A 72,089-nucleotide genomic window follows, 5' to 3' on the forward strand; every position below is an offset into this window, starting at 1 on the left:
GTTCAGACAGCAGCTTACGAAGTTATTCCTCTTCTCGTGTGTGTGCGTGTGTGTGTTTCTATTTGTGTATATGTGGGTGACCGTGTCTATATGTTGATGTGCATGTGTGTACATATCTACTTTGTCTGTGTTTGTGTCTGCCTATGTGTGCTAGTGTGTGTAAGTGTGCTTTCGTGTCTGTGTGTTGCTAGACCCATTGTCTCTGCCTGCCTCTACCTGAATGAACTCAAGTCTCTATACCTCGACTTTATTTTATCCCCTTGGTTCAGTCCCTTTCCATCTATCTCCTCGAACTGTACCTGCTCTCGAACTCTTCAACAACTTTAAAGTCACTGCCCCGATCCCCACATTTTGAGCAGGGATGTCCAGTATCTATACACTTCTATCCCTCATCAGGGAAAGCCAGAAATCTTTAAAATACTCCACTTTCTTCTCGACAACAAACCGAACCAGTTCCCCTTCATGCCGACTTCGATAACCACACATGGACCACAAGCTTCAATACGTATCGCGTCCATGTACTTATCCCGAATTCTCTTCAAAGCTATCAAACTCATATCCTCCACTTTCGCTGACAGCTCTTCCCACACCCGGTCCACCCTCCGAGTGAAGAAATTTCACCCTGGTTCCCCGTAAATATTTCACCTTTGGCCCTTAAATTGCGACCTTCAGTTCCATTCTCACCCAGCCTCAGAGGAAAAATACTGCTTGCATTTACCCTATCTGTAACACTCTAATTTTGTATACCTCTATGAAATCTTCCATCATCTTCCAGGGAATAAAGTCCTTACCAAAACTGCACACAATACTCCAAACTAGGCCTCACCGATGTTTTAAACATCTTCAACGTAACATCCGGTCTCCTGTACTCAGCACTTTGATTTATTAAGTCCAATGTGCCAAAAGTTCTCTGTCCGACCTTCTCTTCCTGCGACGTCACTTTCATGCGGGCTGCTCCCAGCACGTCCGCAAACTGTGTCAGAAATGGTTCATCAATGCAAAATCAATGGGTTGAAGAACTGACTCCCAGTGAACAAATGCGGGTGTGTTCTCAGCACCCCAGTTCCAGTGGATTTCACCGAGTTACATTAGAAAATTTATTTTCAGACGAAACTCTTTTTGACGGTTATTTCGGGAAGTGTATCATCGTGCAGTTCGTTATATCAAAAGCACAGGCCATTTTCTAAATGGAGGGGAATATCTGACATCTGAGTTGTAAAGACTCTTCGGAGTCCTCGTGCTGGATTCCCTGAAGGCTAATTTGTCGGCTGAGTCGTTGGCAAGGGATGCAAAAAACTGTGCATGCATTCATCTCAAAAGGACTAGAATTTGCGTGCAAGAATGTATTGTTAAATCTTTATAAAGCCCCGGCGGGGCCTCACTTGGAGTATTGAGTGATCGGCAAATTGCAGCGGGTCCAGGTGCTTGCAAAAGCAGGAGTTGATTTCAGCCATAACGCGACTCTCAAAGCGCTTCATCACCGAAGATGAGAGTGCTGGCGAACAGCCTGCTCTTCCCCGGCACTGATATAGTTACAGCCCTTTGGAAGCAGGCGGGAGCTTCCAACCGTCGCAGTGAGATTCAAAATGTCTTCTAATACCACCGCCAATTGGTCAGCTCTGGTTTTCAGAGCCACACCTTTGTAGGGAGTAATGGTCTGCAAGCCCTGTCAGAGTTGACGTGCATTCGATTTCACCTGAAACCTCGCTTAGAATCATTTCTAGCTCTTGAATTAGCCCTCTGCAAGTCTTGCCCCGTTTATTGGTACAGACCTGGGTGGCCAGACTTAAATGTCATAGCTCTAACCAGCCTCCTGCTCATCCACAGCCTTTGATCTGGGGTGTGTAGAGTCAGTTTGACATCAGTGGTGGGTAAATTAATGCATTTAGTAAATTAAGTATTCTTAGAGATAGTATTAATAATTATCTGGATAGACAGGATCTGATTAGGAGTAGCCAGCATGGATTTGTGCGTGGAAGGTCATGTTTGACAAACCTTATTGAATTTTTTGAAGAAGTTACGAGGAATGTTGACGAGGGTAAGGCAGTGGATGTAGTCTATATGGACTTCAGCAAAGCCTTTGACAAAGTTCCACATGGAAGGTTAGTTAAGAAGGTTCAGTCGTTAGGTATTAATGCTGGAGTAATAAAATGGATTCAACAGTGGCTAGATGGGAGATGCCAGAGAGTAGTGGTGGATAATTGTTTATCGGGATGGAGGGCGGCGACTAGCGGGGTGCCACAGGGATCTGTTTTGGGCCCAATGTTGTTTGTAATATACATAAATGATCTGGATGATGGGGTGGTAAATTGGATTAGTAAGTATGCCGATGATACTAAGGTAGGAGGTGTTGTGGATAATGAGATGGGTTTTCAAAGCTTACAGGGAGATTTATGCCGGTTAGAAGAATGGGCTGAACGTTGGCAGATGGAGTTTAATGCTGAGAAGTGTGAGGTTCTACATTTTGGCAGGAATAATCCAAATAGAATGGTAGGGCATTGAGGAATGCAGAGGAACAGAGAGATCTAGGAATAACAGTTCTTAGTTCCCTGAAGCTGGGGTCTCATGTATATAGCGTGGTGAAGAAGGCTTTTGGAACGCTGGCCTTTATAAATCAGAGCATTGAGTACAGAAGTTGGGATGTAATGTTAAAATTGTACAAGGCATTGGTAAGGCCAAATTTGGAATATTGTGTACAGTTCTGATCACCGAATTACAGGAAATATATCAATAAATTAGAGTGAGTGCAGGGCCGATTTACTAGGACGTTACCTGGGTTTCAGCACTTAAGTTACAGAGAAAGGTTGAACAAGTTAGGTCTCTATTCATTGGAGCGTAGAAGGTTGAGGGGGGATTTGATCGAGGCATTTAAAATTTTGAGAGGGATAGATAGAGTTGACGTGAATAGGCTGTTTCCATTGAGAGTAGGGGAGATTCAAACGAGAGGACATGATTTGAGAGTTATGGGGCAGAAGTTTAAGGGAAGCACGAGGGGGTATTTCTTTACTCAAAGAGTGATAGCTGTGTGGAATGAGCTTCCTGTAGAAGCAGTAGAGGCCAGTTCAGTTGTGTCATTTAAGGTAAAATTGGATAGGTATATGGACAGGAAAGGAGTGGAGGGTTATGGGCTGAGTGCGGGTAGGTGGGACTAGGTGAGATTAAGAGTTCGGCACGGACTAGGAGGGCCGAGATGGCCTGTTTCCGTGCTGTGATTGTTCTATGGTTATATGGTTGTTAAATTCTGGTTGACGCACACTCATCCACACAGGTTTTAATGAAGTCGGTGTCTGCTGTGCCGTAGCCTCTCACACTCGAAGTTGTGTCCCTGAAGACATCGAATCAAAGTTGTCCTGTAAGTGCTCCTACACCTCACTTTTCCATATCTTCCTGGTCCTCACTGCTGCTGTTGCAGTATTAGGTGTCGGCCGATCCTCCGGGAGAAGACGGACGGCCAGGTGATCAGACATTCCAAAGTGTGGACACGGTGAGCGACCTCGCTGGCGGTGTGACCGCGGCCCAGGGTGTTGGCTCCTCTGGTACTACCAGTGATTTGTTAGCAATAACTATTGTGAGGCTTTTTCAGGCTGGCCTGGTTCAAATCTCCCCGAGAATGACGGGAATGGCTTCAGGATGTAATATTCGTGCCTGTTGATCGCGTCGCAGAGTTCGTCTGGAGCCTGAGGTGGAATGTACACCTCCACCAAAACGTTCGCTGAAATCTCCCGCGGCGGGTGAAATGGCTGGCGCTTCACCACGTGGTGTTCCAGGAGTAATCCGGAGTACCGTGCGCAGTTTTGATTGCCTGCCCGCTGGAAAGATGTGAATAAAGTTGGGAGAGCAGAGATAAATTTGACAGGGATGTCCCCGGGTCTAGAGGACCTGAGGTAAGGGAAAGGATTGAAGAGGTTAGGACTGTATCCATGGAGGATTGAGAGGAGATTTGATGAAGGTGTACGAATTATGGGTGGTTTAGATAGGGTGAATGCAAGTAGGCTTTTTCAACTGAGATTAGGTGTTACTGAAGGCTGAGGTCGTGGGGTACGGGCGAAAGCCAAAATCTTTCAGAGGAACGTGGTGGGGAGGGGAGGGGGGGTTCCTTCTTCACCCAGAGGACGGTGAGAGACTGGAAAGAGCAGTTCGTACGAGCTGGATTTCAATGTTGAAGCGAAGTTTGGACAGGTAGAGAGGACTATGGTCCGGAGCCGGTCGGTGAGATTGGGCAGTTTATATGGTTTTGTCTTGGACTAGATTGGGCCGAAGGGCCAGATTTTGCGCTGTACTTCTCAAAGTCTCTGTGACTTCAATTAGATCTTCAAGTGCACATCCTTTAGAACAGCTTTTTTTTTAATCCCTTGTATTGTTTTTCTTTTCACTAACTGTTTTCCACAATCTATGCCGCAGGGTCCCTGCCACTCCGCCCAATGCTCCAGTTGGAGCAGGAGTTGGATGCCCTGAGGATCATTTAGGAGGCTGAAAATATTATAGACGAGCCTTTTGAAGAGGCGGCTTCAGACAGTGGGTGGGAGACCAGCAGGAGAGGAGAAGAGATTAAGAAGTCAGTTCAGTATTCCCTCAGCAACAAATATACCCCTCTCGGTATTGCTGGTGGGGAATGACCGATCAGCTGACAGCAGCAGCTTCCAGGCCGGTGGCACTGCGGCCGGCTCTGAGCCTGACACGGAAGGGTGAAGGAGGCAGTGCAGTAGTTATAGGGGGCACGGCGGTGCGGAGGGAAAGAAAGGAGATTCCGAGGCCGCCAAAGAGTCACCAGGATGGTGTGCTACCGCCCGGGTGCTGGGACCCAGGATGGATAAAAGCAGCGGCAGGATAAGCAGCAAAATGGCTTCTTCCCTTCTGCCATCCAATTCCGAAATAGATTTTGAAGCTTTGGACACTACCTCACTTTTTTAATATTCAGAATTTCTGTTTTTGCACATTTTTTAAGTATTCTGTTCAATGTACGTAATTGATTTACTCATTTATCTATTATTAAGTTTTATTTTATTTATTATCTTTTCGCTCTGCTAGATTATGCATTGCATTGAACAACTGCTGCTAAGCGAACAAATTCCACTCGCTTGCTGGTGATAACAAACCTGAGAACACTCCAACATTTATTCACGGGAGATCAGTTCTTCAAAAGGATTGATTGTTCGGGGTATTAACTATGTCTGGCAACTGATTGGATGAATTGATGAAGGACTGTGGGACGTGACTCACTCACCCATCTCATCCCAGCTGCAGTGAGTTCACACTGGGAGATGCCGTTCACCTGCTCAGACTGTGAAAAGGGATTCACTCGGTCATCAACGGAGACACCAACAAGTTCACTCTGTGGAGAGGCCATTCATCTGCTCTGACTGTGGGAAGGGATTCACTCGGTTATCTAACCTGCTGAAACACCAGTCAGCTTACGCTGCTGAATGCCCGTTCACCTGCTCTCATTGCGGGAAGGGATTCACTCGGTCATCCAAAGTACTGGCACACCAGGCAGCTCACATTGGGGCAAAGCCATTCCCCTGCTCAGACTGTGCGAATCGATTCACTTGGTCTTCTGAAATGAAGGCTCATCAGCGAGTTCACGCCGGACCGACGCCGTTCACCTGTTTTGTATGTGGGAACGGATTCACTCAATCATCTGACCTACTGGTACACCAGCGAGTTCACGCTGGGGAAAGGTCATTCACTTGCTGGGATTGTGGGAAGAAATTCACTCGATCATCCAACGTACAGACACACCAGCGAGTTCACGCTGGCAGAGAAAGAAAGATGCAATCTTTTCAATATTTTCAAGTTTTCTGGCCCCGACCATCTTACTTTCACCATGGATGTCTAGCCCCTATACACATCCATACCCCACCAAGAAGGCCGCAAAGCTCTCCATTTTTCTGGACACGAGTTACCCTCCACCACCACTCTCCTCCACCTCGCGGAGTTCGTCCTCTCTGTCAACTATTACTCCATGGCTCCTCTCACTTCCTCAAGTAAAGTGTGTATCCATGGGTACTCACATGGGTCCCAGCAATGCCTGTCTGTTTGTCAGCTATGCGGAACAGTCTGTGGTTCAAGCCTAAACTGGTGTCAGTTTCCCACTTTTCCTATGCTACATTGATGACTGTATTGGTGCCAAACTAGTCAACTTCATCAACTTTGCCTCCAACTTTCACCCTACCCTTAAATTTACCTGGTCCAATTCCTTACTCACCTTTCTCCCCTTTCTCAGTCTCTCTGTCTCTGAAGACGGTTTTTCCATTGATGTCTATAACAAACCCATTGGCTCTCACAGCTACCTGGACTAAACCTCTTCCCTTTCTGTTACTTGTAAAAACACCATCATCTTCTCTCAGTTCCTCAGTCTCTGCCACATCTGCTGTTAGAATCAGGCTTTTCATTCCAGAATGAAGATGTCCTCCTTCAAAGAAAGGTGCTTCCCTTCCTCCTCCATCAACGCTGCCCTCAGCTGCATCTCTTCCAGGTCACACACGTCTGCTCTCATCCTATTCTCCCGACAGCCCACCATGGATAGGGTTATATATGTATGCATTAATCCTGCCGGAGGGTCTCGGGCTGAAACCTCCACTGTACTCTTCCATAGATGCTGCCAGGCCTGCTGAGTTCCTCTAGGATTTTGTGTGTGTTGAAATAAGTTGCAAGATTTAACTAATTAAGAGTGTGTAGAGAAAACTCCCCCATCCACTGTTGAGAAACCTCACCACATCAGCCGTGGATGGTCTGGGCCTAGATCCCCCTCCGGTGAGACATCTCATGATGTGCCATAGATGATCAGCCTCCCCTGTGAGAAGCCACAGTGACCGTGGATGTTCGGGATCCACCAGACTCCCCTGTGTGATACCTCCCCCATTGAAACTGGGCGGACTGAATCCATAACCATCCCCAGTGAGAAACCTCCCCCATTGAACCTGGATGGACTGAATCCACAACCATCTCCTGTGAGAAACCTCCCCCATTGAACCTGGATGGACTGAATCCACAACCATCTCCTGTGAGAAACCTCCCCATTGAACCTGGATGGACTGAATCCACAACCATCCCCAGTGAGAAACCTCCCCAATGATCCTGGATGGACTGAATCCACAACCATCTCCTGTGAGAAACCTCCCCATTGAACCTGGGTGGACTGAATCCACAACCATCTCCTGTGAGAAACCTCCCCCATTGAACCTGGATGGACTGAATCCACAACCATCTCCTGTGAGAAACCTCCCCCATTGAACCTGGGAGAACTGAATCCACAACCATCCCCTGTGAGAAGCCTCCCCCATTGAACCTGGGAGAACTGAATCCACAACCATCTCCTGTGAGAAACCTCCCCCATTGAACCTGGATGGACTGAATCCACAACCATCTCCTGTGAGAAACCTCCCCATTGAACCTGCGTGGACTGAATCCACAACCATCCCCTGTGAGAAGCCTCCCCCATTGAACCTGGGTGGACTGAATCCACAACCATCTCCTGTGAGAAACCTCCCCATTGAACCTGGATGTACTGAATCCACAACCATCTCCTGTGAGAAACCTCCCCCATTCAACCTGGGTGGACTGAATCCACAACCATCTCCTGTGAGAAACCTCCCCATTGAACCTGGATGTACTGAATCCACAACCATCTCCTGTGAGAAACCTCCTCCATTCAACCTGGGTGGACTGAATCCACAACCATCTCCTGTGAGAAACCTCCCCCATTGAACCTGGGTGGACTGAATCCACAACCATCTCCTGTGAGAAGCCTCCCCCACTGAACCTGGATGGACTGAATCCACAACCATCTCCTGTGAGAAACCTCCCCCATTGAACCTGGGTGGACTGAATCCACAACCATCTCCTGTGAGAAACCTCCCCCATTGAACCTGCGTGGACTGAATCCACGACCATCTCCTGTGAGAAACCTCCCCCATTGAACCTGGGTGGACTGAATCCACAACCATCTCCTGTGAGAAACCTCCCCCACTGAACCTGGGTGGACTGAATCCACAACCATCTCCTGTGAGAAACCTCCCCCATTCAACCTGGGTGGACTGAATCCACAACCATCTCTGTGAGAAACCTCCCCGCTGAACCTGGGTGGACTGAATCCACAACCATCTCCTGTGAGAAACCTCCCCATTGAACCTGGGTGGACTGAATCCACAACCATCTCCTGTGAGAAACCTCCTCCACTGAACCTGGGTGGACTGAATCCACAACCATCTCCTGTGAGAAACCTCACCCATTGAACCTGGGGGGATGAATCCACAACCATCTCCTGTGAGAAACCTCCCCCCCTGAACCTGGATGGACTGAATCCACAACCATCTCCTGTGAGAAACCTCCCCCACTGAGCCTGGATGCACTGAATCCACAACCATCTCCTGTGAGAAACCTCCCCCATTGAACCTGGATGGACTGAATCCACAACCATACCCAGTGAGAAACCTCCCCCATTGAACGTGGGTGGACTGAATCCACAACCATCACCTGTGAGAAACCTCCCCCATTGAACCTGGGTGGACTGAATCCACAACCATCTCCTGTGAGAAACCTCCCCATTGAACCTGGGCGGACTGAATCCACAACCATCTCCTGTGAGAAACCTCCCCCATTGAACCTGGAAGGACTGAATCCACAACCATCTCCTGTGAGAAACCTCCCCCATTCAACGTGGGTGGACTGAATCCACAACCATCTCCTGTGAGAAACCTCCCCCATTGAACCTGAGTGGACTGAATTCACAACCATCCCCAGTGAGAAACCTCCCCCATTGAAGCTGGGCAGACTGAATCCACAACCATCCCCAGTGAGAAACCGTCCCCATTGAACCTGGATGGACTGAATCCACAACCATCTCCTGTGAGAAACCTCCCACATTGAACCTGGAAGGACTGAATCCACAACCATCTCCTGTGAGAAACCTCCCCCATTGAACCTGGGTGGACTGAATCCACAACCATCACCTGTGAGAAACCTCCCCCATTGAACCTGGAAGGACTGAATCCACAACCATATCCTGTGAGAAACCTCCCCCATTGAACCTGGAAGGACTGAATCCACAACCATCTCCTGTGAGAAACCTCACCCATTGAACCTGGGTGGACTGAATCCACAACCATCTCCTGTGAGAAACCTCCCCCATTGAACCTGGGTGGACTGAATCCACAACCATCCCCTGTGAGAAACCTCCCCCATTAAACCAGGGTGGACTGAATCCACAACCATCCCCTGTGAGAAACCTCCCCAATTGAACCTGGGTGGACTGAATCCACAACCATCTCCTGTGAGAAACCTCCCCCATTGAACGTGGGTGGACTGAATCCACAACCATCTCCTGTGAGAAACCTCCCCCATTTAACCTGGATGGACTGAATTCACTACCATCTCCTGTGAGAAACCTCCCCATTGAACCTGGATGGACTGAATCCACAACCATCTCCTGTGAGAAACCTCCCCATTGATCCTGGATGGACTGAATCCACAACCATCTCCTGTGAGAAACCTCCCCCATTGATCCTGGATGGACTGAATCCACAACCATCTCCTGTGAGAAACCTCACCCATTGAACCTGGCTGGACTGAATCCACAACCATCTCCTGTGAGAAACCTCCCCCATTGAACGTGGGTGGACTGAATCCACAACCATCTCCTGTGAGAAACCTCCCCCATTTAACCTGGATGGACTGAATTCACTACCATCTCCTGTGAGAAACCTCCCCCATTGATCCTGGATGGACTGAATCCACAACCATCTCCTGTGAGAAACCTCCCCCATTTAACCTGGAAGAACTGAATTCACTACCATCTCCTGTGAGAAACCTCCCCATTGAACCTGGGTGGACTGAATCCACAACCATCTCCTGTGAGAAACCTCCCCCATTGAACGTGGGTGGACTGAATCCACAACCATCTCCTGTGAGAAACCTCCCCCATTTAACCTGGATGGACTGAATTCACTACCATCTCCTGTGAGAAACCTCCCCCATTGATCCTGGATGGACTGAATTCACAACCATCTCCTGTGAGAAACCTCCCCCATTGAACCTGGCTGGACTGAATCCACAACCATCCCCTGTGAGAAACCTCCCCAATTGAACCTGGGTGGACTGAATCCACAACCATCTCCTCTGAGAAACCTCCCTTTGAACCTGGGTGGACTGAATCCACAACCATCTCCTGTGAGAAACCTCCCCCATTGAACCTGGGTGGAGTGAATCCACAACCATCTCCTGTGAGAAACCTCCCCCATTTAACCTGGGAGAACTGAATCCACAACCATCTCCTGTGAGAAACCTCCCCCATATAACCTGGGTGGACTGAATCCACAACCATCTCCTGTGAGAAACCTCCCCCATTGAGCCTGGATGGACTGAATCCACAACCATCTCCTGTGAGAAACCTCCCCCATTGAACGTGGGTGGACTGAATCCACAACCATCTCCTGTGAGAAACCTCCCCCATTTAACCTGGATGGACTGAATTCACTACCATCTCCTGTGAGAAACCTCCCCATTGAACCTGGATGGACTGAAACCACAACCATCTCCTGTGAGAAACCTCCCCATTGATCCTGGATGGACTGAATCCACAACCATCTCCTGTGAGAAACCTCCCCCATTGATCCTGGATGGACTGAATCCACAACCATCTCCTGTGAGAAACCTCACCCATTGAACCTGGCTGGACTGAATCCACAACCATCTCCTGTGAGAAACCTCCCCCATTGAACGTGGGTGGACTGAATCCACAACCATCTCCTGTGAGAAACCTCCCCCATTTAACCTGGATGGACTGAATTCACTACCATCTCCTGTGAGAAACCTCCCCCATTGATCCTGGATGGACTGAATCCACAACCATCTCCTGTGAGAAACCTCCCCCATTTAACCTGGATGGACTGAATTCACTACCATCTCCTGTGAGAAACCTCCGCATTGAACCTGGGTGGACTGAATCCACAACCATCTCCTGTGAGAAACCTCCCCCATTGAACGTGGGTGGACTGAATCCACAACCATCTCCTGTGAGAAACCTCCCCCATTTAACCTGGATGGACTGAATTCACTACCATCTCCTGTGAGAAACCTCCCCCATTGATCCTGGATGGACTGAATTCACAACCATCTCCTGTGAGAAACCTCCCCCATTGAACCTGGCTGGACTGAATCCACAACCATCCCCTGTGAGAAACCTCCCCAATTGAACCTGGGTGGACTGAATCCACAACCATCTCCTCTGAGAAACCTCCCTTTGAACCTGGGTGGACTGAATCCACAACCATCTCCTGTGAGAAACCTCCCCCATTGAACCTGGGTGGAGTGAATCCACAACCATCTCCTGTGAGAAACCTCCCCCATTTAACCTGGGAGAACTGAATCCACAACCATCTCCTGTGAGAAACCTCCCCCATATAACCTGGGTGGACTGAATCCACAACCATCTCCTGTGAGAAACCTCCCCCATTGAGCCTGGATGGACTGAATCCACAACCATCTCCTGTGAGAAACCTCCCCCATTGAACCTGGGTGGACTGAATCCACAACCATCTCCTCTGAGAAACCTCCCCCATTGAACATGGATGGACTGAATTCACAACCATCTCCTGTGAGAAACCTCCCCATTGAACCTGGATGGACTGAATCCACAACCATCTCCTGTGAGAAACCTCCCCATTGATCCAGGATGGACTGAATCCACAACCATCTCCTGTGAGAAACCTCCCCCATTGAGCCTGGATGGACTGAATCCACAACCATCTCCTGTGAGAAACCTCCCCCATTGATCCTGAGTGGACTGAATCCACAACCATCTCCTGTGAGAAACCTCCCCCATTGAACCTGGGTGGACTGAATCCACAACCATCTCCTGTGAGAAACCTCCCCCATTGAACCTGGGCGGACTGAATCCACAACCATCCCCAGTGAGAAACCTCCCCCATTGAACCTGGGCGGACTGAATCCACAACAATCCCCAGTGAGAAACCTCCCCATTGAACCTGGGTGGACTGAATCCACAACCATCTCCTGTGAGAAACCTCCCCCATTGAACCTGGGTGGACTGAATCCACAACCATCTCCTGTGAGAAACCTCCCCATTGAACCTGGGTGGACTGAATCCACAACCATCTCCTGTGAGAAACCTCCCACATTGAACCTGGATGGACTGAATCTACAACCATCTCCTGTGAGAAACCTCCCCATTGAACCTGGGTGGACTGAATCCACAACCATCCCCTGTGGGAAACCTCCCCCATTAAACCTGAGTGGACTGAATCCACAACAATCCCCTGTGAGAAACCTCCCCCATTAAACCTGGATGGATTGAATCCACAACCATCTCCTGTGAGAAACCTCCGCATTGATCCTGGATGGACTGAATCCACAACCATCTCCTGTGAGAAACCTCCCCCATTGAACCTGGGTGGACTGAATCCACAACCATCTCCTGTGAGAAAACTCCCCATTGATCCTGGATGGACTGAATCCAGAACCATCTCCTCTGAGAAACCTCCCCCATTTAACCTGGGAGAACTGAATCCACAACCATCTCCTGTGAGAAACCGCCCACATTGAACCTGGGCTGACTGAATCCACAACCATCTCCTGTGAGAAACCTCCCCCATTGAACGTGGGTGGACTGAATCCACAACCATCTCCTGTGAGAAACCTCCCCATTGAGCCTGAATGGACTGAATCCACAACCATCTCCTGTGAGAAACCTCCCCCATTGATCCTGGATGGACTGAATCCACAACCATCTCCTGTGAGAAACCTCCCACATTGAACCTGGATGGACTGAATCCACAACCATCCCCAGTGAGAAACCTCCCCCATTGAACCTGCGTGGACTGAAACCACAATCATCCCCTGTAAGAAGCCTCCCCCATTGAACCTGGGCGGACTGAATCCACATCCATCCCCAGTGAGAAACCTCCCCCATTTAACCTGGGTGGACTGAATCCACAACCAGCTCCTGTGAGGAACCTCCCCCATTGAACCTGGATGGACTGAATCCACAACCATCTCCTGTGAGAAACCTCCCCATTGAACCTGCGTGTACTGAATCCACAACCATCTCCTGTGAGAAACCTCCCCCATTGAACCTGGGTGGACTGAATCCACAAACATCTCCTGTGCGAAACCTCCCCCATTGATCCTGGATGGACTGAATCCACAACCATCTCCTGTGAGAAACCTCCCCCATTGATCCTGAGTGGACTGAATCCACAACCATCTCCTGTGAGAAACCTCCCCCATTGAACCTGGGTGGACTGAATCCACAACCATCTCCTGTGAGAAACCTCCCCCATTGAACCTGGGCGGACTGAATCCACAAATATCCCCAGTGAGAAACCTCCCCCATTGAACCTGAGCGGACTGAATCCACAACAATCCCCAGTGAGAAACCTCCCCATTGAACCTGGGTGGACTGAATCCACAACCATCCCCTGTGGGAAACCTCCCCCATTGAACCTGTGTGGACTGAATCCACAACCATCCCCTGTAAGAAACCTCCCCCATTGAACCTGGGTGGACTGAATCCACAACCATCTCCTGTGAGAAACCTCCGCATTGATCCTGGATGGACTGAATCCACAACCATCTCCTGTGAGAAACCTCCCCCATTGAACCTGGGTGGACTGAATCCACAACCATCTCCTGTGAGAAAACTCCCCATTGATCCTGGATGGACTGAATCCACAACCATCTCCTCTGAGAAACCTCCCCCATTTAACCTGGGAGAACTGAATGCACAACCATCTCCTGTGAGAAACCTCCCCCATTGAACCTGGGCGAACTGAATCCACAACCATCTCCTGTGAGAAACCTCCCCCATTGAACGTGGGTGGACTGAATCCACAACCATCTCCTGTGAGAAACCTCCCCCATTTAACCTGGGTGGACTGAATCCACAACCATCTCCTGTGAGAGACGTCCCCATTGAGCCTGGATGGACTGAATCCACAACCATCTCCTGTGAGAAACCTCCCCCATTAAACCTGGATGGATTGAATCCACAACCATCTCCTGTGAGAAACCTCCCCCATTGAACCTGGGTGGACTGAATCCACAACCATCTCCTGTGAGAAACCTCCCCCATTGAACCTGAGTGGACTGAATCCACAACCATCCCCTGTGAGAGACCTCCCCCATTAAACCTGGATGGATTGAATCCACAACCATCTCCTGTGAGAAACCTCACCCATTGAACCTGGGTGGACTGAATCCACAACCATCTCCTGTGAGAAACCACCCCCATTGAACCTGGGTGGACTGAATCCACAACCATCTCCTGTGAGAAACCTCCCCCATTGAACCTGGGTGGACTGAATCCACAACCGTCTCCTGTGAGAAACCTCCCCCATTGAACCTGGGTGGACTGAATCCACAACCATCTCCTGTGAGAAACATCCGCCACTGAACCTGGGTGGACTGAATCCATAACCATGTCCTGTGAGAAACTTCCCCATTGAACCTGGGTGGACTGAATCCACAACCATCTCCTGTGAGAAACCTCCCCCATTGATCCTGGATGGACTGAATCCACTACCATCTCCTGTGAGAAACCTCCCCCATTGAACCTGGGTGGACTGAATCCACAACCATCTCCTGTGAGAAAACTCCCCATTGATCCTGGATGGACTGAATCCACAACCATCTCCTGTGAGAAACCTCCCCCATTTAACCTGGGAGAACTGAATCCACAACCATCTCCTGTGAGAAACCTCCCCCATTGAACCTGGGCGGACTGAATCCATAACCATCTCCTGTGAGAAACCTCCCCCATTGAACGTGGGTGGACTGAATCCACAACCATCTCCTGTGAGAAACCTACCCCATTTAACCTGGGTGGACTGAATCCACAACCATCTCCTGTGAGAGACCTCCCCATTGAGCCTGGATGGACTGAATCCACAACCATCTCCTGTGAGAAACCTCCCCCATTAAACCTGGATGGATTGAATCCACAACCATCTCCTGTGAGAAACCTCCCCCATTGAACCTGGGTGGACTGAATCCACAACCATCTCCTGTGAGAAACCTCCCCCATTGAACCTGAGTGGACTGAATCCACAACCATCCCCTGAGAGAAACCGCCCCCATTAAACCTGGATGGATTGAATCGACAACCATCTCCTGTGAGAAACCTCCCCCATTGAACCTGGGTGGACTGGATCCACAACCATCTCCTGTGAGAAACCTCCCCCATTGAACCTGGGTGGACTGAATCCACAACCATCTCCTGTGAGAAACCTCCCCCATTGAACCTGGGTGGACTGAATCCACAACCGTCTCCTGTGAGAAACCTCCCCCATTGAACCTGGGTGGACTGAATCCACAACTATCTCCTGTGAGAAACCTCCCCCATTGAACCTGGATGGACTGAATCCACAACCATCTCCTGTGAGAAACCTCCCCATTGAACCTGGGTGGACTGAATCCACAACCATCTCCTGTGAGAAACCTCCCCAATGAACCTGGCTGGACTGAATCCACAACCATCTCCTGTGAGAAACCTCCCCATTGATCCTGGATGGACTGAATCCACAACCATCTCCTGTGAGAAACCTCCCCCATTGAACCTGGGTGGACTGAATCCACAACCATCTCCTGTGAGAAACATCCCCCATTGAACATGGATGGACTGAATCCACAACCATCCCCTGTGAGAAACTTCCTCCATTGAACCTGGATGGACTGAATCCACAACCATCTCCTGTAAGAAAACTCCCCCATTGAACCTGCCTGGACTGAATCCACAACCATCTCCTGTGAGAAACCTCCGCCACTGAACCTGGATGGACTGAATCCACAACCATCTCCTGTGAGAAACCTCCCCATTGAACCTGGGTGGACTGAATCCACAGCCATCCCCAGTGAGAAACCTCCCCCACTGAACCTGCGTGGACTGAATCCACAACCATCCCCAGTGAGAAACTTCCGCCACTGAACCTGGATGGACTGAATCCACAACCATCTCCTGTGAGAAACCTCCCCCATTGAACCTGGGTGGACTGAATCCACAACCATCTCCTGTGAGAAACCTCCCGATTGAATCTGCGTGGACTGAATCCACAACCATCTCCTGTGAGAAACCTCCCCATTGAACCTGTGCGGACTGAATCCACAACCATCTCCTGTGAGAAACCTCCCCCATTGAACCTGGGTGGACTGAATCCACAACCATCTCCTTTGAGAAACCTCCCCCATTGAACCTGGGTGGACTGAATCCACAACCATCTCCTGTGAGAAACCTCCGCCACTGAACCTGGGTGGACTGAATCCACAACCATCTCCTGTGAGAAACCTCCCCCATTGAACCTGGATGGACTGAATCCACAACCATCTCCTGTGAGAAACCTCCCCATTGAATCTGCGTGGACTGAATCCACAACCATCTCCTGTGAGAAACCTCCCCATTGAACCTGGGTGGTCTGAATCCACAACCATCCCCTGTGAGAAACCTCCCCCATTAAACCAGGGTGGACTGAATCCACAACCATCCCCTGTGAGAAACCTCCCCAATTGAACCTGGGTGGACTGAATCCACAACCATCTCCTCTGAGAAACCTCCCTTTGAACCTGGGTGGACTGAATCCACAACCATCTCCTGTGAGAAACCTCCCCCATTGAACCTGGGTGGAGTGAATCCACAACCATCTCCTGTGAGAAACCTCCCCCATTTAACGTGGGAGAACTGAATCCACAACCATCTCCTGTGAGAAACCTCCCCCATTTAACCTGGGTGGACTGAATCCACAACCATCTCCTGTGAGAAACCTCCCCCATTGAGCCTGGATGGACTGAATCCACAGCCATCTCCTGTGAGAAACCTCCCCCATTGAACGTGGGTGGACTGAATCCACAACCATCTCCTGTGAGAAACCTCCCCATTGAACCTGGCTGGACTGAATCCACAACCATCTCCTCTGAGAAACCTCCCCCATTGAACATGGATGGACTGAATTCACTACCATCTCCTGTGAGAAACCTCCCCGTTGAACCTGGATGGACTGAATCCACAACCATCTCCTGTGAGAAACCTCCCCATTGATCCTGGATGGACTGAATCCACAACCATCTCCTGTGAGAAACCTCCCCCATTGATCCTGGATGGACTGAATCCACAACCATCTCCTGTGAGAAACCTCCCCCATTGAACCTGAGTGGACTGAATCCACAACCATCCCCTGTGAGAAACCTCCCCCATTAAACCTGGATGGATTGAATCCACAACCATCTCCTGTGAGAAACCTCACCCATTGAACCTGGGTGGACTGAATCCACAACCATCTCCTGTGAGAAACCTCCCCCATTGAACCTGGGTGGACTGAATCCACAACCATCTCCTGTGAGAAACCACCCCCATTGAACCTGGGTGGACTGAATCCACAACCGTCTCCTGTGAGAAACCTCCCCCATTGAACCTGGGTGGACTGAATCCACAACCATCTCCTGTGAGAAACATCCGCCACTGAACCTGGGTGGACAGAATCCACAACCATCTCCTGTGAGAAACTTCCCCATTGAACCTGGGTGGACTGAATCCACAACCATCTCCTGTGAGAAACCTCCACCATTGAACCTGGATGGACTGAATCCACAACCATCTCCTGTGAGAAACCTCCCCACTGAACCTGGGTGGACTGAATCCACAACGATCTCCTGTGAGAAACCTCCCCCATTGATCCTGGATGGACTGAATCCACAACCATCTCCTGTGAGAAACCTCCCCATTGAACATGGATGGACTGAATCCACAACCATCTCCTGTGAGAAACCTCCCTCATTGAACCTGGATGGACTGAATCCACAACCATCTCCTGTGAGAAACCTCCCCCATTGAACCTGGGTGGACTCAATCCACAACCATCTCCTGTGAGAAACCTCCCCCACTGAACCTGGATGGACTGAATCCACAACCATCTCCTGTGAGAAACCTCCCCCATTGAACCTGGGTGGACTGAATCCACAACCATCTCCTGTGAGAAACCTCCCCCATTGAACCTGGGTGGACTGAATCCACAACCATCTCCTGTGAGAAACCTCCCCCACTGAACCTGCGTGGACTGCATCCACAACCATCCCCAGTGAGAAACCTCCCCCACTGAACCTGCGTGGACTGAATCCACAACCATCCCCAGTGAGAAACCTCCCCCACTGAACCTGGGTGGACTGAATCCACAACCAACTCCGGTGAGAAACCTCCCCCATTGAACCTGGGCGGACTGAATCCACAACCATCCCCAGTGAGAAACCTCCCCCATTGAACTTGGGTGGACTGAATCCACAACCATCTCCTGTGAGAAACCTCCCCCATTGAACCTGCGTGGACTGAATCCACAACCATCTCCTGTGAGAAACCTCCCCCACTGAACCTGGGTGGACTGAATCCACAACCATCTCCTGTGAGAAACCTCCCCCATTGAACATGGATGGACTGAATCCACAACCATCCCCTCTGAGAAACCTCCCCCATTGAACCTGGATGGACTGAATCCACAACCATCTCCTGTAAGAAAACTCCCCCATTGAACCTGCCTGGACTGAATCTACAACCATCTCCTGTGAGAAACCTCCCCACTGAACCTGGATGGACTGAATACACAACCATCCCCAGTGAGAAACCTCCCCCACTGAACCTGCGTGGACTGAATCCACAACCATCTCCTGTGAGAAACCTCCCCCATTGAACCTGGGTGGACTGAATCCACAACCTTCTCCTGTGAGAAACCTCCCCATTGAATCTGCGTGGACTGAATCCACAACCATCTCCTGTGAGAAACCTCCCCCACTGAACCTGCGTGGACTGAATCCACAACCATCTCCTGTGAGAAACCTCCCCATTGAACCTGGATGGACTGAATCCACAACCATCCCCAGTGAGAAACCTCCGCCACTGAACCTGGATGGACTGAATCCACAACCATCTCCTGTGAGAAACCTCCCCCATTGAACCTGTGTGGACTGAATCCACAACCATCTCCTGTGAGAAACCTCCCCATTGAATCTGCGTGGACTGAATCCACAACCATCTCCTGTGAGAAACCTCCGCCACTGAACCTGGGTGGACTGAATCCACAACCATCTCCTGTGAGAAACCTCCCCCATTGAACCTGGATGGACTGAATCCACAACCATCTCCTGTGAGAAACCTCCCCATTGAATCTGCGTGGACTGAATCCACAACCATCTCCTGTGAGAAACCTCCCCATTGAATCTGCGTGGACTGAATCCACAACCATCTCCTGTGAGAAACCTCCCCATTGAACCTGGGTGGACTGAATCCACAACCATCCCCTGTGAGAAACCTCCCCCATTAAACCAGGGTGGACTGAATCCACAACCATCCCCTGTGAGAAACCTCCCCAATTGAACCTGGGTGGACTGAATCCACAACCATCTCCTCTGAGAAACCTCCCTTTGAACCTGGGTGGACTGAATCCACAACCATCTCCTGTGAGAAACCTCCCCCATTGAACCTGGGTGGAGTGAATCCACAACCATCTCCTGTGAGAAACCTCCCCCATTTAACCTGGGAGAACTGAATCCACAAACATCTCCTGTGAGAAACCTCCCCCATTTAACCTGGGTGGACTGAATCCACAACCATCTCCTGTGAGAAACCTCCCCGATTGAGCCTGGATGGACTGAATCCACAGCCATCTCCTGTGAGAAACCTCCCCCATTGAACCTGGGTGGACTGAATCCACAACCATCTCCTGTGAGAAACCTCCCCATTGAACCTGGCTGGACTGAATCCACAACCATCTCCTCTGAGAAACCTCCCCCATTGAACATGGATGGACTGAATTCACTACCATCTCCTGTGAGAAACCTCCCCATTGAACCTGGATGGACTGAATCCACAACCATCTCCTGTGAGAAACCTCCCCATTGATCCTGGATGGACTGAATCCACAACCATCTCCTGTGAGAAACCTCCCCCATTGATCCTGGATGGACTGAATCCACAACCATCTCCTGTGAGAAACCTCCCCCATTGAACCTGGCTGGACTGAATCCACAAACATCTCCTGTGAGAAATCTCCCCATTGATCCTGGATGGACTGAATCCACAACCATCTCCTGTGAGAAACCTCCCCCATTGAACCTGGGTGGACTGAATCCACAAACATCTCCTGTGAGAAACCTCCCCCATTGATCCTGGATGGACTGAATCCACAACCATCTCCTGTGAGAAACCTCCCCCATTGATCCTGAGTGGACTGAATCCACAACCATCTCCTGTGAGAATCCTCCCCCATTGAACCTGGTTGGACTGAATCCACAACCATCTCCTGTGAGAAACCTCCCCCATTGAACCTGGGCGGACTGAATCCACAACCATCCCCAGTGAGAAACCTCCCCATTGAACCTGGTTGGACTGAATCCACAACCATCCCCTCTGGGAAACCTCCCCCATTGAACCTGAGTGGACTGAATCCACAACCATCCCCTGTGAGAAACCTCCCCCATTAAACCTGGATGGATTGAATCCACAACCATCTCCTGTGAGAAACCTCCGCATTGATCCTGGATGGACTGAATCCACAAACATCTCCTGTGAGAAACCTCCCCAATTGAACCTGGGTGGACTGAATCCACAACCATCTCCTGTGAGAAAACTCCCCATTGATCCTGGATGGACTGAATCCACAACCATCTCCTCTGAGAAACCTCCCCCATTGAACGTGGGTGGACTGAATCCACAACCATCTCCTGTGAGAAACCTCCCCCATTTAACCTGGGTGGACTGAATCCACAACCATCTCCTGTGAGAGACCTCCCCATTGATCCTGGATGGACTGAATCCACAACCATCTCCTGTGAGAAACCTCCCCCATTAAACCTGGATGGATTGAATCCACAACCATCTCCTGTGAGAAACCTCCCCCATTGAAACTGGGTGGACTGAATCCACAACCATCTCCTGTGAGAAACCTCCCCCATTGAACCTGAGTGGACTGAATCCACAACCATCCCCTGTGGGAAACCTCCCCCATTAAACCTGGATGGATTGAATCCACAACCATCTCCTGTGAGAAACCTCCGCATTGATCCTGGATGGACTGAATCCACAAACATCTCCTGTGAGAAACCTCCCCAATTGAACCTGGGTGGACTGAATCCACAACCATCTCCTGTGAGAAAACTCCCCATTGATCCTGGATGGACTGAATCCACAACCATCTCCTCTGAGAAACCTCCCCCATTTAACCTGGGAGAACTGAATCCACAACCATCTCCTGTGAGAAACCTCCCCCATTGAACCTGGGCGGACTGAATCCACAACCATCTCCTGTGAGAAACCTCCCCCATTGAACGTGGGTGGACTGAATCCACAACCATCTCCTGTGAGAAACCTCCCCCATTTAACCTGGGTGGACTGAATCCACAACCATCTCCTGTGAGAGACCTCCCCATTGAGCCTGGATGGACTGAATCCACAACCATCTCCTGTGAGAAACCTCCCCCATTAAACCTGGATGGATTGAATCCACAACCATCTCCTGTGAGAAACCTCCCCCATTGAAACTGGGTGGACTGAATCCACAACCATCTCCTGTGAGAAACCTCCCCCATTGAACCTGAGTGGACTGAATCCACAACCATCCCCTGTGAGAAACCTCCCCCATTAAACCTGGATGGATTGAATCCACAACCATCTCCTGTGAGAAACCTCCCCATTGAACCTGGGTGGACTGAATCCACAACCATCTCCTGTGAGAAACCTCACCCATTGAACCTGGGTGGACTGAATCCACAACCATCTCCTGTGAGAAACCTCCCCCATTGAACCTGGGTGGACTGAATCCACAACCATCTCCTGTGAGAAACCTCCCCCATTGAACCTGGGTGGACTGAATCCACAACCATCCCCTGTGAGAAACCTCCCCCATTAAACCAGGGTGGACTGAATCCACAACCATCCCCTGTGAGAAACCTCCCCAATTGAACCTGGGTGGACTGAATCCACAACCATCTCCTCTGAGAAACCTCCCTTTGAACCTGGGTGGACTGAATCCACAACCATCTCCTGTGAGAAACCTCCCCCATTGAACCTGGGTGGAGTGAATCCACAACCATCTCCTGTGAGAAACCTCCCCCATTTAACCTGGGAGAACTGAATCCACAACCATATCCTGTGAGAAACCTCCCCCATTTAACCTGGGTGGACTGAATCCACAACCATCTCCTGTGAGAAACCTCCCCCATTGAGCCTGGATGGACTGAATCCACAACCATCTCCTGTGAGAAAACTCCCCCATTGAACCTGGGTGGACTGAATCCACAACCATCTCCTGTGAGAAACCTCCCCATTGAACCTGGCTGGACTGAATCCACAACCATCTCCTCTGAGAAACCTCCCCCATTGAACATGGATGGACTGAATTCACAACCATCTCCTGTGAGAAACCTCCCCATTGAACCTGGATGGACTGAATCCACAACCGTCACCTGTGAGAAACCTCCCCCATTGATCCTGGATGGACTGAATCCACAACCATCTCCTGTGAGAAACCTCCCCCATTGATCCTGAGTGGACTGAATCCACAACCATCTCCTGTGAGAAACCTCCCCCATTGAACCTGGGTGGACTGAATCCACAACCATCTCCTGTGAGAAACCTCCCCCATTGAACCTGGGCGGACTGAATCCACAACCATCCCCAGTGAGAAACCTCCCCCATTGAACCTGGGCGGACTGAATCCACAACAATCCCCAGTGAGAAACCTCCCCATTGAACCTGGGTGGACTGAATCCACAACCATCCCCTGTGGGAAACCTCCCCCATTGAACCTGAGTGGACTGAATCCACAACAATCCCCTGTGAGAAACCTCCCCCATTAAACCTGGATGGATTGAATCCACAACCATCTCCTGTGAGAAACCTCCGCATTGATCCTGGATGGACTGAATCCACAACCATCTCCTGTGAGAAACCTCCCCCATTGAACCTGGATGGACTGAATCCACAACCATCTCCTCTGAGAAACCTCCCCCATTTAACCTGGGAGAACTGAATCCACAACCATCTCCTGTGAGAAAACTCCCCCATTGAACCTGGGCTGACTGAATCCACAACCATCTCCTGTGAGAAACCTCCCCCATTGAACGTGGGTGGACTGAATCCACAACCATCTCCTGTGAGAAACCTCCCCCATTTAACCTGGGTGGACTGAATCCACAACCATCTCCTGTGAGAGACCTCCCCATTGAGCCTGAATGGACTGAATCCACAACCATCTCCTGTGAGAAACCTCCCCCATTAAACCTGGATTGATTGAATCCACAACCATCTCCTGTGAGAAGCCTCCCCCATTGAACCTGGGTGGACTGAATCCACAACCATCTCCTGTGAGAAACCTCCCCATTGAACCTGGGTGGACTGAATCCACAACCATCTCCTGTGAGAAACCTCCCCCATTAAACCTGGGTGGACTGAATCCACGACCATCTCCTGTGAGAAACCTCCCCATTGAACCTGGGTGGACTGAATCCACAACCATCTCCTGTGAGAAACCTCACCCATTGAACCTGGGTGGACTGAATCCACAACCACCTCCTGTGAGAAACCTCCCCCATTGAACCTGGGTGGACTGAATCCACAACCATCTCCTGTGAGAAACCTCCCCCATTGAACCTGGATGGACTGAATCCACAACCATCTCCTGTGAGAAACATCCGCCACTGAACCTGGGTGGACTGAATCCACAACCATCTCCTGTGAGAAACTTCCCCATTGAACCTGGGTGGACTGAATCCACAACCATCTCCTGTGAGAAACCTCCCTCATTGAACCTGGATGGACTGAATCCACAACCATCTCCTGTGAGAAACCTCCCCCATTGAACCTGGAAGGACTGAATCCACAACCATCTCCTGTGAGAAACCTCCCCCATTGAACCTGGGTGGACTGAATCCACAAACATCTCCTGTGCGAAACCTCCCCCATTGATCCTGGATGGACTGAATCCACAACCATCTCCTGTGAGAAACCTCCCCCATTTAACCTGGGAGAACTGAATCCACAAACATCTCCTGTGAGAAACCTCCCCCATTTAACCTGGGTGGACTGAATCCACAACCATCTCCTGTGAGAAACCTCCCCGATTGAGCCTGGATGGACTGAATCCACAGCCATCTCCTGTGAGAAACCTCCCCCATTGAACCTGGGTGGACTGAATCCACAACCATCTCCTGTGAGAAACCTCCCCATTGAACCTGGCTGGACTGAATCCACAACCATCTCCTCTGAGAAACCTCCCCCATTGAACATGGATGGACTGAATTCACTACCATCTCCTGTGAGAAACCTCCCCATTGAACCTGGATGGACTGAATCCACAACCATCTCCTGTGAGAAACCTCCCCATTGATCCTGGATGGACTGAATCCACAACCATCTCCTGTGAGAAACCTCCCCCATTGATCCTGGATGGACTGAATCCACAACCATCTCCTGTGAGAAACCTCCCCCATTGAACCTGGCTGGACTGAATCCACAAACATCTCCTGTGAGAAATCTCCCCATTGATCCTGGATGGACTGAATCCACAACCATCTCCTGTGAGAAACCTCCCCCATTGAACCTGGGTGGACTGAATCCACAAACATCTCCTGTGAGAAACCTCCCCCATTGATCCTGGATGGACTGAATCCACAACCATCTCCTGTGAGAAACCTCCCCCATTGATCCTGAGTGGACTGAATCCACAACCATCTCCTGTGAGAATCCTCCCCCATTGAACCTGGTTGGACTGAATCCACAACCATCTCCTGTGAGAAACCTCCCCCATTGAACCTGGGCGGACTGAATCCACAACCATCCCCAGTGAGAAACCTCCCCATTGAACCTGGTTGGACTGAATCCACAACCATCCCCTCTGGGAAACCTCCCCCATTGAACCTGAGTGGACTGAATCCACAACCATCCCCTGTGAGAAACCTCCCCCATTAAACCTGGATGGATTGAATCCACAACCATCTCCTGTGAGAAACCTCCGCATTGATCCTGGATGGACTGAATCCACAAACATCTCCTGTGAGAAACCTCCCCAATTGAACCTGGGTGGACTGAATCCACAACCATCTCCTGTGAGAAAACTCCCCATTGATCCTGGATGGACTGAATCCACAACCATCTCCTCTGAGAAACCTCCCCCATTGAACGTGGGTGGACTGAATCCACAACCATCTCCTGTGAGAAACCTCCCCCATTTAACCTGGGTGGACTGAATCCACAACCATCTCCTGTGAGAGACCTCCCCATTGATCCTGGATGGACTGAATCCACAACCATCTCCTGTGAGAAACCTCCCCCATTAAACCTGGATGGATTGAATCCACAACCATCTCCTGTGAGAAACCTCCCCCATTGAAACTGGGTGGACTGAATCCACAACCATCTCCTGTGAGAAACCTCCCCCATTGAACCTGAGTGGACTGAATCCACAACCATCCCCTGTGGGAAACCTCCCCCATTAAACCTGGATGGATTGAATCCACAACCATCTCCTGTGAGAAACCTCCGCATTGATCCTGGATGGACTGAATCCACAAACATCTCCTGTGAGAAACCTCCCCAATTGAACCTGGGTGGACTGAATCCACAACCATCTCCTGTGAGAAAACTCCCCATTGATCCTGGATGGACTGAATCCACAACCATCTCCTCTGAGAAACCTCCCCCATTTAACCTGGGAGAACTGAATCCACAACCATCTCCTGTGAGAAACCTCCCCCATTGAACCTGGGCGGACTGAATCCACAACCATCTCCTGTGAGAAACCTCCCCCATTGAACGTGGGTGGACTGAATCCACAACCATCTCCTGTGAGAAACCTCCCCCATTTAACCTGGGTGGACTGAATCCACAACCATCTCCTGTGAGAGACCTCCCCATTGAGCCTGGATGGACTGAATCCACAACCATCTCCTGTGAGAAACCTCCCCCATTAAACCTGGATGGATTGAATCCACAACCATCTCCTGTGAGAAACCTCCCCCATTGAAACTGGGTGGACTGAATCCACAACCATCTCCTGTGAGAAACCTCCCCCATTGAACCTGAGTGGACTGAATCCACAACCATCCCCTGTGAGAAACCTCCCCCATTAAACCTGGATGGATTGAATCCACAACCATCTCCTGTGAGAAACCTCCCCATTGAACCTGGGTGGACTGAATCCACAACCATCTCCTGTGAGAAACCTCACCCATTGAACCTGGGTGGACTGAATCCACAACCATCTCCTGTGAGAAACCTCCCCCATTGAACCTGGGTGGACTGAATCCACAACCATCTCCTGTGAGAAACCTCCCCCATTGAACCTGGGTGGACTGAATCCACAACCATCCCCTGTGAGAAACCTCCCCCATTAAACCAGGGTGGACTGAATCCACAACCATCCCCTGTGAGAAACCTCCCCAATTGAACCTGGGTGGACTGAATCCACAACCATCTCCTCTGAGAAACCTCCCTTTGAACCTGGGTGGACTGAATCCACAACCATCTCCTGTGAGAAACCTCCCCCATTGAACCTGGGTGGAGTGAATCCACAACCATCTCCTGTGAGAAACCTCCCCCATTTAACCTGGGAGAACTGAATCCACAACCATATCCTGTGAGAAACCTCCCCCATTTAACCTGGGTGGACTGAATCCACAACCATCTCCTGTGAGAAACCTCCCCCATTGAGCCTGGATGGACTGAATCCACAACCATCTCCTGTGAGAAAACTCCCCCATTGAACCTGGGTGGACTGAATCCACAACCATCTCCTGTGAGAAACCTCCCCATTGAACCTGGCTGGACTGAATCCACAACCATCTCCTCTGAGAAACCTCCCCCATTGAACATGGATGGACTGAATTCACAACCATCTCCTGTGAGAAACCTCCCCATTGAACCTGGATGGACTGAATCCACAACCGTCACCTGTGAGAAACCTCCCCCATTGATCCTGGATGGACTGAATCCACAACCATCTCCTGTGAGAAACCTCCCCCATTGATCCTGAGTGGACTGAATCCACAACCATCTCCTGTGAGAAACCTCCCCCATTGAACCTGGGTGGACTGAATCCACAACCATCTCCTGTGAGAAACCTCCCCCATTGAACCTGGGCGGACTGAATCCACAACCATCTCCTGTGAGAAACCTCCCCCATTAAACCTGGATGGATTGAATCCACAACCATCTCCTGTGAGAAACCTCCCCCATTGAAACTGGGTGGACTGAATCCACAACCATCTCCTGTGAGAAACCTCCCCCATTGAACCTGAGTGGACTGAATCCACAACCATCCCCTGTGAGAAACCTCCCCCATTAAACCTGGATGGATTGAATCCACAACCATCTCCTGTGAGAAACCTCCCCATTGAACCTGGGTGGACTGAATCCACAACCATCTCCTGTGAGAAACCTCACCCATTGAACCTGGGTGGACTGAATCCACAACCATCTCCTGTGAGAAACCTCCCCCATTGAACCTGGGTGGACTGAATCCACAACCATCTCCTGTGAGAAACCTCCCCCATTGAACCTGGGTGGACTGAATCCACAACCATCCCCTGTGAGAAACCTCCCCCATTAAACCAGGGTGGACTGAATCCACAACCATCCCCTGTGAGAAACCTCCCCAATTGAACCTGGGTGGACTGAATCCACAACCATCTCCTCTGAGAAACCTCCCTTTGAACCTGGGTGGACTGAATCCACAACCATCTCCTGTGAGAAACCTCCCCCATTGAACCTGGGTGGAGTGAATCCACAACCATCTCCTGTGAGAAACCTCCCCCATTTAACCTGGGAGAACTGAATCCACAACCATATCCTGTGAGAAACCTCCCCCATTTAACCTGGGTGGACTGAATCCACAACCATCTCCTGTGAGAAACCTCCCCCATTGAGCCTGGATGGACTGAATCCACAACCATCTCCTGTGAGAAAACTCCCCCATTGAACCTGGGTGGACTGAATCCACAACCATCTCCTGTGAGAAACCTCCCCATTGAACCTGGCTGGACTGAATCCACAACCATCTCCTCTGAGAAACCTCCCCCATTGAACATGGATGGACTGAATTCACAACCATCTCCTGTGAGAAACCTCCCCATTGAACCTGGATGGACTGAATCCACAACCGTCACCTGTGAGAAACCTCCCCCATTGATCCTGGATGGACTGAATCCACAACCATCTCCTGTGAGAAACCTCCCCCATTGATCCTGAGTGGACTGAATCCACAACCATCTCCTGTGAGAAACCTCCCCCATTGAACCTGGGTGGACTGAATCCACAACCATCTCCTGTGAGAAACCTCCCCCATTGAACCTGGGCGGACTGAATCCACAACCATCCCCAGTGAGAAACCTCCCCCATTGAACCTGGGCGGACTGAATCCACAACAATCCCCAGTGAGAAACCTCCCCATTGAACCTGGGTGGACTGAATCCACAACCATCCCCTGTGGGAAACCTCCCCCATTGAACCTGAGTGGACTGAATCCACAACAATCCCCTGTGAGAAACCTCCCCCATTAAACCTGGATGGATTGAATCCACAACCATCTCCTGTGAGAAACCTCCGCATTGATCCTGGATGGACTGAATCCACAACCATCTCCTGTGAGAAACCTCCCCCATTGAACCTGGATGGACTGAATCCACAACCATCTCCTCTGAGAAACCTCCCCCATTTAACCTGGGAGAACTGAATCCACAACCATCTCCTGTGAGAAAACTCCCCCATTGAACCTGGGCTGACTGAATCCACAACCATCTCCTGTGAGAAACCTCCCCCATTGAACGTGGGTGGACTGAATCCACAACCATCTCCTGTGAGAAACCTCCCCCATTTAACCTGGGTGGACTGAATCCACAACCATCTCCTGTGAGAGACCTCCCCATTGAGCCTGAATGGACTGAATCCACAACCATCTCCTGTGAGAAACCTCCCCCATTAAACCTGGATTGATTGAATCCACAACCATCTCCTGTGAGAAGCCTCCCCCATTGAACCTGGGTGGACTGAATCCACAACCATCTCCTGTGAGAAACCTCCCCATTGAACCTGGGTGGACTGAATCCACAACCATCTCCTGTGAGAAACCTCCCCCATTAAACCTGGGTGGACTGAATCCACGACCATCTCCTGTGAGAAACCTCCCCATTGAACCTGGGTGGACTGAATCCACAACCATCTCCTGTGAGAAACCTCACCCATTGAACCTGGGTGGACTGAATCCACAACCACCTCCTGTGAGAAACCTCCCCCATTGAACCTGGGTGGACTGAATCCACAACCATCTCCTGTGAGAAACCTCCCCCATTGAACCTGGATGGACTGAATCCACAACCATCTCCTGTGAGAAACATCCGCCACTGAACCTGGGTGGACTGAATCCACAACCATCTCCTGTGAGAAACTTCCCCATTGAACCTGGGTGGACTGAATCCACAACCATCTCCTGTGAGAAACCTCCCTCATTGAACCTGGATGGACTGAATCCACAACCATCTCCTGTGAGAAACCTCCCCCATTGAACCTGGAAGGACTGAATCCACAACCATCTCCTGTGAGAAACCTCCCCCATTGAACCTGGGTGGACTGAATCCACAAACATCTCCTGTGCGAAACCTCCCCCATTGATCCTGGATGGACTGAATCCACAACCATCTCCTGTGAGAAACCTCCCCCATTTAACCTGGGAGAACTGAATCCACAAACATCTCCTGTGAGAAACCTCCCCCATTTAACCTGGGTGGACTGAATCCACAACCATCTCCTGTGAGAAACCTCCCCGATTGAGCCTGGATGGACTGAATCCACAGCCATCTCCTGTGAGAAACCTCCCCCATTGAACCTGGGTGGACTGAATCCACAACCATCTCCTGTGAGAAACCTCCCCATTGAACCTGGCTGGACTGAATCCACAACCATCTCCTCTGAGAAACCTCCCCCATTGAACATGGATGGACTGAATTCACTACCATCTCCTGTGAGAAACCTCCCCATTGAACCTGGATGGACTGAATCCACAACCATCTCCTGTGAGAAACCTCCCCATTGATCCTGGATGGACTGAATCCACAACCATCTCCTGTGAGAAACCTCCCCCATTGATCCTGGATGGACTGAATCCACAACCATCTCCTGTGAGAAACCTCCCCCATTGAACCTGGCTGGACTGAATCCACAAACATCTCCTGTGAGAAATCTCCCCATTGATCCTGGATGGACTGAATCCACAACCATCTCCTGTGAGAAACCTCCCCCATTGAACCTGGGTGGACTGAATCCACAAACATCTCCTGTGAGAAACCTCCCCCATTGATCCTGGATGGACTGAATCCACAACCATCTCCTGTGAGAAACCTCCCCCATTGATCCTGAGTGGACTGAATCCACAACCATCTCCTGTGAGAATCCTCCCCCATTGAACCTGGTTGGACTGAATCCACAACCATCTCCTGTGAGAAACCTCCCCCATTGAACCTGGGCGGACTGAATCCACAACCATCCCCAGTGAGAAACCTCCCCATTGAACCTGGTTGGACTGAATCCACAACCATCCCCTCTGGGAAACCTCCCCCATTGAACCTGAGTGGACTGAATCCACAACCATCCCCTGTGAGAAACCTCCCCCATTAAACCTGGATGGATTGAATCCACAACCATCTCCTGTGAGAAACCTCCGCATTGATCCTGGATGGACTGAATCCACAAACATCTCCTGTGAGAAACCTCCCCAATTGAACCTGGGTGGACTGAATCCACAACCATCTCCTGTGAGAAAACTCCCCATTGATCCTGGATGGACTGAATCCACAACCATCTCCTCTGAGAAACCTCCCCCATTGAACGTGGGTGGACTGAATCCACAACCATCTCCTGTGAGAAACCTCCCCCATTTAACCTGGGTGGACTGAATCCACAACCATCTCCTGTGAGAGACCTCCCCATTGATCCTGGATGGACTGAATCCACAACCATCTCCTGTGAGAAACCTCCCCCATTAAACCTGGATGGATTGAATCCACAACCATCTCCTGTGAGAAACCTCCCCCATTGAAACTGGGTGGACTGAATCCACAACCATCTCCTGTGAGAAACCTCCCCCATTGAACCTGAGTGGACTGAATCCACAACCATCCCCTGTGGGAAACCTCCCCCATTAAACCTGGATGGATTGAATCCACAACCATCTCCTGTGAGAAACCTCCGCATTGATCCTGGATGGACTGAATCCACAAACATCTCCTGTGAGAAACCTCCCCAATTGAACCTGGGTGGACTGAATCCACAACCATCTCCTGTGAGAAAACTCCCCATTGATCCTGGATGGACTGAATCCACAACCATCTCCTCTGAGAAACCTCCCCCATTTAACCTGGGAGAACTGAATCCACAACCATCTCCTGTGAGAAACCTCCCCCATTGAACCTGGGCGGACTGAATCCACAACCATCTCCTGTGAGAAACCTCCCCCATTGAACGTGGGTGGACTGAATCCACAACCATCTCCTGTGAGAAACCTCCCCCATTTAACCTGGGTGGACTGAATCCACAACCATCTCCTGTGAGAGACCTCCCCATTGAGCCTGGATGGACTGAATCCACAACCATCTCCTGTGAGAAACCTCCCCCATTAAACCTGGATGGATTGAATCCACAACCATCTCCTGTGAGAAACCTCCCCCATTGAAACTGGGTGGACTGAATCCACAACCATCTCCTGTGAGAAACCTCCCCCATTGAACCTGAGTGGACTGAATCCACAACCATCCCCTGTGAGAAACCTCCCCCATTAAACCTGGATGGATTGAATCCACAACCATCTCCTGTGAGAAACCTCCCCATTGAACCTGGGTGGACTGAATCCACAACCATCTCCTGTGAGAAACCTCACCCATTGAACCTGGGTGGACTGAATCCACAACCATCTCCTGTGAGAAACCTCCCCCATTGAACCTGGGTGGACTGAATCCACAACCATCTCCTGTGAGAAACCTCCCCCATTGAACCTGGGTGGACTGAATCCACAACCATCCCCTGTGAGAAACCTCCCCCATTAAACCAGGGTGGACTGAATCCACAACCATCCCCTGTGAGAAACCTCCCCAATTGAACCTGGGTGGACTGAATCCACAACCATCTCCTCTGAGAAACCTCCCTTTGAACCTGGGTGGACTGAATCCACAACCATCTCCTGTGAGAAACCTCCCCCATTGAACCTGGGTGGAGTGAATCCACAACCATCTCCTGTGAGAAACCTCCCCCATTTAACCTGGGAGAACTGAATCCACAACCATATCCTGTGAGAAACCTCCCCCATTTAACCTGGGTGGACTGAATCCACAACCATCTCCTGTGAGAAACCTCCCCCATTGAGCCTGGATGGACTGAATCCACAACCATCTCCTGTGAGAAAACTCCCCCATTGAACCTGGGTGGACTGAATCCACAACCATCTCCTGTGAGAAACCTCCCCATTGAACCTGGCTGGACTGAATCCACAACCATCTCCTCTGAGAAACCTCCCCCATTGAACATGGATGGACTGAATTCACAACCATCTCCTGTGAGAAACCTCCCCATTGAACCTGGATGGACTGAATCCACAACCGTCACCTGTGAGAAACCTCCCCCATTGATCCTGGATGGACTGAATCCACAACCATCTCCTGTGAGAAACCTCCCCCATTGATCCTGAGTGGACTGAATCCACAACCATCTCCTGTGAGAAACCTCCCCCATTGAACCTGGGTGGACTGAATCCACAACCATCTCCTGTGAGAAACCTCCCCCATTGAACCTGGGCGGACTGAATCCACAACCATCTCCTGTGAGAAACCTCCCCCATTAAACCTGGATGGATTGAATCCACAACCATCTCCTGTGAGAAACCTCCCCCATTGAAACTGGGTGGACTGAATCCACAACCATCTCCTGTGAGAAACCTCCCCCATTGAACCTGAGTGGACTGAATCCACAACCATCCCCTGTGAGAAACCTCCCCCATTAAACCTGGATGGATTGAATCCACAACCATCTCCTGTGAGAAACCTCCCCATTGAACCTGGGTGGACTGAATCCACAACCATCTCCTGTGAGAAACCTCACCCATTGAACCTGGGTGGACTGAATCCACAACCATCTCCTGTGAGAAACCTCCCCCATTGAACCTGGGTGGACTGAATCCACAACCATCTCCTGTGAGAAACCTCCCCCATTGAACCTGGGTGGACTGAATCCACAACCATCCCCTGTGAGAAACCTCCCCCATTAAACCAGGGTGGACTGAATCCACAACCATCCCCTGTGAGAAACCTCCCCAATTGAACCTGGGTGGACTGAATCCACAACCATCTCCTCTGAGAAACCTCCCTTTGAACCTGGGTGGACTGAATCCACAACCATCTCCTGTGAGAAACCTCCCCCATTGAACCTGGGTGGAGTGAATCCACAACCATCTCCTGTGAGAAACCTCCCCCATTTAACCTGGGAGAACTGAATCCACAACCATATCCTGTGAGAAACCTCCCCCATTTAACCTGGGTGGACTGAATCCACAACCATCTCCTGTGAGAAACCTCCCCCATTGAGCCTGGATGGACTGAATCCACAACCATCTCCTGTGAGAAAACTCCCCCATTGAACCTGGGTGGACTGAATCCACAACCATCTCCTGTGAGAAACCTCCCCATTGAACCTGGCTGGACTGAATCCACAACCATCTCCTCTGAGAAACCTCCCCCATTGAACATGGATGGACTGAATTCACAACCATCTCCTGTGAGAAACCTCCCCATTGAACCTGGATGGACTGAATCCACAACCGTCACCTGTGAGAAACCTCCCCCATTGATCCTGGATGGACTGAATCCACAACCATCTCCTGTGAGAAACCTCCCCCATTGATCCTGAGTGGACTGAATCCACAACCATCTCCTGTGAGAAACCTCCCCCATTGAACCTGGGTGGACTGAATCCACAACCATCTCCTGTGAGAAACCTCCCCCATTGAACCTGGGCGGACTGAATCCACAACCATCCCCAGTGAGAAACCTCCCCCATTGAACCTGGGCGGACTGAATCCACAACAATCCCCAGTGAGAAACCTCCCCATTGAACCTGGGTGGACTGAATCCACAACCATCCCCTGTGGGAAACCTCCCCCATTGAACCTGAGTGGACTGAATCCACAACAATCCCCTGTGAGAAACCTCCCCCATTAAACCTGGATGGATTGAATCCACAACCATCTCCTGTGAGAAACCTCCGCATTGATCCTGGATGGACTGAATCCACAACCATCTCCTGTGAGAAACCTCCCCCATTGAACCTGGATGGACTGAATCCACAACCATCTCCTCTGAGAAACCTCCCCCATTTAACCTGGGAGAACTGAATCCACAACCATCTCCTGTGAGAAAACTCCCCCATTGAACCTGGGCTGACTGAATCCACAACCATCTCCTGTGAGAAACCTCCCCCATTGAACGTGGGTGGACTGAATCCACAACCATCTCCTGTGAGAAACCTCCCCCATTTAACCTGGGTGGACTGAATCCACAACCATCTCCTGTGAGAGACCTCCCCATTGAGCCTGAATGGACTGAATCCACAACCATCTCCTGTGAGAAACCTCCCCCATTAAACCTGGATTGATTGAATCCACAACCATCTCCTGTGAGAAGCCTCCCCCATTGAACCTGGGTGGACTGAATCCACAACCATCTCCTGTGAGAAACCTCCCCATTGAACCTGGGTGGACTGAATCCACAACCATCTCCTGTGAGAAACCTCCCCCATTAAACCTGGGTGGACTGAATCCACGACCATCTCCTGTGAGAAACCTCCCCATTGAACCTGGGTGGACTGAATCCACAACCATCTCCTGTGAGAAACCTCACCCATTGAACCTGGGTGGACTGAATCCACAACCACCTCCTGTGAGAAACCTCCCCCATTGAACCTGGGTGGACTGAATCCACAACCATCTCCTGTGAGAAACCTCCCCCATTGAACCTGGATGGACTGAATCCACAACCATCTCCTGTGAGAAACATCCGCCACTGAACCTGGGTGGACTGAATCCACAACCATCTCCTGTGAGAAACTTCCCCATTGAACCTGGGTGGACTGAATCCACAACCATCTCCTGTGAGAAACCTCCCTCATTGAACCTGGATGGACTGAATCCACAACCATCTCCTGTGAGAAACCTCCCCCATTGAACCTGGAAGGACTGAATCCACAACCATCTCCTGTGAGAAACCTCCCCCATTGAACCTGGGTGGACTGAATCCACAAACATCTCCTGTGCGAAACCTCCCCCATTGATCCTGGATGGACTGAATCCACAACCATCTCCTGTGAGAAACCTCCCCCATTGATCCTGAGTGGACTGAATCCACAACCATCTCCTGTGAGAAACCTCCCCCATTGAACCTGGGTGGACTGAATCCACAACCATCTCCTGTGAGAAACCTCCCCCATTGAACCTGGGCGGACTGAATCCACAACCATCCCCAGTGAGAAACCTCCCCCATTGAACCTGGGCGGACTGAATCCACAACAATCCCCAGTGAGAAACCTCCCCATTGAACCTGGGTGGACTGAATCCACAACCATCCCCTGTGGGAAACCTCCCCCATTGAACCTGTGTGGACTGAATCCACAACCATCCCCTGTGAGAAACCTCCCCCATTAAACCTGGATGGATTGAATCCACAACCATCTCCTGTGAGAAACCTCCGCATTGATCCTGGATGGACTGAATCCACAACCATCTCCTGTGAGAAACCTCCCCCATTGAACCTGGGTGGACTGAATCAACAACCATCTCCTGTGAGAAAACTCCCCATTGATCCAGGATGGACTGAATCCACAACCATCTCCTCTGAGAAACCTCCCCCATTTAACTTGGGAGAACTGAATCCACAACCATCTCCTGTGAGAAACCTCCCCCATTGAACCTGGGCGGACTGAATCCACAACCATCTCCTGTGAGAAACCTCCCCCATTGAACGTGGGTGGACTGAATCCACAACCATCTCCTGTGAGAAACCTCCCCCATTTAACCTGGGTGGACTGAATCCACAACCATCCCCTGTGAGAAACCTCCCCCATTAAACCTGGATGGATTGAATCCACAACCATCTCCTGTGAGAAAACTCCCCCATTGAACCTGGGCTGACTGAATCCACAACCATCTCCTGTGAGAAACCTCCCCCATTGAACGTGGGTGGACTGAATCCACAACCATCTCCTCTGAGAAACCTCCCCCATTGAACATGGATGGACTGAATTCACAACCATCTCCTGTGAGAAACCTCCCCATTGAACCTGGATGGACTGAATCCACAACCGTCACCTGTGAGAAACCTCCCCCATTGATCCTGGATGGACTGAATCCACAACCATCTCCTGTGAGAAACCTCCCCCATTGATCCTGAGTGGACTGAATCCACAACCATCTCCTGTGAGAAACCTCCCCCATTGAACCTGGGTGGACTGAATCCACAACCATCTCCTGTGAGAAACCTCCCCCATTGAACCTGGGCGGACTGAATCCACAACCATCCCCAGTGAGAAACCTCCCCCATTGAACCTGGGCGGACTGAATCCACAACAATCCCCAGTGAGAAACCTCCCCATTGAACCTGGGTGGACTGAATCCACAACCATCCCCTGTGGGAAACCTCCCCCATTGAACCTGAGTGGACTGAATCCACAACAATCCCCTGTGAGAAACCTCCCCCATTAAACCTGGATGGATTGAATCCACAACCATCTCCTGTGAGAAACCTCCGCATTGATCCTGGATGGACTGAATCCACAACCATCTCCTGTGAGAAACCTCCCCCATTGAACCTGGATGGACTGAATCCACAACCATCTCCTCTGAGAAACCTCCCCCATTTAACCTGGGAGAACTGAATCCACAACCATCTCCTGTGAGAAAACTCCCCCATTGAACCTGGGCTGACTGAATCCACAACCATCTCCTGTGAGAAACCTCCCCCATTGAACGTGGGTGGACTGAATCCACAACCATCTCCTGTGAGAAACCTCCCCCATTTAACCTGGGTGGACTGAATCCACAACCATCTCCTGTGAGAGACCTCCCCATTGAGCCTGAATGGACTGAATCCACAACCATCTCCTGTGAGAAACCTCCCCCATTAAACCTGGATTGATTGAATCCACAACCATCTCCTGTGAGAAGCCTCCCCCATTGAACCTGGGTGGACTGAATCCACAACCATCTCCTGTGAGAAACCTCCCCATTGAACCTGGGTGGACTGAATCCACAACCATCTCCTGTGAGAAACCTCCCCCATTAAACCTGGGTGGACTGAATCCACGACCATCTCCTGTGAGAAACCTCCCCATTGAACCTGGGTGGACTGAATCCACAACCATCTCCTGTGAGAAACCTCACCCATTGAACCTGGGTGGACTGAATCCACAACCACCTCCTGTGAGAAACCTCCCCCATTGAACCTGGGTGGACTGAATCCACAACCATCTCCTGTGAGAAACCTCCCCCATTGAACCTGGATGGACTGAATCCACAACCATCTCCTGTGAGAAACATCCGCCACTGAACCTGGGTGGACTGAATCCACAACCATCTCCTGTGAGAAACTTCCCCATTGAACCTGGGTGGACTGAATCCACAACCATCTCCTGTGAGAAACCTCCCTCATTGAACCTGGATGGACTGAATCCACAACCATCTCCTGTGAGAAACCTCCCCCATTGAACCTGGAAGGACTGAATCCACAACCATCTCCTGTGAGAAACCTCCCCCATTGAACCTGGGTGGACTGAATCCACAAACATCTCCTGTGCGAAACCTCCCCCATTGATCCTGGATGGACTGAATCCACAACCATCTCCTGTGAGAAACCTCCCCCATTGATCCTGAGTGGACTGAATCCACAACCATCTCCTGTGAGAAACCTCCCCCATTGAACCTGGGTGGACTGAATCCACAACCATCTCCTGTGAGAAACCTCCCCCATTGAACCTGGGCGGACTGAATCCACAACCATCCCCAGTGAGAAACCTCCCCCATTGAACCTGGGCGGACTGAATCCACAACAATCCCCAGTGAGAAACCTCCCCATTGAACCTGGGTGGACTGAATCCACAACCATCCCCTGTGGGAAACCTCCCCCATTGAACCTGTGTGGACTGAATCCACAACCATCCCCTGTGAGAAACCTCCCCCATTAAACCTGGATGGATTGAATCCACAACCATCTCCTGTGAGAAACCTCCGCATTGATCCTGGATGGACTGAATCCACAACCATCTCCTGTGAGAAACCTCCCCCATTGAACCTGGGTGGACTGAATCAACAACCATCTCCTGTGAGAAAACTCCCCATTGATCCAGGATGGACTGAATCCACAACCATCTCCTCTGAGAAACCTCCCCCATTTAACCTGGGAGAACTGAATCCACAACCATCTCCTGTGAGAAACCTCCCCCATTGAACCTGGGCGGACTGAATCCACAACCATCTCCTGTGAGAAACCTCCCCCATTGAACGTGGGTGGACTGAATCCACAACCATCTCCTGTGAGAAACCTCCCCCATTTAACCTGGGTGGACTGAATCCAGAACCATCTCCTGTGAGAGACCTCCCCATTGAGCCTGGATGGACTGAATCCACAACCATCTCCTGTGAGAAACCTCCCCCATTGATCCTGGATGGACTGAATCCACAACCATCTCCTGTGAGAAACCTCCCACATTGAACCTGGGCGGACTGAATCCACAACCATCTCCTGTGAGAAACCTCCCCCATTGAACGTGGGTGGACTGAATCCACAACCATCTCCTGTGAGAAACCTCCCCCATTTAACCTGGGTGGACTGAATCCACAACCATCCCCTGTGAGAAACCTCCCCATTGAGCCTGGATGGACTGAATCCACAACCATCTCCTGTGAGAAACCTCCCCCATTAAACCTGGATGGATTGAATCCACAACCATCTCCTGTGAGAAACCTCCCCCATTGAACCTGAGTGGACTGAATCCACAACCATCCCCTGTGAGAAACCTCCCCCATTAAACCTGGATGGATTGAATCCACAACCATCTCCTGTGAGAAACCTCCCCATTGAACCTGGGTGGACTGAATCCACAACCATCTCCTGTGAGAAACCTCACCCATTGAACCTGGGTGGACTGAATCCACAACCATCTCCTGTGAGAAACCTCCCCCATTGAACCTGGGTGGACTGAATCCACAACCATCTCCTGTGAGAAACCTCCCCCATTGAACCTGGATGGACTGAATCCACAACCATCTCCTGTGAGTAACCTCCCCATTGAACCTGGATGGACTGAATCCACAACCATCACCTGTGAGAAACCTCCCCCATTGAACCTGGGTGGACTGAATCCACAACCATCTCCTGTGAGAAACCTCCCCATTGAATCTGCGTGGACTGAATCCACAACCATCTCCTGTGAGAAACCTGCGCCACTGAACCTGGGTGGACTGAATCCACAAACATCTCCTGTGAGAAACCTCCCCATTGAACCTGGGTGGACTGAATCCACAACCATCTCCTGTGAGAAGCCTCCCCCATTGAACCTGGGTGGACTGAATCCACAACCATCCCCAGTGAGAAACCTCCCCCATTGAACCTGGGCGGACTGAATCCACAACAATCCCCAGTGAGAAACCTCCCCATTGAACCTGGGTGGACTGAATCCACAACCATCCCCTGTGGGAAACCTCCCCCATTGAACCTGTGTGGACTGAATCCACAACCATCCCCTGTGAGAAACCTCCCCCATTAAACCTGGATGGATTGAATCCACAACCATCTCCTGTGAGAAACCTCCGCATTGATCCTGGATGGACTGAATCCACAACCATCTCCTGTGAGAAACCTCCCCCATTGAACCTGGGTGGACTGAATCAACAACCATCTCCTGTGAGAAAACTCCCCATTGATCCAGGATGGACTGAATCCACAACCATCTCCTCTGAGAAACCTCCCCCATTTAACCTGGGAGAACTGAATCCACAACCATCTCCTGTGAGAAACCTCCCCCATTGAACCTGGGCGGACTGAATCCACAACCATCTCCTGTGAGAAACCTCCCCCATTGAACGTGGGTGGACTGAATCCACAACCATCTCCTGTGAGAAACCTCCCCCATTTAACCTGGGTGGACTGAATCCAGAACCATCTCCTGTGAGAGACCTCCCCATTGAGCCTGGATGGACTGAATCCACAACCATCTCCTGTGAGAAACCTCCCCCATTGATCCTGGATGGACTGAATCCACAACCATCTCCTGTGAGAAACCTCCCACATTGAACCTGGGCGGACTGAATCCACAACCATCTCCTGTGAGAAACCTCCCCCATTGAACGTGGGTGGACTGAATCCACAACCATCTCCTGTGAGAAACCTCCCCCATTTAACCTGGGTGGACTGAATCCACAACCATCCCCTGTGAGAAACCTCCCCATTGAGCCTGGATGGACTGAATCCACAACCATCTCCTGTGAGAAACCTCCCCCATTAAACCTGGATGGATTGAATCCACAACCATCTCCTGTGAGAAACCTCCCCCATTGAACCTGAGTGGACTGAATCCACAACCATCCCCTGTGAGAAACCTCCCCCATTAAACCTGGATGGATTGAATCCACAACCATCTCCTGTGAGAAACCTCCCCATTGAACCTGGGTGGACTGAATCCACAACCATCTCCTGTGAGAAACCTCACCCATTGAACCTGGGTGGACTGAATCCACAACCATCTCCTGTGAGAAACCTCCCCCATTGAACCTGGGTGGACTGAATCCACAACCATCTCCTGTGAGAAACCTCCCCCATTGAACCTGGATGGACTGAATCCACAACCATCTCCTGTGAGTAACCTCCCCATTGAACCTGGATGGACTGAATCCACAACCATCACCTGTGAGAAACCTCCCCCATTGAACCTGGGTGGACTGAATCCACAACCATCTCCTGTGAGAAACCTCCCCATTGAATCTGCGTGGACTGAATCCACAACCATCTCCTGTGAGAAACCTGCGCCACTGAACCTGGGTGGACTGAATCCACAAACATCTCCTGTGAGAAACCTCCCCATTGAACCTGGGTGGACTGAATCCACGACCATCTCCTGTGAGAAACCTCCCCCATTGAACCTGGATGGACTGAATCCACAACCATCTCCTGTGAGAAACCTCCCCATTGAACCTGGGTGGACTGAATCCACAACCATCTCCTGTGAGAAACCTCCCCATTGATCCTGGATGGACTGAATCCACAACCATCTCCTGTGAGAAACCTCCCCCATTGATCCTGGATGGACTGAATCCACAACCATCTCCTGTGAGAAACCTCCCACATTGAACCTGGATGGACTGAATCCACAACCATCCCCAGTGAGAAACCTCCCCCATTGAACCTGCGTGGACTGAATCCACAACCATCTCCTGTGAGAAACCTCCCCTGCTGAACCTGAGTGGACTGAATCCACAACCATCTCCTGTGAGAAACCTCCCCATTGAACCTGGATGGACTGAATCCACAACCATCTCCTGTGAGAAACCTCCCCCATTGAACCTGGATGGACTGAATCCACAACCATCTCCTGTGAGAAACCTCCCCCACTGAGCCTGGATGGACTGAATCCACAACCATCCCCTGTGAGAAGCCTCCCCCATTGAACCTGGGTGGACTGAATCCACAACCATCTCCTGTGAGAAACCTCCCCATTGAACCTGGATGGACTGAATCCACAACCATCTCCTGTGAGAAACCTCCCCCATTGAATCTGGATGGACTGAATCCACAACCATCTCCTGTGAGAAACCTCCCCCATTGTACCTGGATGGACTGAATCCACAACCATCTCCTGTGAGAAACCTCCGCATTGATCCTGGATGGACTGAATCCACAACCATCTCCTGTGAGAAACCTCCCCCATTGAACCTGGATGGACTGAATCTACAACCATCTCCTGTGAGAAACCTCCCCATTGAACCTGGGTGGACTGAATCCACAACCATCTCCTGTGAGAAACCTCTGCCACTGAACCTGGATGGACTGAATCCACAACCATCTCCTGTGAGAAACCTCCCCATTGAATCTGCATGGACTGAATCCACAACCATCTCTTGTGAGAAACCTCCGCCACTGAACCTGGGTGGACTGAATCCACAACCATCTCCTGTGAGAAACCTCCCCCATTGAACCTGGATGGACTGAATCCACAACCATCTCCTGTGAGAAACCTCCCCATTGAACCTGGGTGGACTGAATCCACAACCATCCCCTGTGAGAAACCTCCCCCATTGAACCAGGGTGGACTGAATCCACAACCATCCCCTGTGAGAAACCTCCCCCATTGAACCTGGGTGGACTGAATCCACAACCATCTCCTCTGAGAAACCTCCCTTTGAACCTGGGTGGACTGAATCCACAACCATCTCCTGTGAGAAACCTCCCCCATTGAACCTGGGTGGACTGAATCCACAACCATCTCCTGTGAGAAACCTCCCCCATTTAACCTGGGAGAACTGAATCCACAACCATCTCCTGTGAGAAACCTCCCCCATTTAACCTGGGTGGACTGAATCCTCAACCATCTCCTGTGAGAACCCTCCCCCATTGAGCCTGGATGGACTGAATCCACAACCATCTCCTGTGAGAAACCTCCCCCATTGAACCTGGGTGGACTGAATCCACAACCATCTCCTGTGAGAAACCTCCCCATTGAACCTGGCTGGACTGAATCCACAACCATCTCCTGTGAGAAACCTCCCCCATTGATCCTGGATGGACTGAATCCACAACCATCTCCTGTGAGAAACCTCCCCCATTGAACCTGGATGGACTGAATCCACAACCATCTCCTGTGAGAAACCTCCCCCATTGAACCTGGCTGGACTGAATCCACAACCATCTCCTGTGAGAAACCTCCCCCATTGATCCTGGATGGACTGAATCCACAACCATCTCCTGTGAGAAACCTCCCCATTGATCCTGGATGGACTGAATACACAACCATCTCCTGTGAGAAACCTCCCCCATTGATCCTGGATGGACTGAATCCACAACCATCTCCTGTGAGAAACCTCCCCCATTGAACCTGGATGGACTGAATCCACAACCATCTCCTGTGAGAAACCTCCCCCATTGAACCTGGCTGGACTGAATCCACAACCATCTCCTGTGAGAAACCTCCCCCATTGATCCTGGATGGACTGAATCCACAACCATCTCCTGTGATAAACCTCCCCCATTGATCCTGAGTGGACTGAATCCACAACCATCTCCTGTGAGAAACCTCCCCCATTGAACCTGGGTGGACTGAATCCACAACCATCTCCTGTGAGAAACCTCCCCCATTGAACCTGGGCGGACTGAATCCACAACCATCCCCAGTGAGAAACCTCCTCCATTGAACCTGAGTGGACTGAATCCACAACCATCCCCTGTGAGAAACCTCCCCCATTGAACCTGGGTGGACTGAATCCACAACCATCTCCTGTGAGAAACCTCCCCATTAAACCTGGATGGATTGAATCCACAACCATTTCCTGTGAGAAACCTCCGCATTGATCCTGGATGGACTGAATCCACAACCATCTCCTGTGAGAAACCTCCCCCATTGAACCTGGGTGGACTGAATCCACAACCATCTCCTGTGAGAAAACTCCCCATTGATCCTGGATGGACTGAATCCACAACCATCTCCTGTGAGAAACCTCCCCCATTTAACCTGGGAGAACTGAATCCACAACCATCTCCTGTGAGAAACCTCCCCCATTTAACCTGGGTGGACTGAATCCACAACCATCTCCTTTGAGAAACCTCCCCCATTTAACCTGGGTGGACTGAATCCACAACCATCTCCTGTGAGAAACCTCCCCCATTTTACCTGGGTGGACTGAATCCACAACCATCTCCTGTGAGAAACCTCCCCCATTGTACCTGGGTGGACTGAATCCACAACCATCTCCTGTGAGAAACCTCCCCATTGAACCTGGATGGACTGAATCCACAACCATCTCCTGTGAGAAACCTCCCCCATTGAACGTGGGTGGACTGAATCCACAACCATCACCTGTGAGAAACCTCCCCCATTAAACCTGGGTGGACTGAATCCACAACCATCTCCTGTGAGAAACCTCCCCATTGATCCTGGGTGGACTGAATCCACAACCATCTCCTGTGAGAAACCTCCCCCATTGAACCTGGATGGACTGAATCCACAACCATCTCCTGTGAGAAACCTCCCCATTGAACCTGGATGAACTGAATCCACAACCATCCCCTGTGAGAAACCTCCCCCATTGAACCTGGGTGGACTGAAACCACAACCATCTCCTGTGAGAAACCTCCCCATTGATCCTGGGTGGACTGAATCCACAACCATCTCCTGTGAGAAACCTCCCCCATTGAACCTGGATGGACTGAATCCACAACCATCTCCTGTGAGAAACCTCCCCATTGAACCTGGATGAACTGAATCCACAACCATCCCCTGTGAGAAACCTCCCCCATTGAACCTGGGTGGACTGAAACCACAACCATCTCCTGTGAGAAACCTCCCCCGTTGAACCTGAGTGGACTGTGAGGAACCTCCGCCACTGACCGTACATGGGTAGGGACCATCACCTTCCCCTCCACATCGGACATCCATGGGAGAAATGGGAACATTCAGGGAGGGATTGAGTGGGAACTGGAATCACATCTTAAAGGCTGTGGACCTGACCATTCTGTCCCACCATCCCAGGCTGGTAGCTGGAGCTGAGCCAGTCCTCCTGCTGAGCCACTCAGCTCCATCGATCAGCACTGTCTCTCTGAACACACCCCAACCACATGTCCTGGGCCCAGACAGTCATGGTGAAATAAAAACAGAAAATGATGGATAAATCATCCAGGATGAGACCTGGGAGAGACTGGTGATGGGATCTTCAATCTGGGAGAGACTGGGGATGGGACCTTCAGTCAGAGTGAGACCAGGTTTGGGATCGTCAGTCCATGAGAGACCCAGTTGAGGACATCAGTCCAGGAGACACTAGGTGTAAGACCTTCATGGAGAGACCTGGTGTGAGACCTTCAGTCCAGCAGTGACAGGGGATGCTACTTTCAGACCAAGAGAAACCTGGTGTGAGACCTTCAGTCATGGAGACACTGGGTGTGAGAACATCAGTCTGGGAGAGACTGGGAGTGAGACGATCAGTCTGGGATAGACTGGGTGTGAGCCCTTCAGTCCATGAGAGACTGGCGATGAGATCTTCACCAGCAGACACCAGCGATCAGACCTTCAGCCTGGGAGAGACCATCAATGGGTCAGTGGTTGGGTCTCAGACCCAGTCTCCTGCCAGATTGAAGATATCATCCTCTGTCTCTGCCGGACTGAATTCTCATCCCCAGACTCTGTCAGACTGCTGCGATTCACTCGGTCATCTGATCTGCTGACTCACCAGCGAGTGCACACTAGGCAGACACCATTCACCTGATCTGACCGTTGTAAGGGGTTCACCCTCATCCGGCATACATAGACACTAGTGAGTTTACACCGGAGAGAAGCTGTCAACCGTTCCACTTGTGAGAAGAGATTCACTAACCCTCACCAGTATTGGTACACCAGTCAGTTCACACCGGGGAGAGGCCATTCACCTAGTCAGACTGTGGGAAGGGATTCACTCCGTCATCCACCCTTGTGAGGCACTACCGAGCCCACACTGGCAAATAACTTTGTTGCTGGGCGTGATGAACAGCAGAAATATTTGCCGAGTTCAGCACCAACGGTCAATTTTGAACTTGACTCTGGATTCAGCAACTGTGATGGAGAAATATCCAGGATGCAGCTGATTTAAAATGTTTCCGCAGTGTGAACTCGGTTGTGCAAGACAAGGTTGGATGACCGAGTGAATCTATTCCCACATTCGGATCAGGTGAAAAGCCTCTCCCCAGTGTGAACTGACTGGTTTTCCAGTAGGTGGGATGTTTGAATGGCTGCTTTCCAACCAACAGAACAAACAGAATGGCCTCTCTCCAGCTTCCTCAGACTGAATAAGTGTCTGAATCCCTTCCCACAGTCTGAGCAGGTGAATGGTATCTCCCCAGTGTGAACTCGATGATGTTCCATCAGACGAGATGAAGAAACAATGTCCACCCAGGAATACACTGGGACAGTCAAACTCAGTGAGAAGCAAGGCATGAGTTAAGGTTTCAGCAAAAAATACTCATTGCAAAGGGCAAAATAAGCTTCCTTAGCAACAGGATGATATCCATTCTGAAACTGTAATTGTGTCACCAGTGTTTAAGAATACTCTGGTTTTGTCGGAGACGATTGCCAAAGAGAAGGATGCAATCCCGGGGAGCATGGTAATATCACAGTTACCTTTACTCTTCACAGCTCCAGCGATCAGAAGTCTGGGTTACAATTCATGCCGCTGTTCTCCCCGTGAGGACATGGGTTTCCTCTGGATGACCCGGTTTCCTCCCACTTTCCAAAAGACAACCAGTTCCGGTTAGTAAGTTATGTTGGCGCTGGAAACATGGCAGCACTTGTTCGGTGCCCACAGCTCATCTACGGGCTGTGTTGGTCATTGACTCAAACAACACGTTTCACATTCATTCAATACTCTGATGTACTTGTGACAAATAAAGCTCAGCTCCCTTTCATCATTTCTGTTACTGCATTTATTCTCTTTTTCTGAGCAGTAGTTCAGAGCAGGTTTACTAGGCTATTGAATGGAATGGGCAGATTGTCTTATGGGGAATGCTGGACAATCTCGACTTGTATCTTCTGGATTTAGAAGAGCAAGAGGAGACGACCGAATAAATGTGGAAATGACATTGCAACTCAGGTTGCTGTGTGAAGGTTATTCATTTGAAATTAATTAGACAACGTTTTTCTCTTTCAGAGAGTTGTTAGTCCTTGGAACTTCCTTTATTTAAGGATGTTTGAAACAGTCTCTGAATAACTTTAAGCCAAAATTACATTCATAATAAACAACAGAGCGACGGAGAATGGAAAACTGAGGTTACATCTGGACCACCGTTAACATTAATAACTGGCAGAGAAGACCCAAATATCTTACTCCTGTTTCTAATTTGCACTTATGCTTGTATGTTATCATGGGGTGGAGAACTAAGAAGGAACCAAAGTCAGTTGTTGTTTATTCAACAAAAAACAATTCAGTGAGATAAAAATGCATCTCGTCACAAATTAATTAAACGTTAGGGAATAGATCTGAAAACATCAAGTCAAAGCTGTAAATGATAAAAGAAGTTCATTCTTTTAAGCCTTTAAAAACTATGAACATATAATTTTATTGGGATAAAAAGAGGAAAGCTAAATTGATGCTTGAAGGGCATGGTTAATTACAGAAAGCATTGCTGTGAACTGACTGGTGTGCCAGTCGGTCAAATGATCCAACGAATTGATCCCACAAATGGAACAGGTGAACTTTCTGCTGCCTCTGTAAACCAGATGACCAAGTAAACTCCTTCCTGAATTCTGAGCAGGTGGATGGTCTCTCCACATTGTGAACTCGGTAGTGCTTCACAAAGTCAGACATAGTGAATCCCTCTTACAATCAATGCAGTTGAAGAACAAAATGCTGCTGTGTTCTCAGCACCCCGGTTCCAGTGGATTTCACTGAGTTACAACATTTCAGACACAAAGCACGTTTCCAGCTGGGGTGAGCTACTTCTTCATCTCCAAGGATCAGCTGCTGACATATTGGCATCACAAAGGAAGTATCTGGTCAGAGACATTAAAACCGACGTGTTGCTGTGTTTCGGATTCCCGTTCACAAATTCTTTGTCACTTGTAACCTGTAGAAAGATTTACAAAAGATATCAATGGGTGATGGACAGCATTTCAGATGAAATAACTTTAGCCTCCATGGTGAGCTCTGACATCTCACCGTTATAGTGAATTTCTACCCATGTTGGAGAAACAACGTGATCTTTCTGTTGTTCATGTGGGTGGCAGGGGGATGGGGACCGGAGTGATTGTGCTGAAGATGAGGTGGTTGGTTTACAATTAGAGGCAATGTGCAGTGAGATTCCTAGCGAGGAGAGGCTGATGACAGGGTAACACTGCAATCAACGGGATGAGTTGCCAACATAAAAGGTGGACAGAATTGGGAAAGGTGTTATATTTGAATACACACAAAGTGAGGCTGATGAAGTTTCCAACGTGTCCAAGTTTACACGTTATATTGGAAGGTAGGCAGAGGGTGTGATGTGGCTCTGCCAGTAATGAATGGCATCAAATCAGTGGAAAGATGTGACATAGAGTCAGAAGATGTTGAATTGTTGTGGGTTGAGTTAAGAAACTGCAAAGGTAACAGGATGTTGATGGCAGTTATATACAGGCCTCCCAATAAAGCAAAAATTAGTGGGAAGATAGATGATTGGAACATTTTTAAAAACCTACAAAGAGCAACTAAAAAAAATCATTAGAAGGGAAAAGATAAAATCTGAAACCAAACTAGCAGATAATATCAAAGTGGATAGTAACAGTTTTCTGAAGTATGTTAAAAATTAAAAAAAAAATGACAGTGGCTGTAGGACCACTAGAAAATGAGGCAGGAGAAATAATAACAGGGGACAAGGAGATGGCTGATGAACTAAATAAGCATTTTGTGTCAGTTTTCACTGCGGAAGACACTAGCAGTGTGCCTGATGGTGTTATTGTGTGAAGGAAGAGAAGTGGGTGCAGTTACTGTTACAAGAGAAAAGGTGCTCAAACAGCTGGAAGACCTAAAGATGCACAAGTCACCTGGACCAGGGGAACTGCACCTTAGGGTTCTGAAAGAGGTGGCATCAGAGATTGTTGTGGAATTAGAAATGATGTTTCAAAAATCATTGGACTCCGGTATGGTGCCAGATGACTGGAAAATTGCAAATGACACTCCACTCTTTAAGAAAGGAAGAAGGCAGCAGTAAGGAAATTATAGTTAGCCTGACCTCTGTGGTTTGGAAGATGTTAGAGGCAATTGTTAAGGAGGAAGTGATGGAGTACTTGGTGATACAGGACAAGATAGTACAAAGTCAGAATGGTTTCCTTCAGGGAAAATCTTAACTGACGAATCTGTTGGAATTCTATGTGAGGAGATTACAAGTAGGATAGATAAAGAGGATACAGTGGATGTTGTGTATTTGGACTTTCAAAAGACCTTTGACAAGGTGCCACACATGAGGCTGCTTACCAAGTTAAGAGCCTATGGTATTACAGGGAAGTTACCAACCTGGTTGAAACATGGGCTGATTGGTAGGAGGCAGCGAGTGGGAATAAAAGGATTGTTTTCTGGTGAATACTGGAGTTCCGCAGGGGTCGGTATTGGGACCGGTTCTTTTTATGCTCTATATGAATGATTTAGATGATGGAATAGATGGCTTTGCTTCCAAGTTTGCAGACGATACGAAGATTGGTGGAGGGGCTGGTACTGTCGAGGAATCAGGTAGGATGCAGAAGGACTTAGACAGATTAGGAGATTGGGCAAGAGAGTGGCAAATTAAATACAATGTTGGAAAATACCTGGTTAGGCACTTCGGTGGTAGAAATAAATGTGTGGAATATTTTCTAAATGGGCAGAAAATCCAGGAATCTGAGATGCAGAGAGACTTGGGAGTCCTTGTGCAGAACACCCTGAAGGTTAACCTGCACATTGAGTCAGTTCGGTGGTGAGGAAGGCAAATGCATGTTAGCATTCATTTCAAGAGGCCTAGAATACAAGAGTAAGTAGGTGAAGCTGAGGCTTTATAAGGCACTGGTGAGGCCTCACCTTGAGTATTGTGAACAGCTTTGGCCACCTTATCTGCGAAAAGATGTGCTGGCATTGGAACGGTTCCAGAGGAGGTTCACAGGGATGAGTCCAGGAATGAAAGGGTTATCATACGAGGAATGTTTGATAACTCTGGGTCTGTACTTGCTGGAATTCAGAAGGATCAGGGGGATCTCATTGAAACCTTTCAAATGTTGAAAGGCCTAGACAGTGTAGATATAGAAAGGATGTTTCCCATGGTGGGAGAGTCTAGGACTATGTCTAGGACATCTATTTCAGAATAGAGGGGTGTCCTTTCAAAATAGAGATTCTAAGAAATTTCTTTAGCCAGAGGGTGGTGAATTTGTGGAATTTTTTGCCACATGAAGGTGTGGAGGCCAGGTCGTTGGGTGTATTTAATGCAGAGATTGACAGCTTCTTGTTTAGACATGACATCAAAGGTTACAGGGAGAAGGCCGGAATCTGGGGTTGAGGAGGAGATTTTAAACAAGCGATCAGCCATGATTGATGGTGGAGTAGACTCGATGGGCCAGATGGCCTCATTCTGCTCTTATGTCTCACGGTTCTTCTGGTCTTATGGACTATTTTCTAAATGGGAGAAATTTCAAAAACTGAGATGCAAAGGGATTTGGGAGTCGTTGTGCAGGATTCCCTGAAGGCTAATTTGCAGGAGTCTGTGGTGAGGAAGGCATATGCGATGTCACCATTCATTTGAAGAGGACAAGACTATAAACGCAAAGATGTAATGCTGAGTCTTTATAAAGCACTGGTGAGGCCTCACTCGGAGTACTGGGAGCAGTTTTGTGCCCCTTATCTTGGAACGGGTGTGCTGAAACTGGAAAGGTTTGAAATGTGGTTCATGAAAATGATTCCAGGATTATGAAGATATGAAAATTGTTTGATGGCTCTGGGTCTGAATTCACTGGGATCCAGAAGAATGAGGGGTGTCCTGTTTGAGGACTGAGAGAGCTTGATGGAGTGAATGTGGAGAAGGTGTTTCCTCGGGTGGGCATGTCTAAGGACACAGACTCAAAATAGAAGAGTGTCCCTTTCATTATGTATTTTTAAGACACAGGTTGATTGATTCTTGATTGGTCAGGGCATGACGGGATACGGGGGGGGGGGGGGAAGACGGGCGATTGCTGCAGAGAGGAAAAATAGATCGGCCATGATGAAATGGCTGAGCAGACATGATAGGGAAAATGGTCTTATGGTCTAATACAAGAATAAAAAGCTCCTCTGAAGGTATATGGGGTCCTGCTGAGAGCCTGCATGGAACATTATGCACAGGTCTGGTCCCCGCCCCAGAGGCAGTCTATCGGATAAAGGGAATTAAGAAGATTCCCAGATTGATTTTGGGGTTGTGGTAGTGTCCTCGGAGAGATTACAATGACTGGGCCCGTCTCGAAACAAGAGAAATATGAGGTGGTCTGACTGAAACAGACACAGACTCACAGGTTATTGACAGGGTAGGGGCAGGAATTATGTTTTTCCTGGCCGGGGGGTGGGGGGGGGGGTGGTGTTGAACAAGGGTTTACAGACTCGAAATCCGAGGTCACCTCGGCAGGGCTGAGATCCGGAGAAATTTCCTCACCCAGACAGTGGTGAATACTTGGAATTTTCTCCACAAGTTTTCTGAATTCAAAAGTCAAATTTAGGGGCTCAGCGATGATGGAAACGTTGCAGGGAAGTGGCGCTGATGTCAAAGATCAGGACTATTGTGAGGAAAGGGTAGAATAGGCGCAACGCGCCGAAAGGCCACGCATGCTCCTGTTTCTTAATTTCTAAAGCACGAGTTTACCTTTGCGCCTTGTTCTCCCTTGGTTTTCAGCCATTCGGATTGCACAGGGCAGCGGTGAGAGCTCCGGAGATCCATCGGCAGCCGCTGCGGGGCAGCTCCCGTCTCCCAGCAGGGAGACAACTCCAAACAGGCCCCGATCCTCGGCGGGGAAAGGCCGGGCGCCCTCTGTGTAGCTGAAACATCTCACGGAATCTCCGTCAGTCTCTTCAGCTCTGCCTTCGAAAGGATTCAAGAGGTGCAGCCGAAACCCGAGGCGCAGCTCCCGGTCTCCAGCCTCACTCGGTCTCAGTTCCAAACCCCCGCCCGGCCGGGCACACAGCGTCCCGCCCACTGACACCTCGCAGCCAATGAGAGCATCCTTCTCCCAACCGTGTTCGCTAATTGGCTATGCGTGTCTGAGGACGGGCTGCTGATGGGAGCTGGAGATGTCAATCACAGTTTGCTCTCAGAATTAAAGCAAGTTTCCCGAAACTCAAATTTCACCACATACTACCACATACAAACCGTGCAAATACAAATACAGAGAAACAGCAATATATAGGAGTTCTCACTACTCCCCTGTGCAATCCGACAGGCTGAAGGCCAAGGGAAAACAAGGCGCAAAGGATTTAGAAAATAAGAAACAGGAGCAGGCGTTGCTGTTCGGCCCGTTGCGCTGTCCTGCCCCTCATTCAGAACATGTCTGATCTTGGACCTCAGCGCCACCTTCCTGAAACGTTCCCAACATTGCCGAGCCCCTAAATATGTCCGTTTAATTTAGAAAACTTGTGGAGAAAATTCCAAATATTCACTGCACTGTGTTGGGGAAATTTCTCCTCATCTCAGTCCTGCTGAGGTGACCTTGGATTTTGAGTCTGTGATCCGTGGTTCCACTGCCCAGCCAGGAGAAACATCATTCCTGCCCCTACCCTGTAAATACCCTGCGAGACTGTGTCTGTCTCAGTCAGGAAGCTTCTCCATGTGAACCTTGTGTTAATGAAATTGGTGACAGTTCTTTCAGACCAGCAGCTTTGACCACAAGAACACCAGACAGTAGTCAGCACGGAAGGTCCTGCAGTTACTGCAGGAGAAGGACTGGATGGACACAGTGGAGTGGTCCTCTGAGCAGACAGTCCAGACCATCTAGCAGAATGCCTCATCACCAGATCTCACCAACAGGCACCAGGACCTCACCTGTCTGGCGGCGAGAGAGACCCTCCTAGTCTGATCCTTGCTGCATGCCCGGAGATCACTCCCACAGCGCGCTGCCCCGAGATTACTGCAATGGAGACGTGAGGGCCCCTCACCTCTTTGCGGACTGTGGGGTGGCGCAGATCTGTGGAGAAAGATGCAAAGGCCTGTGCCACAGCAGCTCCCTGACAGAAGGCTCACTGATCCTCGGGCTGTTCCCAGGACGCGCAGGAAAACGGACAGCGAGTGCTGCTGGAAGATCGTCAGCTCGGGGAAAGACGGCCGAAACTTGTTGGCCTGCCATCCCATCGAGATGTCTGGAGAGCAGGGGTTCCCATCCTGGGGTCCACGGTTACTGGTATTGGTCTTAGGCACAAAAAAAAGCTTGTGAACCCCTGTCGTACAGGACTGCTGCCGACTAGCACATTCCAAACTACAGGGACACCATTGAAACTATAGGGATTCTCTACACAGGACAGAGAGGGGCCGGGTTGGCTGAGGAAGCCTCACAGTTATTGTAGTAGTGAACCACCCCAGCGGGGCACATGGCTTCTTTCAGCCCAGGACTTCAATCGTCTTCCAGGGGAAGGTCCTTCCGACCGCAGGGATGGGACCTTTGGAGATTCAGCTGACGTTTTTGTCGCACTGGGTTTTTAAGAGATGGCCATATGCCATATGGCCAACACTCCTCCTTTCGTAGCCGGGCTTAGACAGTCGATGGCCGCGTTTTTTTATCTGTTCCCCGTTTAAAGTGTTAAATGCGTTTTTGTCTTTAATGTGTTTTTGATCCCACACTAAACATAGAAATGGCCAGAATTTCCACTGAACTCATCCGGCAAAACCATGTTCATTCCCCGAGACTGCAGCGCGCGTAGTGGACAATCGCGGTACTGCAGGGGATCAGCAGCTCCCCGAACGTGAAAGCATTCTGAATCAGGAAGTGCCGCCAGTTAACATGGCTTCGAAAGGATCGGTCGAGAGTTTGAGCGAGGAGGTACTTTGTCCCATCTGCCTGGACTTCTTCACCGTTCCGGTGTCACTGGAGTGTGGACACAACTTCTGTCGCTCTTGTATCACACCGTATTGGGAAAGGGAGCAGAGAAACTCCTGCCCGGAATGTAGAGAGGTGTTTGCTGACCGCATCCTGAGGGTGAATCGAGCCTTAGCAAATCTGACACAAAAAGTTCGGAATTTAAACCTGAATCCGAAAGGGAAGGAAAGTAAACGTCACTGCGAGGAACATGAGGAAGAACTGAAGCTGTTTTGTGAAACGGACAAGACACCTATCTGTCTGATCTGTAGAGATGCGCAGGAACACAGAGAACACCGCTTCAAGCCGATTAAAGAAGCTGTTAAAATCTACAAGGTAAAAACTAATGTTATTTTAATACTTAACACATTTCCTTTGTCATACATACCATCACACAAGCCTCCATAACCAACACTTCATTCTTTGCAACTTCCGTCATCTCCAACAGGATTCTAGCATTTCTCCATCCCACAGCCTATCTCTGCTTCCCGCAACTTCCCGCTCTCTATAGGATTGCGCTCTAAGTACTATATTGTCCTTATCCACTCGCTCCTCCCCATTGATCTCACTCCTGGCACCGACACCTGCAAGCGGAACAAGTGCTAGATCTGACTTATAACCTCCTCTCTCGTCACCATTCAGGGCCGCAAACAACCCAGTTCCTCCCGTTTCTTCCATGGTCGATTGTCCTCTCGTATTAGATTCCTGCTTCTCCAGCCCTTTATCTCTTCCACCTGTCCCCTCTCAGCTTCTCACTTCATCACGCTCCCCCACGTTCCCCCTCACGTTGTCTCACCCGTCGCCTATCAGCTGGTTCCCATCCCCAATCTTTTTATTCTGGCTCCTGTCCCATTCCTTCCCAGTCCTAATGAAGGGTCACATCCCGAAACACCGACTGTTCATTTCCCCGGAATAGATGCTGCCTGACTCACTGAGTTCCTCCGGCATTTTGTGTGATAATCGGGTTTGATCACCTGTTTCTTTTGATGCATCTTTGTTTCTATTTCCTTCACTCTCTGACTACCAGGATCAGCTAAAATCTTCCTTAGACTCTCTCAGAAAAAAGAAATCAGACTTCCAGGAAAAGGAGCAGCAACAGAAAGAGAAGATTTCCGGAGTTCGGGTGAGGCTTCCTGAGCGGAATTTCTGATATTACTGTCGAGTTTTGCTCCATTTTATGCAGAATAGCCGAGTATCGCAGCTCCAGTGACCTGGGTTCGATCCTGACCTCTGCTGCTGTCTGTGTGGAGTTTGCATGCTCTCCCTGTGGCTATGACAGTTTCAGACACATCCCAAAGACCTGCTGGGTGAATGTTTAATTACAATTAACCCTGTGAAGGTCGGGGAGGATGTATGTGAATCAGGTGGGAGTAAATGGATCAATGGGGAGAATAGGTTTCAGGAAAACGTGAGTGAATGGGGTTGACGGGAATGTTTCAGAGCTAGCATGGACATTAATGGACCAAATGGCCTTGTTAATGTCATCAGGAAATACACACAGAAATAAAGTAAATTAATCTTCACCTTTCATTCGACAGAAACGGTCATACAGCCTTCAGTCCCACATCACATCCCAGTTTGCTGAACTGCGCCAGATTATCACTGAGGAAGAGCAGAGCTTACACAGGGATCTCAGGGAAGAAGAGAAGAGGATTCTCAACCCAATGGAGAAAAATCTTCTAGCTCTTCAAGATAATATAAGGATTATTCAGGAGGAAATCAATAAGTTAAAGGAACAAATGGATCAACAAGACAGTGTGATATTTCTCAAGGTGAGTGACTCTATTTCAATTTGTTCCTGTCAAAGGGCATTAAATGAATAGCGGTATATTTGAAATAAACACAGCACAGCGGCCAATTCTAAGAAATCCATAGCCGCTGCTGGCGATCTCACACAGATTGTTAGTCTTGTATGACGAGCCTCCAATCACACGAATCATGACCTTCCAAAATGTCGAAGATTTGTATTTGATTCTTTATCTGTAACAGACAAACATGAAGCAATGAAACTTCAGCGTAATTAATCAGCCATAAAGCGGTTAACAAATGATAGAACATCCGGCCTCAGCTCAAAGCTGCTCAGAATAAAGCACGCAATTTTTTCCCTTCACTGTTACCACGCTCCCACACACCATAACACAGAATACAGTGCAGACAGGGCCATCAAAGACGGAAAACAGATGCGTTGCTCCTGCACACAGCATTTACAAATGGCAGTAAACTGTTTCTCACCAGACAATTGATGCAACTATTCAGGGTTGATGTTGTACCAAACCTGGACTTCCACATCTTCTGTACATCCCAGGACATAATGTAATCTTTTCTGAAACGATTTACTCTTATCATAACACAGAGCTGCTGATTGTGTCCTTAATTACCACATTAAATATCCTCTAAAACTCCCATTAACACCCAGTTTCAGTCACAGGCTGTGAGTGTGTCTGGTGCGGAGGGTGTGAGGGTCTCTGTGTCGATCAGTGAGAACAAAGAATGTGACTCATCCTCCACATCCGGTTTCAGTCAGGTTCAATCTGCAGCATCATAAAGTACCTTCAATGTACAATTCTGTGCCGAACATGTCCTTACTTTAGGAATTACCTAGGGTTACCCATCGCCCTCTATCTGTGAACTCCATGTACCTCTTAAAAGACCCTACTGTATCCGCATCCTCTACAATTGCCAGCAGCCATTCCACGCACTCAGCACTATCTGCGTAAAATGTTACCCCTGACATCTTCACTGTACCTACTTCTAAGCACCTTAAAACTGTGTCCTCTCGTGTTAGCTATTTTAGCCCTGGGAAAAAGTCTCTGACCCTGATCAATGCCTCTCATCATCTTATACAACTCTATCAGGTCACTTCTCATCCTCCGTCGCTCCAAGGAGAAAGGGCCGAGTTCACTCAACATACTCTCGTAAGGCATGCTCCCCAATCCAGGCAACATCCTTGTAAATCTCCTCTGCACCCTTTCTATGGTGTCCACATCTTTCCTGTAGTGAGGCGACAAGAACTGAGCACAGTACTCCAAGTGGGGTCTGGCCGGTGTCCAATATAGCTGTAACAGTACCTCTCAGCTCCCAAACTCAATCCCATGGTTTATGAAGGCCAATGCATCGTATGCCTTCTTAACCACAGAGTCAACTTGTGTAGCAGATTGGAGCGTCCTATGGACTCAGACCTCAAGATCCTTCTGATCCTCCACTCTGCCAAGAGTCTTACCATTAATACCATAGTCTGCCATCATATTTGAACAACCAAATTGAACCACTTCACACTTATCTGTGTTAAACTCCATCTGCTGCTTCTCAGCCCAGTTTTGCATCCCATCAATGTCCCGCTGTAAACTCTGACAGCCCTCCACACTATCCACAACACCCCCAACATCTGTGTCATCAGCAAATTTACTAACCCATCCCTCCATTTCCTCATCCAGGTTATTTATAAAAATCACAAACAGAAGGGGTCCCAGAACAGATCCCTGAGGCACACCACTGGTCACCAACCTCCATGCAGAACATGACCCGTCTCTTTGTCTTCTGTGGGCAAGCCAATTCTGGTTGCACAAGTCAATGTCCCCTTGAATCCCTTGCTGAATTCCGTATGCACTACACCTACTGTTCTAACTTCATCAATATGCTTTGTCCCATCCTCAAAAAAATTCAAACAGGGTCGAAGACACGACCTGCCTTTGACAAAGCCATGCTGACAATTCCTAATCATATTATGCCTCTCCAAATGTTCATAAATCCTGCCTCTCAAGGTCTACTCCATCAATTTACCAACCACTGAAGTAACACTCACTGGTCTATAATGTCCTGGGCTATCTCTACTCCCTTTCTTGATTAAGGGAATGACATCTGCATCCCTCCAATCCTCTCCTGTCCCCATTGATGATGCAAAGATCATCGCCAGAGGCTCAGCAACCTCCTCCCTCACCTCCCACGGTGGCCTGGGGTACAACTCGTCCGGTCTCCATCAGAAACAGGTTCCATCAGAAACTGGCCATTCAGTCCATTATTTTCTATCAATTTCCCTGCTTCAGAATTCTCCTCCCATCTACTCACCACACACAGTAACAGAGCCCCGAACTCGATGGTCCCTCACATATTTATCCAATTTCCCCATTACATTCAATCTCTACCGTTCTGCTTCAACCACTTCTGTGGCAGCGAGTTCCTCTTCACTAAATTTTTAATGGGATTTATCAAAATTCACCTGGAATTTCATCACCCACAATTCTTCCCATAAATAGAGGTACATCCCCCTCTCGCATACAATTAAATCCATCACTGACCTTAAATTCCTACATCTTATCACCCTGATGTCGTATCCAGATGAAAATGGACAACCTGTCCTGTCTTCCCTGTAAGTTTCATCCTCTCAGTAATGGTCTGACATTCAGAAACTTTCCCTGTACTTTACCCCGTGTCCATGTGTGTGAATGACTGCAGGATTGGGAATTTTCAACACCTTGTAATGATTTGGATGAAATTCAGGATGTGGACAGTAAGTCCAAGTCTAATCAGATTTGTGTTTTATTTATTTCAGGAGGAAGCTCATCGGAACAGGAGGTAGGACCTGCTCTTTATTGAAAACCTGTATAGTTCAAAGTTTCAGTTTATAACCAGCAGTTTAATATTTACAGGTTTAATGATGATGTCCAGGAATTGTCAGTGACAGATGAGGCCCAACCGTTTGAAAAATTCGATCACCCCTATTTGTTGAACACAGCGCTGAGGGGAAAACTTGATTCCTTTAATCGAGGTAAAACTTACAAAGATTAATTTCATTTCTCCTTGTTCAATTAAGATTTGAAGCAAGTATTGGCTGTGATAATGGACTGAAGGGGAACTGAAGTTTATTCCACATCAACCCCACCGACTGGGAGGCATCACTGTCACATGGTCAGCTGGAGATGTCAGACCCCTGAACACACCAGCACAGGGTCACAATACAACCAATACACGGCACTGGCAGATGAACCACTGTGTCCTGATCCCAGGCATACTGCACTAACACGCCAAGACATGAATTTCAATCCTACTACAGGAGCTCGCAAATTAATACTGACTTGATGATATTGTAGGGAATAAAAGCGGGTATCAGCGTGGTTACCGGGATTGTCAGAAAAATACACAAGTCCTTCGTGCGCTGTGAGTGCAGCCCCTGACTGACACAGGTCTTCACCCCACCCCCTCCTGAACCCGCAACTCTCACTGATGTTAGATGGAGAAGTGGGGAGCTGTAGTGACAGGGGACTCAATCGTCAGGGGAACAGACAGGAGAATCTGTGGACGTGAACGGGACACCCGAAAGGTATGTTGCCTCCCAGATGCCAGGCTCAGGGACGTCTCGGACCGTGTCCGCAGCATTTCAGAGAGGAAGAGAAAACAGCCAGATATCTTGGTACATGTTGGTACCAATGACACAGGAAGTAAAAGCAAATTGGTCCTGAAGATAGAATTTAGAGAGCTCAGTAGAAAGCTGAGAAGCAGTACCTCCAGGGTTGTAATTTCTGGGATGTTGTCTGTGCCACGTGCCGGTGTGGGTAGGAACAGGACATTTTGGCAGATAAATGTGTGGCTGAGAAGCTGGTGCAGGGGGCAGGGCTTCAGCTCCTTGGATCATTGGGATCTCTTCTGCGGGAAGTATGACCTGTTCAAAAGTGACGGGTTGCACCTGAACCCGAGGGGGGAACAATATTCTCTCGGAGAGGTTCGATAGAGCTGTCAGTGCTGGCAGTGCTGGCAGTGGGGTGGGAACGAGAGTGAAGGGACTCTGGATAGGACTGAAGGTAAAAAAAAAAAAGAGATAGTGTGCTGTTAAAATGTCAGATAGGGCGGACAGATGCGAGTACAGAATCGCAGCCAGCAGGGTGAGTATCAGTGCATTAGGGACACAGAATCAAAAAGGTAGCAGATACAGAACTCAAAGTGTTAGATCTCAATGCATGGAGTATAAAAAGTAAGGTTACTGATTGTCGGGTGTGATGTTGTAGCCATCGCTATGGTTGTAGTTGGGAGCTGAATGACCAAGGTTACACGATGTATCGGTGGTGTAGGAAAGTAGGCAGAGAGGGTGACATGGCTCTGCTGGTAAATCAGTAGAACTAAACGAATTAATGGGAGATGAAAAAGAAACATGAAATAAAATTGAATTGACTGTATTACCTAAATCCTTCATATACACGGAGTGAAAATCTTTAGGTTACATCTCTGTCTAAATGTGCAAAGTGCAATTTATAATAATTTAAGATAAGTAATAAGTATAACATGCTAGACAATATAACACAGAAATACAGTTGTCTCAGTACGAGTTAAGCAGTCTGCTGGCCTGGTTGAAGAAGCTGTCCCGGAGCCTGTTGCTCCTGGCTCTTACGCTGCAGTACCGTATCCCGGATGGTAGCTGTAAAACAAACTAGCAAACAATATCAAATTGTGTTTTGTATTGTAATAATAGAGATGAGAGTGGATATAGGATCGCTGGAAAACGAGGATGGATATATACTAACGGGGGACAAAGAGATGGCAGATGAACTATATGCGTACTTTACATCAGTCTTCACTATGGAAGACTCTAGCACTGTGCCAGATGTTGAAGAGAGCGAGGGAAGAGAAGTGAGTGCAGTTACTGTTACAAGGGAGAAGGTGCTCAAAAAGCTGAAAGACTGAGAGGTACGTAAGTCACCCGGACCAGATGAACTGCACCCTTGTGTTCTGAAAGAGGTAGCGGTCAACCATGTGGAGGCATTTCAAATGATCTCTCAAAAATCATTGGTGTCGGAGTACTGGACAATTGGAAATGTCACTCTTGTAGTAAGGAGGAAGGCAGCAGAAAGGAAGTTATAGACCAGTTAGCCTCACCTCTGTGGTTGGGAAGAAGTTAGTGTCAATTGTTATGTAAGAGGTTATGGAATACTTGGTGACACTGGACAAGATAGGACAAGTCAGCTTGGATTTCTTAAGGAAATATCTTGTTGGGATTCTTGAGGAGATTACAAGTAGGATAGATAAAGGGGACGCAGTGGATGTTGTATATTTGGAATCACAGAAGGCCGTTGACAAGGTGTCACACATGAAGCTGCTTACCAAGTTAAGAGCTCATGGTATTACAGAAAGTTATTGGCTGAGTTAGAGCGTTGGCTGACATGTATGAAACAGCAAATGAGAGTAAAGGGATCCTTTTCAGGTTGGCTGCCAGTGACTAATGGTATTCTACAGGGGTCAGTGTTGGGACACCATCATTTTATGCTGTATATCTGTATACCCACGTCCCTCTCTGGGAATGTTACCCCATAGATCCCTCATAAAAATTTTCTGTCTCGCTTTCAATCTGAGCCCTTTGGTACTGTACTCCCATTTCTCGGAAAAAAGACTCACCTTATCTGAGCCCCTTATGAATGTATTTACCTCGATAAGGGGTCATCCCTCAACATCCTACACTCCAGCTGAATAGCCCAAGCTTATCCACTCTCTGCTTTTAACCCAAGCCCCCCAGTCCCGGTAACATCCTCCTGAATCTTTCTGACCAGTGTAATGACATCCTCCCCATATTTGGGGAACCGTAAATGCAGACAATACTCCAAGTGTAGTCTGTCATCGACACCAAAGACATTACTTTAGTTCATGCGGACGTGTCGAATAGGCTGATGAATACAGGACTGAAGGTGTTATATTTGAATGCACCAGTATACGGAATAAGGGAGATGATGTTGTAGCACAGGTAGAGATTGGCAGGTACAACGTTGTTGGCATCACTGAGTTGTGGTGGAAAGGAGATCCTGGCTTGAAGCTCAACATTCAAAGATACACCTTGTATTCAAAGGACAGGCAGGTAGGCAGAGAGGCTGGGGAGGCTCTGTTGGTAAAATATGAAATGAAATCCTTAGAGAGAGGTGACATAGGACTGGAAGATGTAGAATCATTGTGGGTAAAGTTACAAAACCTCAAGGGTAAAAAGGCCCTGATGAGAATTATGTACAGACCTCCTAAGAGTAGCCATGAATAGAAATGAGTTACAAATTACACCAGGGCATAGAAAAAGGACAAGGAGGTAGACTGGGAAAATCATGAAGATCATCAAGAGAGAGAATTTGTACAATGCCTCCAAGATGGCTTTCTAGAACAGCTTGTGGTTGAGCCCAATGGGAGAAAGGCAATTCTAGAGTAGGATTTGTATAATGAACCAGATATGAGTTGGGAGATTACGGTAAAATAACCTTTAGGAAGCAGTGATCTTAAGATGATAGAATTCAGCCCAGAGTTTGAGAGGAGATAACGTCAGATGTATCAGTATTAGAGTGGAGTAAAGTTAGTTATGGAGGCATGAGGGAGGAGCTGACCAAAGTAAATTGCAAGGGGACACGAGCAGGGATGATTGTAGAACAACAGAAACTGGAGTTCCAGGAGAAATTCGGATAGATAAATCCCAAAGATGAAGACATATTATGCAGAGGATGAGGTAACTGTGTTTGACATGGGAAGTTAAAGACAGCATAAAAGCAGAAGAGTGGGCATACAATAGAGCGAAAATCAGCAGGATGTTGGACCATTGAGAGGATTTTAATCAACAGAACCAGAATTACAAAGCCATAAGGAGTGAAAATGAGATATGAGGGAAAGCTCACCTACAGTACTCAAGAGGACACAAAAATGTTAAGAATAAACGAGTGCCGAGAGTGGATATTGGACCCCCTAGAAAATGACACTGGAGAGGAGAAATCTGAAATAAAGACATGTCAGAGGTATTATTATGTGTCACTGTGGAAAATACCAGCTGTATGTCAGAAATGCGAGAGTGTCAGGGGACAGAAGTTAGTGTTGTTGTTATTACTGAAGAGAAAGTGCGTGGGAAGATTACAGATCTGAAGGTTCCTGAACCAGATAGACTACTCCTCGGTGTTTGGAAAGAGTTAGCTGAAGAGAATATGGGGACATTCGTAATGATCTTTCAAGAATCACTAGATACTTGGTCATTCAAGACGACTGGAAATTGCGAAGGTCACTTCACCCTTTATGAAGGCAAAGCAGCTGGGGAAAGAAAATTATAAGTGAGTTAGTCTGGATGTGGTGTGCTTGGGAAGATGCTGGAGTACAGTGATGATGACAAGTTTTTGGGTACATGGAGGCCCATGATAACAAAGGGCAAAGACAGCATGCCTTCCCTTTAAGGGAAATGTTGCCTGACAAATCTGGTAGAATTCTTCGAGGAAAACAAAGCCAAGATAGACGAAGAATGATTTGGATGACAGAATTGTTGCGTTTGTGGCCAAGCTTGCAGATGATATGAAGATAGGTGAAGGGGCAGGTAGTGCTGCAGAAGCTCGGAATCTGGGGAAGGACAGAGTCAGATCAGGAAATGGGCAAATAAGTGATAGATGGATTACCGAGTAGGGAAGTCGTGCATGCACTTTGGTAGAAGGAATAAAGGCATAGACAATTTTGTAAACAGAGAAAAAATTCAAAAATCAGAAGTGCAAAGGTACTTGGGGCTTCTGGCTAACTCAATGTTTGTTTTCATTTCGAGCAGATTAGAATACAAGTGGAAAGATGTAATGCTGAGGTTTTATAAGGCATTGGTCAGACCACACTTGCAGTATTGTGAGCAGTTTGTGGTCGCGTATATCGGAAAAGATGTGCTGGCATTGGAGAGGGTTCAGGAGGTTCACAAGAATGATTCCGGCAATGAAAAAGTTAAGATATGACGAGTTAATATGATGCTTCTGGGCCTGTACTCAATGGAGTTTCGAAGAATGGCTGATTTATTATCCCCCTCAGCCCTATTCTCCCGCCTCCTCCCCATAACTTTTGAGACTCTGACTAATCAAGAAGTTTACTTATCAACTTCTGCTTTAAAAATCAAACAGGAGAAAATCTGCAGATGCTGGTGATCCAAGCTGCACAGGTCCTGATGAAGGGTCTCGCCAGATCTCTCTGACACCTGTCTGGAGAGAGTTGATGTTGGGAGGATGTGGGTGGGTCGAGAACGGTGAGCACAGCCTCCGACTATAGGGATGTCCATTTAGGACAGAGATGAGGAGGAATTCCTTTATCCACAGGATAGTGAATCTGCCACAGGCAGCTGTGGAGGCCAAATAATTGAGTAAATTTAAAGCAGAGTAACACAAACAAATTGTTGGGGGAACAGCAGGCCGGGAAGTTTCTATGGAAAAGAGTAAACAGTCGACGGCTCAGACTGAAACACTTCATCCAGACCTGTGTTGCTTAAGGGTTCCTGAAAATTCATCCCCTGTCCTATTGAGGGGCTGCGGGGGATGGGGTCGTGGGAAAGGGGATAAAGGTATCCTTATCTCCCATCTTTCCCCCTGCACCTTCTCAGTATGTCTACACACACAGTTCACCCACAGGCTTTCCACCCCTCCCTCACCTGTTTCTGGTTCAATCTGCCATTCATCTCTCCCGTACTGGTTCCCATTATCACCTCCTTTACTGTCTCAAACCATCACACTCCCCCACTTCACACTCACAAATGAATGATAACATTGAATGAAGGGCCTGTTCCTGTGCTGTACTGTTCTATGTTCTCTGTTCCCTGTTCGGAAGAATGAGAGGAGATCTCAGGGAAACACAAAATTCTTTCAGGGGTCAACAGGCAGGATACAGAGAGGATGTTTCCCCTTGTCTGAGGATTCCCTGTTCCAATCTTCCCTCCGAAACCCGGGGCCGTGCTGCCCGAGTCTCCCCCACCCCCGGTCTAATTCTCTGCTTCTCCCCCCAGTCTCTATCACGGTGGACGTGGAAACGGCAGGTCCGTGTCTCGAGGTGTCTGAGAATCGGAAGAGTGTGAGATATACAGGGACCCGGAGGAATCTCCCTAACACCGGGAAGAAATTCACAACCCGGCCGTGTGTGCTGGGATCGGAGGGATTCACATCGGGGAGACATTACTGGGAGGTGGAGGTGACGGGCAATCGGGTCTGGTGGCTGGGAGTCGCCGCAGAGTCTGTGCAGAGGAAGGGCGGGGTCACACTGAGTCCGGAGACCGGATTCTGGGTCATCGGGCGGGTTGACGACGTGTTACATCGGGATTATGACGTAAACCGTGGTCTCACCTCCCCTGAGTCCCGTCTCGCTGCCGGTCCCATTCCCGGGACGGTGGGAGTTTATCTCGGTTACGAGTCCGGGACAGTTTCATTTTACAACGCGGAGACCAAGTCCCAACTCCACACCTTCACTGGGAATAAATTCACGGGGAAACTTTATCCTTTCTTCGCAAACTGGGATGTAAACCAGTGGCTGAGAATCTGCTCCGGTTCCGCTCCGGGTCTGTAAACGGGTCGGGTCCAGGGACCTGCGTCCAGAGTAAAGTCCCTGTAAATATAAATGTGCGGAGAGTGCAGCTAAATACGTGGGGAAGGACATGGTGCAGGAGAGAGGGCTTCATGCTTCTGGACAATTGGGCTTTGTTCCTGGGAAGGTGGGACCTGTTCCGACGGGACGATTTGCACCTGAACTTGAGGGGAACTAACATCCTTGCGGGTAAATATGCTAGCGCTGCTCCAGGGTGGTGGGAGGAGGGGGGAGATTAAACTAGTTTTGCAGAGGGATGAGAACCAAAGAGTTAGAGCACATAGTGAGATGGAGGAGGATATGCCAGGTCATGCCAGGACTGCATGTACAGACAGAAATCAATTTTGTGGAAATGAAAAAGGATCTAGGAAGAGTGGATTGGGATAAGTTGTTTTTTTTTCTGGCGAGGACGGGTTCAGTAAGTGGAAGGCCTTCAAAGGCGGAATTTTGAGAGTCCAGAGTTTGCATGTTCCTGCCAGGATTAAAGGCAAAGTTAACAGGCATAGGGAACCTTGGTTTTCAAGGGATATTGGTGATCTAGTTAAGAAAAAGTGTATAGCAGGTATAGGCAACAAAGAGCAAATGAGTTACTTGAAGAGTTTAGAAAATGTAAGAAAATACTAAAGAAGGAAATCTGGAAGGCAAAAAGACATGAGGTGGCTTTGGCAGATAATGTGAAGGTAAATCCAAAGGGTTTCTGCAAGAATATTGAGAGGGAAAGGATAGTAAGGGACAAAATTGGTCCCCTAGAAGATCAGAGTGGTTGTCTATGTGTGGAGCCTCGTGAGATGGGGGAGATCTTAAACAGTTTTATTGCATCAGTATTTACTCAGGAAACTGGCATAGTGTATATGGAAGGAAGGGAAACAAGCAGTAGTGTCATGGAACATATAGAGATTAAAGAGGAGGAGGTGCTTGCTGCCTTACAGCGAATAAAGGTAGATAAATCCCCCGGGCCTGACTTGATATTTCCTCGGACCTTGAGAGAGACTAGTGTAGAAATTACAGGAGACCTAGCAGAAATATTTAAAATGTCCTCAGCCACGGGTGCAGTGCCGGAAGATTGGAGGGTAGATCATATTGTCCCGTTGTTTAAAAAAGGCTCCAATAGTAAACCAGGTAATTACAGGCCCGTGACCCTGACATCAGTAGTAGGTAAATTATTGGAAGATGTTCTGAGAGATCGGATATACAAGTATTTGGACGGCCAAGGGCTGATTAAGGATAATCGGTATGGCTTTGTGCGTGGTAGATCGTGTTTAGTGAATGTTGTAGAGTTTTTCCGAGGAGGTTACCAAGAAAGTAGATGAAGAAAAGGCTGTGGATGTTGTATACATGGACTTTAGTAAGGCAATTTACAAGGTCCCGCATGGGAGGTTAGTTCAGAAGGTTCATACACGAGGTATCCATGGAGAGGTTGTAAACTGGATTTGAAATTGCCTGTGCGAGAGAAGACTCTCTCACAAGGTAGTGGATGATTGCTTCTCAGACTGGAGGCCTGTGACTAGTGGTGAGCCTCAGGGATCTGTGCTGGGACCATTGTTATTTGTTGACTATATCAATGATAGAGATGTGGTAAATTGGATCAGCAAGTTTGCAAATGACACTAAGACTGGAGGCGTTGTGGACAGCGAGGAAGGCTTTCAAAGCTTGCCGAGGGATCTGGACCAACTGGAAAAATGGGCCAGAAAATGACAGATGGAATTTAATGCAGACAAGTGTGAGGTGTTGCATTTTGGAAGGACAAATCAAGGTAGGACATACACAGTAAATGGTAGGGCACTGAGGAGTGCGGAGGACAAAGGGATCTGGGAGTTCAGGTACATAATTCCCTGAAAGTGGCGTCACAGGTAGACAGGGTTGTAACGAAGGCCTTTGGCCTCCTGGCATTCGTAAATCAAAGTACTGAGTACGGGAGTTGGGATGTTATGGCGAGATTGTATAAGACATTGGTGAGGCCAAATTTGGAGCATTGTGTGCAGTTGTAATCACCTAACTATAGGAAGGATATCGGTAAGATTGAAAGATTGTAGAGAAGATTTACTAGGATGTTGCCGGGTCTTCAGGAGTTGAGTTACAGGGAAAGATTGAACAGGTTAGGACTTTATTCCTTGGAGCTGAGGGGGGATTTGATAGAGGTTTACAAAATTATGAGCGGTATAGACAGTAAATGTGAGCAGGTTCTTTCCACTTAGATTTGGAAAGATAAATACGAGAAGACATGGCTTTAGGGTGAAAGGGGAAAGGTTTAGGGGGAACATTCGGGGGAACTTCTTCACTCAGAGAGTGGTGGGAGAGTGGAACGAGCTGCCATCTGACGTTGTAAATGTGGGCTCACTCTTAAGTTTTAAGAATAAATTGTATAGATACATGGTTATGGACTGGGTGCAGGTCAATGGGACGAGCGGAAGAAAGTTTCCGCACAGACTAGAAATGCCGAATGACATGTTTTCTGTGCTGTCGTGCTCTGTGCTTCTATGGAGTGAAATAAACACGAGATGAGAATTGTTGATCGATTAATTTTAACTCATTTACCGCATCCGTCAACCGAACAGAAACACCGGGGATTCAGCAGCAGCTGCGGGCGGCGGGTCCTGATCTCCCCCGGGTCGCAAAGTCCTCCCGCAATGAGACAGGTTAATATGGCACAAGTTGGGGCGGCGCTGACTGGAAAAGACAGTGAAGATTGTTCATTAAGTTCATCTGCCATTTCTTTGGTCCCCATTTCTACTTCACCAGCATCATTTTCCAGTGGTCCTGTATCAACTCTCATCTCCCTTTCACTCTTCATGTAACTGAAAACTAAACTTATATTATATATTAAATTTATATTATTGGCCAGCTTGCCCTCATAATTCGTCTTGACCATTCCCTAGGCTTTTTTCATTGTGTTTTGTGGGATCTTAAGAGCATCCCAATAATCCAACATCCCACTCATCTTTGCTACCTTATATGCCATTTCCTTAGGTTTAACACGGTCGTTAACTTCCCTTGTCAGCCACGGATGTCTACCGCTGCCATCTGAGAACCTTTTCAGTGGGACAAGTCCATCCTGAGCCTTGTAAACTATTTCTAGATACTTCGGACACCTCAGTTCAGCCTTCATCCCCGCAGAATCCTCCTCCAATTCACTCGGGCAAGTTCCTCTCTCATGTAATTCCCTTTATTCCATTGTGATACTGATACATGTGACTTGGGCTTCTCCCTCTCAAATTGCAGCATGAATTCAATGATATTATGATCACTGCCTCCTATGGGTTCCTTTACTTTAAGCACCCGAATAAGATCAAGGTTATTAAACAACACCCAATCTAAGATAGCTTTTACCCAAGTAGGCCCAAACACAGGCTGCCCTAAAAAGCTATTTTGTAGGCATTCAACAAATGCCCTCTTGTGATCTGACAACAACCTGATTTCCCCAATCCTCGTGCATATTGAATTCCCCCGATACAATTGTGACATTGCAATTATTACATGCCTTTTCCAGCACAATCTGTGAGTTAATTTAAAATCAGTCCAACAATTGAATAAAGTTTTTATCTGAAAACTATCTACCCTCCCACCGATTGTATTGAAGACTGCATTTGACTTTTTTTCCGCCTTATATGCTTCACATTGAAACTGTATGTGTTTCGACAGTTTCATAATGACAAAATATGCATGACATAGAATGAAGTTTTCCAGTTAGTTACAAGGAAGAATTAAGCATAGTGTGGGCATTTCTAAGTTGTGTCAGTATCATTCCTTCCCTTGTTTTACGCCCTTCTTCTATAAACCCAACAGGTTTATGTATTCTGTAAAGGTGACTGTCCTTATGTCCATTATCCTACAAGTCTTGCCATAAACCCCTAATTCTTAACACGACCAACCTTTAGCTTCTGATTTGCTAAGTGGAAGGTCTATATCCACAGCTTAACATTTGACAGCTTTTGTTGCTAAACAGTCAACCCAATCATTTCCCTCAACAGTGTGATGTGCAGGGCCCATAATGTGCAGACATATAAATCAAACTTTATATTTGAAATACCGTTTGACAAGTTTCCAACAGTCAATCTGACCTACTGCCAGAATGACCTGTTTAAGACTCATCAAAACCGAAATGTATTCTGAACAAATTATAAGGACCAATTTCCTCCACCCTTTGTAAACCAAAACTGTTGGCAAAGAATTCTACTTTCTGTGCTCATAAATGGCTGTAAGTCATTTCATTATCATTTACCTGCAATTCAGGCACACAAAAACAGCCACACCAACATCCCCAGTTAAATTATCTTTCGATTCATTTGCAAAAATGGTTACCCTATTATAATAACTTTTATTAATATACTGATGAACCAACCGACTCTCAGGCAGAAACGAATACGATCGTGTAACCTAAAATCAACTGAAGCCATTGGAAAAAACAAGGTGGGGTACAGAGAGAGCTACACTAGGACATATTGTATCATCAAATACACCCATATTCCCAGCGTGATAAGAACCCAGCCACCCAAAACAAAAAAACACTCTTCTTGTGATGTCCCCAACCGTCCTCCCGCAGGATGATCATATCCTTGCCCCCGCAAATTAATCCAGTATGTTAACATCAGCTTGAACCGCTGTTACTTTGAGGGCAGTTGTCTGATTGCAATCAGTAAAGCGAAAACAGGAGACGACATTACCGCACCAGAACACAATCTTAAAGCTTGTAATGGTATCACATACAAACATTTTTAATTTGAAGATGAAGCTGATTCATAAGCCGCACAGACATAATCAAGAACAGATCAAATTATTCAAATATAATTGCTCAACAAAGATTTTCATGTTGCACCCAGGAATACCCACATAGATGTCTGAGGAGATTTAAAGCTCCTTTACATGTATCAATTATTTTACTGATAGGTGCTTCCATGTCAGCTTATTATCCATCCACATACTGAGAAATCAAACCACTGACACTTCCTCAGGATATTAATCCTATAATTTAAAATCAAGTGCAAGTCTATTAATCCTGTTTGTGATACACAATGTGTTTTAGCGACTAAAAGCTTAAAATCCTCATCAATCTGCCCACTGTTTGACCTATTAATTGTAAATTGCAATTACTACCTCTAATCTATAAGGCTACATCACCTGTATATTGTGATTTACCCAGGGTATCCCATTTTCCCATCTCAGAGAAAATATCATTAATCATAATATTAAATAATGAAGGGCTACAAATACTGCCTTGTGGGATCCCATTCTCTATCTCATAGAAATACAGACATAACATGCCGACCCGTACTTACACAGTACATCCAAATAAAAAAAATTCAGAAAAATTATACAATTTCCCCTCACTCCTAATTTCCACAATTTAATCAAAAGTCCTTTTTCCTCATATCATTTCCCTTTTCATTGTCAAAAAATACTGCTGTTACAATGTCTATTTAAATTTCCATTCCTAATATCAGCTTTCAAATCTAAAACTGAATCTAATGTCACTGTAACTTTCCAAAATCCATTCTAATAAAACACTTTATCACCACTCTTTCCAAAATATAACTCAAGCGCTTGATTACCATACATTCCATCAGTTTACATAAATGAGACATTCACGATATTGGCCCTTAACTAGAAGGATCAGACAGGGACCTCCCAGGTTTTAGAATACGCGCTACTGCTGCCATTTTCCATGAGGAAAGTAGATGGCCCGACCTCCAAGTACTATTCAAATATTTAATATTTTCACAAAAGAGAATTATATAGAATTACAATTACATATATCACCCTTCCTCAGGGACACCTGACCTGCATTATAAATAGACTTCTTAAATTCATACAAAGAAATCTCTCCATCAGTTATACTATCATTGCTACAGCTGACGTCCAACACATCAGGGTATTCACTGAAAAACATATCCCTACATTGTTTAACTTCACTTAAATTATCCTGATTGTGAATCTCAGCAAATGACCCAGCCAGCAGCACAACCTTCCCTGTTTTAGTAACAATCATTTTGCCCTCATTAATCAACACTGGAATATTATGAACATTTCAATTCCCATTTCCTTAATCATACCCCAAACATCTCCAAGTTCAACATCACTTCCAATGTTATCTCAATTTTACCTCCAGTAAATCACCGCCTTCCTCACCACGGCCTGTGCCCTTTTATTCTTAATAACGTCACTCGGAGACTGATGCATCGTCACATAAAAACTTACTTTTCTCCCAATTTGCTTCCTATCCCGGATATAAATCCAAACTCAAGTTCATAAAGACAGGAAGGCTGACTGACGTTCACATTAACTAATCACTGTGTGAGTTCCCATTTGACCAACAGGCACTACAGCCAAAGACAGATGGGGTCAGTGTTGGGTCTGAGCTACGATAGGCTGGTGGAAATCTGCCCATGTTCTGCCCTCCTCTTCCTCTGCATCGCCATGGCGGAATTCAGTGAGTCACTTCTGTTGGTGTCACCGGCCTCAGCGTCCACAAGGTCGGATAATAGACAATAGGTGCAGAAGTAGACCATTCGGCCCTTCGAGCCTGCACCGCCATTTTGAGGTCATTGCAGATCATCTACTATCAATACCCGGTTCCTGCCTTGTCCCCATAACCCTTGATTCCCCTATCCATAAGATACCTATCTAGCTCCTTCTTGAAAGCATCCAGAGAATTGGCCTCCACTGCCTTCCGAGGCAGTGCATTCCAGACCCTCACAACTCTCTGGGAGAAGAAGTTTTTCCTTAACTCTGTCCTAAATGTCCTAACTCTGCCCCTTATTCTCAAACCATGCCCTCCGGTACTGGACTCTCCCAGCATCTGGAACAGATATATACTGGTAAGGGGGAATATAAATGGAAATTCAGTTACTCTATGGAATATATACGCACTTCCAGGAAGTGATTTTAGTTTCTTCCAGAAAATTATTAATATTATGACAACGGAAACAGAAGGTCTCCTGGTATGTGGGGGAGACTTAAATTT

The 72,089-nt window shown here is 48.5% G+C and overlaps 2 protein-coding genes across 2 annotated transcripts; both read left to right on the plus strand.

The window, feature by feature from the left end:
- The first annotated feature begins 4,612 nt into the window (after positions 1-4,612).
- Positions 4,613-45,533, plus strand: LOC132385619 (zinc finger protein 239-like). The gene is made up of 3 exons (XM_059957793.1): positions 4,613-4,723; positions 5,371-5,755; positions 45,448-45,533. The coding sequence occupies exons 1-3, from the start codon at positions 4,613-4,615 to the stop codon at positions 45,531-45,533; spliced, it is 582 nt and encodes a 193-aa protein (XP_059813776.1).
- Positions 45,534-53,745: 8,212 nt separating this feature from the next.
- On the plus strand, positions 53,746-66,928 carry LOC132385617 (zinc-binding protein A33-like). Its single transcript, XM_059957792.1, has 6 exons — positions 53,746-54,157; positions 54,849-54,944; positions 55,360-55,593; positions 58,371-58,393; positions 58,468-58,586; positions 64,560-66,928. The coding sequence occupies exons 1-6, from the start codon at positions 53,747-53,749 to the stop codon at positions 65,111-65,113; spliced, it is 1,437 nt and encodes a 478-aa protein (XP_059813775.1). The 5' UTR covers position 53,746; the 3' UTR covers positions 65,114-66,928.
- Positions 66,929-72,089: the final 5,161 nt, after the last annotated feature.

This window comes from Hypanus sabinus, assembly GCF_030144855.1.
Source record: "Hypanus sabinus isolate sHypSab1 chromosome X1 unlocalized genomic scaffold, sHypSab1.hap1 SUPER_X1_unloc_2, whole genome shotgun sequence".
Lineage (NCBI taxonomy): Eukaryota > Metazoa > Chordata > Chondrichthyes > Myliobatiformes > Dasyatidae > Hypanus > Hypanus sabinus.

Excerpts from the sequence above, each read along its gene's own strand:
- LOC132385617 (XM_059957792.1), top strand. The coding sequence starts at position 53,747 with ATGGCTTCGAAAGGATCGGTCGAGAGTTTGAGCGAGGAGGTACTTTGT. Across the intron at positions 54,158-54,848 it reads AAGCTGTTAAAATCTACAAG|GATCAGCTAAAATCTTCCTT; the intron begins GTAAAAACTAAT and ends TCTGACTACCAG. Across the intron at positions 55,594-58,370 it reads ACAGTGTGATATTTCTCAAG|GAGGAAGCTCATCGGAACAG; the intron begins GTGAGTGACTCT and ends TATTTATTTCAG.
- LOC132385619 (XM_059957793.1), top strand. The coding sequence starts at position 4,613 with ATGACCGATCAGCTGACAGCAGCAGCTTCCAGGCCGGTGGCACTGCGG. Across the intron at positions 4,724-5,370 it reads TAGTTATAGGGGGCACGGCG|GGATTCACTCGGTTATCTAA; the intron begins GTGCGGAGGGAA and ends GACTGTGGGAAG. Across the intron at positions 5,756-45,447 it reads ACACCAGCGAGTTCACGCTG|ACTCTGTCAGACTGCTGCGA; the intron begins GCAGAGAAAGAA and ends TCTCATCCCCAG.